Source organism: Schistocerca cancellata, chromosome 6 (assembly GCF_023864275.1).
Source record: "Schistocerca cancellata isolate TAMUIC-IGC-003103 chromosome 6, iqSchCanc2.1, whole genome shotgun sequence".
Taxonomy (NCBI): domain Eukaryota; kingdom Metazoa; phylum Arthropoda; class Insecta; order Orthoptera; family Acrididae; genus Schistocerca; species Schistocerca cancellata.
In genome coordinates, this window is record NC_064631.1 from 397,915,071 (window position 1) to 397,987,159 (window position 72,089).

The 72,089-nt window shown below is 43.2% G+C and overlaps 1 protein-coding gene across 1 annotated transcript; it reads right to left on the reverse strand.

The window, feature by feature from the left end:
• Window positions 1-20,510: 20,510 nt before the first annotated feature.
• Window positions 20,511-49,235, reverse strand: LOC126088346 (uncharacterized). The gene is made up of 3 exons (XM_049906482.1): window positions 49,107-49,235; window positions 45,845-46,063; window positions 20,511-20,687 (listed from the first exon to the last, which is right to left on the reverse strand). The coding sequence occupies exons 1-3, from the start codon at window positions 49,185-49,187 to the stop codon at window positions 20,511-20,513; spliced, it is 477 nt and encodes a 158-aa protein (XP_049762439.1). The 5' UTR covers window positions 49,188-49,235.
• Between the last annotated feature and the right edge of the window lie 22,854 nt (window positions 49,236-72,089).

Genomic DNA, 72,089 nt, shown 5'->3' on the forward strand with positions numbered 1-72,089 from the left:
ACTTGAAAGGGATTCATGCATATGGAATCTTTCTAAGAATCTACTTCTGCCCAAAAATCCACTGTACTGCTAGTATTGCGCCATTTTATGAAACTGATATTCCGCCACTAACTAATGATGGGTTCAGTTACGTAGAATTTAGTATGACCAAATATTTCAGCTAATTCAGTAATCGGTTCTTTACGAGACTTGAGAACCTCGTTTACAGAGAGTATGTTTTTTCACGATGCGAATGTTATTAGAAAGGCTATTTCTTAGCTCTTTAGTGATTTTTATTGTTAAATCCATACACCGTTTACGAAGGAGATTTTTCAATTCAGACTGAGTTTAATTTTCAAATTGATACCCATTATATGGTTTAGGATCTACACACCATCAGCATCACTTGTCAGGATATCTGCTTTCGCTGTAGGTATTATAATTCTCCTGTTACTGATTGGACAAACTTAGTCAAATCAAGAAGTAATTTTCTAGGGTCAACGTCCCAATTTCGGAAGTCTTGTTTGTCTTTTGCACTTCCTGTACTACTGGTTTCAAAAACACAAATGTAACTTATTCACAGGATTGCAATTCATGTTGTACAGCATTTCTGTTGTGTAGCAGTTTTCTTTAGATCTGACAATCTGAAAGTGATGTGTCACTTCTTTCCACTGTAATAATATTGTTGTAATAGCTGGCGCAATAGCAAGCGTTCGCGACTCACACACAACTGGAATCTTCAAGGGTTCCTCCTTTCATTTAATGTTTTACAAATGCCCCTGTGCAATGCTTGGCGCTTAAAAGAATGCGAAAACCAGCTGTAGGTTTCTCGAACCAAAAAGTCGATATTTCTTGGTAATGTCTCCTCTGTTGCATGAGAGATGGCTACCTGCAGTGAATACAAACACAGCGTGTCATAATCAGATGTTTCGGTTCAACCACTCATTTTCACCATTGTTTCTTCGTGTGTTTACGGATGCATTTTCAACTTCAACCCCAATCATATTTTCTTGATTAAGTTTATGACACCACAACAAAGCTTTTACTGAATTAATAATGACTTCACTTGCTCCAGATGCTAATTCCACCAAACCCAAGAAAGTGCATACAATTTTTTGCACTGAGACGCTGAAATAGGTATACCATCGCCGAGTAATTTTGTAATGGATATGTACGTCGATTCATCTGTAAGTAAGCTGAATCCATTTTCACCAATATCTTGATGCAATCCGAAAAGTGTGGAGCTAATACGTTTACAGTTTCTCTGCAGTCAGTTCTGTGTAAGTGGAGTTCCCTCGTATATTTGCTATATGAAAACTGTTTTTTACATAATTCTGAAAAGTGACCATACCAAAGAAATGAACTACATTCGCAATGAGGATGCAGATTGTTGCTCCCGATAATTTATTGGCATTTGTTTTTGTCCCACTTTTAAACGGAAGCTTCCGTTGTCGATAACTTTCGAAAGGATCCGAAAATTTGCTGTGTTTCTGTGTTTTAACATGCTTTTTAATGTCTGTTAATTTAGCATTAATTTTTTACTTATGGCAAGTACAGTAGTCTCTTGTAGTTCGACTTTTAACAGAACGTATCAACCCCTCTAAATTGAAGATAGGACTCCCAAACCTGTCTGTAATGTTGTTCGTATTTAGGAATAGGTCCCATCGCAAAACATCAGCAAAATGTACAATTTTGCTCACGGACACACTTGGAATCAAACACTGAAGTGAACGTAACTCAACACTACAAGCAAACTGTGTAGTAGTACAATGAATTCTGCGAAACATATTGCGGAACTTGTTTACTTGTTTTGTTGTTTAGATTAGAACGAGGGAGTTCACAGCGCAAGTTGCTCTTGCTTCATAGCTGGTGCAGTACAGGAAGGAACCCTGTTAATTTATCTCCAAAACTCTTACTGATCATTGTTGATATGTACGATTAGTGCTAGCGCCGGGAATACGCTGAAATAAGGCTTACTCACCTCTTACAACGAAAAACAAGTTCTTTCTTTCCCCCCACGCACTAAGGAAATCACAATCACGAGAGAGATATTTGGTGTACATATTTTCTATACATGCCTCCCTACATCATTACAAAAGTGTTATAGAAGTACCGAATACAGAATACAGATTTGGAAGATATGGTAGTGAAAAATCTTCGATTTTTCCATAATATAACCAAGCACACCCCAAAAATGTTGCCAATACCAAATAATCGAAAGTCCATAATGGAAAAACATCAATATTGTCGAACTGAAATACTGTAGTGTTGTCTGACAATGTGTGGGTCTTCTGCTGTCGAACAAAAGCAGCAATAAAGTTTAAAAATCTGCTACAAACTGGAACAAATGACAAAACAAGCAATAAAAATACACTCCTGGAAATGGAAAAAAGAACACATTGACACCGGTGTGTCAGACCCACCATACTTGCTCCGGACACTGCGAGAGGGCTGTACAAGCAATGATCACACGCACGGCACAGCGGACACACCAGGAACCGCGGTGTTGGCCGTCGAATGGCGCTAGCTGCGCAGCATTTGTGCACCGCCGCCGTCAGTGTCAGCCAGTTTGCCGTGGCATACGGAGCTCCATCGCAGTCTTTAACACTGGTAGTATGCCGCGACAGCGTGGACGTGAACCGTATGTGCAGTTGACGGACTTTGAGCGAGGGCGTATAGTGGGCATGCGGGAGGCCGGGTGGACGTACTGCCGAATTGCTCAACACGTGGGGCGTGAGGTCTCCACAGTACATCGATGTTGTCGCCAGTGGTCGGCGGAAGGTGCACGTGCCCGTCGACCTGGGACCGGACCGCAGCGACGCACGGATGCACGCCAAGACCGTAGGATCCTACGCAGTGCCGTAGGGGACCGCACCGCCACTTCCCAGCAAATTAGGGACACTGTTGCTCCTGGGGTATCGGCGAGGACCATTCGCAACCGTCTCCATGAAGCTGGGCTACGGTCCCGCACACCGTTAGGCCGTCTTCCGCTCACGCCCCAGCATCGTGCAGCCCGCCTCCAGTGGTGTCGCGACAGGCGTGAATGGAGGGACGAATGGAGACGTGTCGTCTTCAGCGATGAGAGTCGCTTCTGCCTTGGTGCCAATGATGGTCGTATGCGTGTTTGGCGCCGTGCAGGTGAGCGCCACAATCAGGACTGCATACGACCGAGGCACACAGGGCCAACACCCGGCATCATGGTGTGGGGAGCGATCTCCTACACTGGCCGTACACCACTGGTGATCGTCGAGGGGACACTGAATAGTGCACGGTACATCCAAACCGTCATCGAACCCATCGTTCTACCATTCCTAGACCGGCAAGGGAACTTGCTGTTCCAACAGGACAATGCACGTTCACATGTATCCCGTGCCACCCAACGTGCTCTAGAAGGTGTAAGTCAACTACCCTGGCCAGCAAGATCTCCGGATCTGTCCCCCATTGAGCATGTTTGGGACTGGATGAAGCGTCGTCTCACGTGGTCTCCACGTCCAGCACGAACGCTGGTCCAACTGAGGCACCAGGTGGAAATGGCATGGCAAGCCGTTCCACAGGACTACATCCAGCATCTCCACGATCGTCTCCATGGGAGAATAGCAGCCTGCATTGCTGCGAAAGGTGGATATACACTGCACTAGTGCCGACATTGTGCATGCTCTGTTGCCTGTGTCTATAAGTCTGTGGTTCTGTCAGTGTGATCATGTGATGTATCTGACCCCAGGAATGTGTCAATAAAGTTTCCCCTTCCTGGGACAATGAATTCACGGTGTTCTTATTTCAATTTCCAGGAGTGTAGTAAGAGAGCGACATTTTTGCTAATCTCGGAATATTAGGGAAAATCACGTACAGCCAGCTGAACACAAAAGATGAGGTGTTACAAAGTACCCTCACTCTCACGGACCGGGCAGTGGTACAAGCGACAGTATATTCAACTTCAGAAAAGCATTACGACCATGCTGAGTAAAAGAATTAGGTTTCATTTTTACGAAAATATAACAGTAATGAGGTCGTATTAAATAACAGAAGAATAAACAAGCACCTTCTTCTCGAAGGAAATAAATTATACTTAAAAACAAAACAATTCGCGATATGTCTAAAATCGAATCCCTTAATTTCTTACAAAAATATGTAAACGTTCGCGTCACATACTTCACCTTTTGACGGCACACCAGTGTACTGCGATACGTTAGTTGCAGGACACTGACCTATTAAGAAAAAGGTAACACTGCTTCAGCCTAGTTCCAAGCCCGAGACGATAAAATGTGCGTCTTGCACGCAGAAAGTGAGAAGTGTGCTATCCTTTCCCCAAATTTTCGTAAATCGTGTTACATTTCTCGTCTCCTCTACGTTCAAGTTTTGGAAAGTTGAAGTTGTGCGGGAGGAAGTAAATATTTTGTACATGTGGGGATGGACTATCGGAGGAGACGGGAACTGGCCACTTCCCTGATCTTAAGGAGACGTAAGTTTACGCAAGTCACAGTAACGCGATGCATAATCTAAGCAGCTCGCTTTTTCCATGTTTCGGGTAGGCGCCTGGTTTGCTGATTTAATTCCAATTTGTATTTTATAATTTAATCTTCTGCGACTTGCACAGATAATGGTATCTCGGTGCTTAATTCTTCGTGCAGTCTTCCTTACATTGGTACCTCCCAAATTCATGACTCAGTTATTATTGATCTTTGATGACTTTTTATTAACGTTTCTGGAACTTAAGAGTAAGTACATTTCTGTCACAGGTAGTTTTTACCTCAGTTTCAGGATTCTCAACTTGTCCGGCTTTCATGGCTAGGCAACGCATTAAAAAGATAATGTAAACTGGTATACTCCCAGTTTGTGCTTTTCTGTGTCGGCATTGTCCTTTGAGTACATAGACGATAGCTTATTGATTATTTCATGTCTTATTAGCATCGAGTTTGGCGCTATACTCTAAATCATTTAGACACTTTATCATCACTTACGTATGACAACTGAAAGGGTATTACAGAAAGAATATGTGATATAGATAGCGATTATAAACAGACATTAGTGTCTTTCATGTCGGGCATAGTGGTCTAATGGTAAAACGGGCGCCTGAGAAACGGGGGGTCGCTGGATCGAATTCCGTTCAGAGGACGCAAATTTTGAGTCTGGCTTTAACCTAATCTTCATCTCTCAATGACGTGAAGAGTCACCAGGTACGACACATGGTTTCGATTCCTCGTTAAGCTATAGGTGTCCACTCCCCTGTTAGCAAACAGGGATAGGTTAGTTACATGCAAGTCGCGGAGGTGGCGTCCAATTGAAAGACTTGCACTCGGCCATTGAGCCACACTCGATAATTACTATTGTTGTTGTTGTTGTGGTCCTCAGTCCTGAGACTGGTTGATGTAGCTCTCCATGCTACTCTATCCTGTGCAAGCTTCTTCATCTCCCAGTACTTACTGCAACCTACATCCTTCTGAATCTGCTTAGTGTATTCATCTCTTGGTCTCCCTCTACGATTTTTACCCTCCACGCTGCCCTCCAATGCTATTTTTGAGATCCCTTGATGCCTCAGAACATGTCCTACCAACCGGTCCCTTCTTCTAGTCAAGTTATGCCACAAACTCCTCTTCTCCCCAATTCTATTCAATACCTCCTCATTAGTTATATGATCTACCCATCTAATCTTCAGCATTCTTCTGTAGCATCACATTTAGAAAGCTTCTATTCTCTTCTTGACCAAACTATTTATCGTCCATGTTTCACTTCCATACATGGCTACACTCCATTCAAATACTTTCAGAAGCGACTTCCTGACACTTAAATCTACACTCGATGTTAACAAATTTCTCTTCTTCAGAAACGCTTTCCTTGCCATTGCCAGTCTACATTTTATATCCTCTCTACTTCGAACATCATCAGTTATTTTGCTCCCCAAATAGCAGAACTCCTTTACTACTAAGTGTCTCATTTCCCAATCTAATTCCGTCAGCATCACCGACTTAATTGGACTACATTCCATTATCCTCGTTTTGTTTTTCTTGATGTTCATCTTATATCCTCCTTTCAAGACACTGTCCATTCCGTTCAACCGCTGTTCCAACTCCTTTGCTGTCTCCGACAGAATTGCAATGTCATCGGCGAACCTCAAAGTTTTTATTTCTTCTCCATGGATTTCAATACCTACTCCGAATTTTTCTTTTGTTTCCTTTACAGCTTGCTTAACATACAGATTGAATGACTTCGGGGAGAGGCGACAACCCTGTCTCACTCCCTTCCCAACCACTGCTTCCCTTTCATGCCACTCGACTATTATAACTGCCATCTGGTTTCTGTACAAATTGTAAATAGCCTTTCGCCCCCTGAATTTTCCCCTGCCACCTTTAGAATTTGAAAGACAGTATTCCAGTCAACATTGTCAAAAGCTTTCTCTAGGTCTACAAATGCTAGAAACGTAGGTTTGCCTTTCCTTATTCTTTCTTCTAAGATAAGTCGTAGGTCAGTATTGCCTCACGTGTTCGAATATTTCTACGGAATCCAAACTGATCTTCCCCGAGGTCGACTTCTACCAGTTTTTCCATTCGTCTGTAAAGAATTCGCGTTAGTATTTTGCAGCAGTGACTTATTAAACTGATAGTTTGGTAATTTTCACATCTGTCAACACCTGATTTCTTTGGGACTAGAATTATTTTGAATTTGGTTATTACTTTTAGCATTTTTCATTATCAGACTGAGCAGTAGCTCCGTCGGTCGGTCAGAGGGCCGATTGTCCTCTGCAATAAAAAAAGGAATCAACGACCAAATTGAACGGATGTCATGTGACGTCCGCCCAGACCAAAGAAAACGAACAATACTCAACAAAATTTAAAAAAAGTCGGTAGAACACTTGCAGCGAAAGACAAAGGTCCCGAGTTCGAGTCTCGGTCCTGCACACAGTTTTAATCTGCCAGGAAGTTTCACAACAACGCACAATCCGCTGCAGAGTGAAAATCTCATTCTAGAAAGGTAAAAATCTCTGGAGTGGAGTGAGACGTAAGGCCATTCGGAGTTTTTCTAAGAACACGGGACACGCACCCGTCAGACTGGTGTCAAGTTAACTGCCTTGTTGTTGACACCGTTAAGAAGCAGTGAGAGCTGCTGCCGTTGGATAATATAAATAAATTATGGAGTAAGAGAATTAAAACTGCTTTATAACCAGGTGGAAGACATAGTATGCTAAAGCGTGAGATAGGATAGATGGTGGGAGCCAGGAGCTGGTTGTTTCGGGATCTCGATACTAAGAAGTCACAACGACTCGTTAATTATGTTTCAGCTGAGTAGTGAAGAGAGATTTTTGCATTTTAAAAACAGACGTGGTTGGTCGGCACTTAGAAGAACCAATGTCATTGGTGCTCAAAATCATGCACAAGTAAGAATCCTGCTTACCGCTGGGGGAACCCTGAGGAACTTACTTTTATTCGAGATTTTCCAAGGGATGCTTCAGTAGAGAAAGGGATTTCAGTTCTGGGTTCCGAGAGAGAGCAGTCCTTGGTGCAGGGCCCGATGCTTTGAATTTTGAGCCACTACAGCCAACACTTGGAGGCACCGGTAACGCTAAATATGGTGAACTACTGCAGTGTTGGCACAACAAGTGATTGCATCTGTGCCAAGTTTTCAAATTGATGTTAGGGTTTTTACATTTCTGATGAAAGTACAGTAATTAGCTATCTCGAACTCAACATTTGCTCATTTAATTATGTTGTAAACATGTATTAATAGACAATAAATGTAATGACGTCATGCCCTGTGTACTGGTGCTTAACTTGAAGTCAAATTTTAATAAGTAGCTTTTTATATTGACTAATATTTCATCCGGTGTTTTGAAGAAACTCTTGTGAGTTAGTACACACATGTTTCATGTATGCGAGGGCCACCACTGTTCAATAAATTAACGACCCCTGTGGTTAAATTCATGTGAGTCCATGGAGGCCGAGGTGATTGTCAGTAAGGTCACTCGATACAGCTCTTTCTGACATCCACAGGAGGTATTTCACTGTCTCAGCAATAACATCACACTAATACCGCGAGACTGCGCCTCTAGCCTTAATAATAGTCTCAGTTCTGCGAGGCAGACAGTTGAAAAGCTGCCTCAGGTATGCTATACCATCTGTAGTCACTCACTGATGATTACTTCCCGCAGAGCTACCAAATTGCAGGGATGTTGATTGCTACGTTTCCCCACTCTTTCACAGAACCTCAGACATTTTCTGTGTGTTTAAGCTTAGGTGATTCATTGGGCTACTCGCAATGCGAAAGGGTGCCTGGTGGTTTGTCAGACAAAGAACGTATGCGTGCAGCCCTGCGAAGACGGCTGCTGTCATCTTGGAAGATGCGAGTGTCCACACCGTACTCATTACGAAGACGCAGAAGGAAACCCAACACTTTGGCACCGATATTGTTGAATACTGCTTCATGTTCACGGTAATTTGAAAGACTGGGTGTAGATCTTGGTACGAAAAACACACTAAACCATTACAGTACCATCTGAACTACACCTTCCACACTTTGCGGATAAACGCCTCATTGGACCATCGTTGTACTCGATGGCTTACATTTTTTAAAAAGAGGCAAAATCGTGACTCGTCAAAACGCAATACACAGCTCCAGCCAACTTCTGTCCAGTTTCTGTATTGTTTGATCTACTGAAGAAGTGCGGATTTACTTGCCGCTGTGGAAAATGGCCTTTTGCAACGTACCCGACTCCAAAAGTTTATTGTACGTTGTTCCCGTCGCAACGCCCACTCGGAAACTGCTTGAGTTGGTCCTACATTCACTGACCGTAGCATTTCCTGTCGGCGTTTGGACCATCTGTCATTCACAAACAGTGGCACTGGTCCTGCGTCCTGTCGGTTAGAATCTTCTGAGAGCCCTGTTCTCACGCTATGTTACGTGGCTGTGACTGGTGTGGAATAAGGGTGGAGCTATTGACAGAGTATGGGCAACACTAACGTTTTTAAAATTTATCAACAACAAACTGCACAGAACATTGGTCACTGACGACCATACAAAACAGTTCTAATTACTGTACTTTCAACATTGCAGCCCAGTCTTCAATCGTGATAATATAATATGTAAGAAACTATCAGCCTCATTTGCGGTAATGAAACCCACCTTTACCTAGCCTATTCAGGCTGTTACAGATTCAGGTATATCTTCTGAAGAAGGCTCAATTATTTGGTCTGGAATATAGGTAAAAGTTGGTTTCATTACCGCAATCGAAGCTGATAGTTTCTTTATATTACTTCTAATTACAATTATCCGGAAGAGAGCCGTCTCTAGTTTCTTTCCTTATTCTCCCTGTTTGTAAAGAGCAATTATAAAACACTTCAAAATGTAATTTCTTTCTTAAGAAAATATTTAAAACAAAATTCCAGCCATACCAATAATGATGATAAAATTCGCAGTTTAATATCTAAAACTGAACTCTTTACGTCAGTTTTTAAATACTAGTCTCCCTTTCTGAAATTTGAATTGCGTTCGCCGTACGTAAACTAGTTATTAACCGCTCACTTCCACACTGATTCACGAGGCACAAAGAAACATAATGAAACCAAAGATAAAATCTTTAAGATTATGAAGAACGCCAAAATTAAAAAGTTCTAGTGAACAGACAGAAAGTTTGTTTCACAATTTGTAGAGGAATTAACGGCAACTACTTGACATATGCTCACACAATTTACGTTTGTACATAATTAGAAATAAAACATAGCTTCCCTTTGAGTCAAGTCTGTTTGTGCCCCGGCCGCAGCTCCATCACGTAACGTGTCCGTGAATATCCTACGTCCGTGTACATCAGTCCACAGAAATACAAGACAGTACGAGTTCTTACACCTGAAACAGCTCAGTATTAGAGACCAGAAGTAACAGTATCTTCTAGAAGCCAAGCAGCTCAGGAGTAATTCAACTACAGGCATTTGACACTATAGCCACGGCAAGCGGCTTCTACCAGTTTTATTAATAAGCAATCTGACACAAGTGAGGATCAACTAGTTCCGAAAATATGGAGTGTCTGAGATAAAAGAGGCCCCGTGTTATACTGAACGTGATATTTGAAGCTATCTCAGTCTTCTTATTTCTTAATGCTCGGGTGACGCTCGAGCGTGGTCACTTGATGTCACATGATGCCGACCAGCGATTTACTGATCAAGAATATTGTTGAAACTTTTTTTGAACGTAAATCATTTAAAGCGTTAAGTGAAAGATCCACGATGAAATAGAGGCTGCTGCTCCTGCAAAAAGTGTTTGCAGAAACTGATCACTAAAGTTAAAGCAACAGGTTCAGTCGCTAACGCCAAACATGTTGAAAGTGTTGACGAGACTAGGGTAAGAAGCCCACAGAAATCAGGTAGACGTCTATCGTTTCAACAAAACATCAAGCGAATGTCCTGCCAGAACATGTTGAAGCTGTTATATACGCGAGCATACACCTTGAGAGTGATGCAGACATTAAAACCTACGGATTACGCACGACGACAGCACTACTGCGAATATAATCGCCTATGTCGCTGATGGTTGTCTGGATTACAACCTTTACTTCAACTCAAACAAAACATGGTTTCACCTTAACGGGCACCTGAACTCTCAAAACGCACGCTATTAATCGACAGACAGTCCCAGGGAACGCTTTGAGGTGCCTCTGCACGATGTGAAAGTAGGCGTTTGGTGTGCAGTTCCAGGTCAGTGGATTGTAGGCCCCATTTTCTTTAACAAAAAAATGTTCAAATGTGTGTGAAATCTTATGGGACGTAACTGCTAAGTTCATCAGTCCCTAAGCTTACACACTACTTAACCTAAATTATCCTAAGGACAAACACACACCCATGCCCGAGGGAGGACTCGAACCTCCGCCGGGACCAGCTGCACAGTCCATGACTGCAGCGCCCCACACCGCTCGGCTAAACCCGCGCTTTCTTTAACTCAGTGAACTCTCTAGTGTGTGTAACGTAACTGTTGCAACCATTCATATCGCAACTAACGGAGGAAGAACGAGAGTATTTCCAGCAAGATGGCACTATTACGCATATTTCACAGTTTTTGATATCATACGCCACTAAAACTTTCGGAGAAGAACGTACAGTTCCCGCAGGTTTATGACCTCCAAGATCACCTTATCTGTCTACCTGCGACTTTTATTTTTGGGGTAATTTAAGCGGTAAAGTCTACAGTAATAGCCCGCAACTGAAAAGTTGTAAACAAACATTCGCTACGCGATTGCGGAATACACACCAAATGATATGCCAAAAGTTTCCAGAAACTTGTTGAGACTTGATGAGTTGTGGAAGTTTGTTGTGAACATTTTCCGCACCTCTTTTGAACTATGGGCCAACGCCCTTTCCGCAGTGGTAATACCGGTTTCCGTCAGATCACCGAAGCTAAGCGCTGTCGGGCTGGGCTAGCACTTGGATGGGTGACTATCCGGTCTGCCGAGCGCTGTTGGCAAGCGGGGTGCACTCAGCTCTTGTGAGGCAAACTGAGAAGTTACTTGATTGAGAAGTAGCGGCCCCGGTCACGGAAACCGACATACGGGCGGGAGAGCGGTGTGCTGACCACATGCCCCTCCATATCCGCCTCCAGTGATGATGCTCCTGAACTGAGGATGACACGGCGGCCAGTCAGTACCTTTGGGCCTTCATGGCCTGTTGGGGTGGAGAGTTGTGAACTGTTGGCTTATTGAGTGTTCAGTACTTTGTTTTTCATAATAATAATAATTTACTACTCTTTCTATATGTTTTTTTATAAGAAATTGATCTATTTTGGCCATCCTATAGTAGCAACCCACACTTCATAATTCCCTTTTACAAAAATGTACTTAAACTGCCACCGTATAGTCTACAAGCAAAAGGCTGAACAATCAACAGAACCCAAGCCTTGGTCACAATGTTCACCTGCACGATATCGACGCACTGTAGAATTATGTTACAACAAAATGATGACAAAATAATGTTATCGAACGACAGTACCTGCTGCAAAACTTCCCAGTAACACAATGGCTGCTTTTACACTTCACATATCTAGCCTCTTGAGAGACGTTTAAGTTATGCACCTCCGTCTACTTTGAGTGCCTCTCACATACTGCGTGCGAGAAGCTAACCGCTCTTCCCATTGTAGCTCCGACCAAGTAAACGGTAGCGCTCTATTATGGGCCCCCCTTTCCACAACAAACGCACGGTTTCTGCCACTCTGTAACGTCTCCACGTTCACCAGTCTTATTGCTCTGATTTCATACAACCGATTGGCACCTGCATTCTTAAAAAAAATAATAGTAACAAAAAAACGACGCACCACGAAGGAATCATCCGAATGGGACGGAAATCGGTACACCTAACGCGCATGTAAAGACAAACAAATGATTACAATTTCAGAAAAAGAAGTCAAAAAGATGTTGGTCCACCTCTTTCCCTAATGCAAGCAGTTACTCGGTGTGGCATTTATTGACACAGTTATTGGATGCCCTCCTGAGGGATATCGTGACAATTATGTCCAACTGGCACGTTAGATCATCAAAACTTGGAGATTTTAGAGGACCCTGACCATAATTCTTCGAACGTTCTCATTTGGGTAGATATCCGCCGACCTTGTTGGCCAAAGTATGGTTTGGAAAGCACGAAGGCGAACACGAGAAACTCTCACCATGTGCAGGTGGGCATTATATTGCTGAAATGTAAGCCCAGGATGGCTTTCCATCAAGGGCAATAAAACGGAGCGTAGAATATCATCAACGTATCGCTGTGCTGTAAGGGTGCAGGGGATAACAGCCAAATGGTTGCTGTTATGAAACTAAATGGCACACCAGACCATCACTCCTGGCTGTCGAGCCATATGGCGGGCGAAAGTCAGGTTGGTATCCCACTGATGTCTGTGGCGTCTCCAGACACGTTTTCGCTGGTCATCAGGTCTCAGTTTTAAGTGAGAGTCATCGCTGAAGACAACTGTACTTCCAGGCAATGAGATCTCAGGCCGAAGACGTGTCTGAAGATGCCCAGGCAGTGGTGGGATCCAATCTGAGTGTAGCCTGCCGTGCGGCCCGACAGCCGGGAGTGATGGTCTGTGGTGCCATTCCCTTCCATAGCACTACCCCTTTGGTTCTCATCCATGGAACCCTTACATGACAGCCGTGCGTCGACGATACTCTACGCTCCGCTAGGTTCCCCTTCATGGCACGTCATCTTGGTCTTACATTTCAGCAAGATAATGACAGCCCGCGCAGTGAGAGTTTTGGAGAATTCAGGGCAGGGTTCCCCAACCATCTAGAAAGTTTGACGATCTAACTCACCAAATTGGCAGAATTGGCACGGTATCCCTCAGGAGGACATCAAACAACTCTATCTGTCAATGCCAAGCCGAGAAACTACTTGTGTAAGGCCCAGAGGTGGACAAACGTGTTACTGACTTCCTCAATTTATGAAGATGATTCTTGTGAATAAGTCACCCAATTTTTCTGAAATTGTAATAATTTGCTTGTCCGTACACGTACGTCACATGGCTTACGTCACCGATGAAGAGCCACGTGACCACCAGTTTGCTCTTTAAGACGACTCATATTTTATTCAATGAGTTTCTAACATTTTTAAGGGGGGGTGACGCTCATCACTTGTGTTACGCTCCATTAACTGCAGTTTCTTATAAACTCAATAACCTCACCTAGAGACTGTTATACTCAACGACCACCGTTAGATTCGTCACTTGTACGCTGAGTGTGTGAGGCCTGGATCGCGGTGGGTGACTGAAGCCTAGTTAAGAAACGTCAACCTCAGAGCAAGATTCACGCTGCTGGCGTGAATGACAGCTGCGAAACAACTGATAATGGCAACTTCTGTCTCATCTACAGCTCTGCAGTTACTCTTGCTCGTATATGCAGACTCCAGTCTAATTTTGTTTCCATTACAGCTCGCGCAAACTCTATGGAGCACAAGGGCTTGCAGCGTCTTGGGTGCGCTGCGGGAAGGTATTTACTGCCGACGATCGAGGGGATCAAAGAGGGCTCCAGAAGGAAGTCTGTCTGATGAGCCCTCGTATAAAATTAAAAACAATTGGTGTCACAGGGTCTATTTTTGTCAACACCAAATATGGTAATCACAAGAAAGCAAGGCAGCCACCTAAAGCTTCTTCCTCTCGCTCTGGAAAAGTATTTGTGGGAGTAGCAGGTACGCTGTTAAGTGTGCAAATACTTCACAACCGTGCTCTTCTGATTTGAACTGCAGTAGCGCAACTTTCAACAAATTTTCCAACATAATATTAGCAAAGTGAATGGCCAGACAAGGGAACCACAACAATAAACAACACTAAGAAGCATCATACACAAAATCTTAGGAAAAATTGCGACATTTACGTTAACTTTTAACTCGACTGTATTACTTGGTTGAAAGTTTAGATTATCTGTCTTCCGTTCAAAATCGTACGAGTAGTTTCAAACATCAGAAGTTTCAGTACATTACTGTCATAGACGTGGTTCATTGGCACATGAATCACTAAATCCATATCTCTTACGCACCTAAACTACTCTGGTCAACCTGTGTAGGACAGTGAGTACCTTATCTTTGTTAAGGAACTGAAATTCACGAGCTGAAGCCATAGTGAAAGAGCTCGCATATGCTGAACCGAAAGCAACAGTCTACAGTCTTTGTGACTTGTTTGCCACATTCCAGAGAAAACTCGTAGCCAAAGCCACGGCTGCAATCCAAACGATGAATACATAGGAATGCACAGAGCATGTAAAGGGAATAACACCTCTTGTGCTTACATCTTCTCCCGTACGGAGGTTTAGTAAGAAGATAGCAGGAAAAACAGACGACATCTTTCTCAAATACGAGGAAATGTACAGGAAAACACACCAGGTAACTCTAAGGCAGCCGTCCAAAAATCACAGGGATGTACAGCATACAGATTGTGCAATGCCGAAGTTAAACATTTGGTGGAAGATTCTTGTAAGCCAGCTCTGAAAACTCCATTTGCTGTATCCGATCACGGCCGTTGCCCTTTAGAAATCAGACCTAATTGTGGAAAGGCAATTTGTAATCAGTAAGTGGGTCGCGTCATTAAGTGGAGTACTATCGAATACGGAACTTACTTGGAAGAGCTGAAAGCCTTAACACAAGAGAACCATTATGCACATAACTACAAGAGAGGCATATCGAATACTCTCGCGTCCCTGTGCTAACGGAAAAGAATTTTCTAGAGAAAGAAAGACCGTGTCACTTACCAGAAGTTTTGGACAGTGATCGTAAGCTAGACGCACAACGGCAGCCACATTTTCCTAACGATCCATGTACAAGTTTTTGATGTGGCTATTAATTTTTTATTTAGATAACTGCGTATCCGTTTTATCTTCCAGTGTCTGCGCCACTTTAACGGCACACTTTCAGGGAAGCGCGGAATCTCCTCGACCGTTCCTCCTCCTTCGTGATTTTGAAGTTCACCATGCTATTCTGTACCTCTCGTTCTAATAGTGCAGACAAGTAATTCCAGTCGGAAACAAGCGACGCAGTTCAGTTTAGCAACTAGGTCCTTATTTGCTCACTTGCCCTCGCAGTCACTACTCTAACGAAAGTTGGTGCTCACTTCATTCGAGCGATACGATTACACCTATCAAGAAGAGTAAATCTTGAAATTTTGCTAGGGGACTACAATCAGGCCGGCAGCTGTGGCCGAGCGGTTCTAGACCCTTCAGTCGGGAACCGCGCTGCTGCTACTGTCGAAAGTTCGAATCCTGCCTCGGGCATGGATGTGTGTGATGTCATTAGATTAGTTAGGTTTAAGTAGTTCTAAGTTCTAGGGGACTGATGACCTCAGATGTTAAGTCCCATAGTGCCTAGAGCCATTTGAACCATTTGAACTACAATCAGGAACATGTGGGCATCATTGCAAAGGTGAAAATCCAGCTTACTTGCGAAGGACATAGTAGTCTTTCTTACAGTGAAGGTCAAAAAATTTAAGGTCATGTTGTAGCACCGATATATTGTGCTACTCAGCCACAAACCAGGAACCAGTCCAGCACTCCGACAAAGGGGAAGTGCCCTAATAAAATTTAATCAGTACTTCAATCAATAGAATTAGTTTCTTCCTTAGATTACGAGTTGATTGATGTGAGTCACAGGCTGATCGACACAGTAGCTTACATGTCTAGTTCATTAATTGCCGATAAATTATATCAGATGAATTTTCACCGGCAATTAGGGACCTCCGTAAGCTTGCCCAACAACATGACTCCCGGCTCGTAAAGATATTATAATTTTCTGATGTCTCGTTTAGTTAATATAGAACTGCTACAGTACGGTGTGTTACTAAAGGCTAAAGTAGCGGTTAGTTCGTATTTCAGTTCTTCTTCGCCGGCGGTGGATGTAACCAGCAAGCACATCTGTGCATGATGGCGACAACTCACTTATGGGCAATGCTCATAACTTGCACCTACGAAGAACTGGTTTCGACTGGTGTGTCGAGAGCGTCTCCTGTCACTTTTGTGTGCCACAACCAACCGACACTGTCTACCTCTGCTGACAGGGAGAGAAACTCTGTGAAAATCCTAACAGGTTGGGTTGGGTTGTTTTGGGGGAGGAGACCAGACAGCGAGGTCATCGGTCTCATCGGATTAGGAAAGGACGGGGAAGGAAGTCGGTCGTGCCCTTTCGAAGGAACCATCACGGCATTTGGCTGGAGCGATTTTGGAAAATCACGGAAAACCTAAATCAGGATGGCCGGACACGGGATTAAACCGTCGTCCTCCCGAATGCGAGTCCAGTGTGCTAGCCACTGCGCCACCTCGCTCGGTCCTAACAGGTGATGTAACACTACCGGCCCTTACCAAACTGGCAATAGGCGATAATGTTAACCTAATTTCGTAATCGCGAAGTTAGTGGTACAGCAAGGTAAACGAGTTTTGAACTGACGTTCCACTAATACGAAAATCAACTGTAATTATATATACATGGGGTCGACAACCTAATAAGGCAATGAAGTATCATAATTTTTATAGCAATGTGGAAATAAACTTCACCAAAGAAAGCTAAACTCACTTGATACCCTAACTAATCCCTTCTAACACAGTTACTCTCAATATTATACAGTAACTTGCTCCAGCTAATATCACAACGGCTTGCCCGTATACCTAACATAGAATGGCCAATAAATGCAGCAATACGCACTGTCTGACAAATACACTTGCTATTGGCGAGAACTACAATGCAGTATAATGAACAAACGTAGAAGGACATATGAACCTACTAACGAAGTCTGACTGGCAATAGCATGAACTACTATTATTTTAATTAACTATCACAAAAGAGATCACGATTTTGAAACAATACTGATTACGATGAACTTCAAAAATTTGCACACGAAGTTATTCTACACAAATGAGCAGTACAGTTATTATCTATAAAAAAAGTTTTGGTGCAGAATAAATGATTGTACTGGTTACTGCACTTGCTCAGAAAGAGCCTTCAGTTTCATTTATCACATAAGTTAAGTAGCTTACGGGGTGCAGTAACAACTTTAAGTATATTGAATAATGTAAAGTTGGTTCAACAGTTAACAAGGAGACGTAGCAACTAGTCTCTCATTGCACTCAAAGTCATACTGGCTCTGTAAATGACTGTACAACTTGAAAAAACTACTTTAAAACAACATATATAAAGAAACAAATAATTACAAATTTCCAAACCTGTTCAAAGTGAACAAAAGCTGCTGTCTTTTTATAATTTTAACTTAAAGACAGCTATAACTTATTTTTGGTTTTGGTTATTTTAAAGGCAGCTTCTTATTTAATGAAAAATTTCCTTTATGAACATGCTTTAGGAAACTTTATGATGAAAAATTATGTGGAGTAAATCATTTACAACTGTATATAAAACTAAACAAACTTCTTGCTCCACAAAGTTAATAAAAACTGCAAAATATTTTACTGCGAAAAGTGTCACTTTAATAAAAAACAGGATAGTCGGAATTAATTCACTTGGAGAGGACCCCGTCTAGGAATGTGACTGGAGATAATCACGGGTGTGAGTTAAAAGTTCCACAAAAAGTTATTATTCAATACATAATATCTGGTTCATGTTAGATATTTAGATAACAAATCTGCTGAAGGTGGTAGCGCTTGTGGCAAATTAAAATGACTGTAAAATTGGCAGTAAAAAACCACGACTCTTGATGTTAGCCACGCCCTGATGTAACTCTTCTTGGCAACGTAAATTTAAGCAAACAGGGCCAATAATTACACCGTGATCAATAGGCCACTTTTCATTCCATCCGACGCTAATTTACATGCTCTCAAGCTCTTATTGCCTCAATATAGACATCCAAATTAACCACATTAGTCTACCAAGATTGCCGCTGACCACTCAGTCTCGCAGTCAGAACTTGAATTTGCTATTCGCCACAAAGGAATGCCAAGTACTCTTTTTCTAGTCCCACCAAACTACTTCCGTAACGGCGGGGCTTTACTGCAGGTTTTACATTTAGCTACCCTAATTATGGACCTGTAAAATATACAGAGTTTTTACAAATTACTACATTCAGAGAGTACTACATATAAAACCAGAGGTACAGTTACAATACAATTTCTTAAAACGCCAAAGTAATTAACATAATTATTACATATTTACAGCCAAAGATCTTAACTATGCAGATACACTAGTGTACAATGTCAGCAGATTGTATACGGAATATACATGCAAGTCGTCGAAGTGACATCCAGTTGAAAGATTTGCAGCCAGATATTGAGTCATACGAAAATATTATTGTTATCTATAGAACGACAGGGACTAGTTAAGAGCGAGTTTAACCGCGAAGGCTATTATGGACTACCGCTAAAAAAAATGAAGTCACACTTTTAATCCTTCAGGGCGGTGTAGAAACTAAGAGACTAATCTAGACACAGCGTAACAATTCGAAACACTTGAGAATAGCTATAAATTATTTCGCCATCTACGCCAAAGACATGAAATCCAACGTGTTGGGCTGACAGATAAGAAATCATCTACACACTTAAAAGGAGATTCATTAACGTTCTTTTCTGATAAACTTACTTCATAAGACTAAGAAATATTATGCAAGAAGTGTAGCAATAGATCTTAAGAACGTAATCTTACCCTTTTACGAATCAGTGTAGAACAGGAGAAAGAATGAATATAGCACTCAGGACCCTGCAGTTTGGATTGGATGTGAGGACGTTGGTGCAGCGTATGACCTCTTAGAACGGCGCTGTCAGAAATGAATAAGGACAATTAGAGTATAGTGTCCTGTCGATGACGAGGACATTAGAAGTGGAGAAGCACCAACTCAGACATGTGAATGACTGGCAAGAAAACTGGCCATGTCTGTTTCAAAGGAACCATTCCAGAATTCAAGAACGAAAACATGGTCCAAGCAGGTTGTTATCTATTTATAGTCTGTGCTATTACCTAATTTCGACAGCCTGTAATTTTCAAGTACTTATTATAAGCCTCAAGCTTCACGTCATGTCTGATTAAGTAGCCAGACCATATGCCAGAGGACACATCGTTTCCATGTACGTGTGTAGCACAATTACCTTCCAGTAGACAGATTGCGTCCGCTATCAATACAAATGTATTACGAATGGGCATATATAATGTATTACACGATTGTATTTGTGCTACACACGCATATGAAAACGATATATGCCTTTACATACACTGACGGAAAAAGTCCCAACACCAAGGAAGTGTTGGGCGAAATAAACGAAAGTTGGTAGCGTATTTCTAAATCTGAAAGGTGACGTCTTTTCGGGCCAATCGCGTCAGCGCGGTGCTAGTAAAGTCACTATGAGGATGCAAATCAGGGCGGCTTTAAATTCGTGGTGTAACGGTCGTGAGCGTCAGCCAAGTATTGACAACCGCCTGGGCTGCTCTCAGGGTTGAAATTCCATAGAGAAACGCTTCCAGCTGACGCCATCCACGTCTTCACTATTGCCAGGAGGCCTTGCTGTCCATCACCGTCATCGCCTCCACTGCCAGGCGTCGCCATTACTGCCAATCCTCGCTGCCCGTCATCGCCATTGTTGCCAATCATTGCTGCCAGTTATCACATTTGTCACCAGTCTTCACCCTCGCTGCTGGCCGTTGCCCGCCATCACCGACCCAAGCTTTGCTGTCAGTATTCACCTCCATCAGCCAGTCATCACCGTCTCTACACTGATTCAATGATGTATCAACCTACGACATCCATAATCATTTACTCACACCTGTGCACCGCTCCCTCCTCCTACTCCTTTACTTTCTTCTCACTGTCCCCACCTGCTGTTCCCTCATTTACCTCTTTCCCTCCTTCCTCACTACTCAGATGAGCCCATCTACATTCCCACTCTCACACACTGCTTCCTCAGACTTAATCAACTCCTTATATTGCAGGTGTCATCACTCCAGCATGTATTGCAGCTCTGTTATCATCGCAGATGCCGTCACCATCACCACACCTCATTACAATATCAGAACTGCACCAGTCAGCTGCGCAATCAGCCCTTCCTGCTGTTCCATTGTCACTACTATTGCCACTGCCGCTACATCTGGGTCCAGCCACACTTACACCAGCAACAACCAGACCAGCACCAACAACAATTCTGCAGATATGGATGCATCAGAAATATCTGCATCAGCTTCAACTCTATCAGTTCCAGGTACGAAAACTAAGAGAAGTTGAGCAAAATCTCGCCCCACTCCACCCTCAATATCCTGTGACACCCTGTCCTCAAATGATTCCTGCAACGCACCTAGTACAGTTACACCACCTATCTCTGTTGTCCAACTGCTGCTGCATCAGCTTTGTAATCCACTCCCATTTCACCACACAAATGTCTCCAACATATTCCTTCATTCTCTCACATCCCTGTTTTAGAACCCACAATCCCAAAACACTTTCCATCGAAAAAAGAAAGCACCTCCCAGACCTCAACGTATCACAACTCGTACCCTGCAGACTCCATAATCATCAAATTCTCTGATGCTGATTTACAAATCTACCTTCTGCGACGAGTACCTCCCACCACCTTTGGTCCACATGCCTCCTGTTCATAATAAGCCCATCACAAACCAGACAACGCCAGCCCCATCATCACCTGCCAACTCTTACTGCTGTGATCAAGGTGGTGGACCCTGAGGTCAGGCCAGCCGCCATGGTCGAGCGGCTCTAGGCGCCTAAGTCTGGAACCGCGCGACCGCTACGGTCGCAGGTTCGAATCCTGCCTCGGGCATGGATGTGTGTGGTGTCCTTAGGTTAGTTAGGTTTAAGTAGTTCTAAGTTCTAGGGGACTGATGACCTCAGATGTTAAGTCCCATAGTGCTCAGAGCCATTTGAACCGTTTGAACCCTGAGGTCAAAGTGGTGGAGTTGAGTGGCAACTAAATTCCAATCCTGACTCCAAAATCCGAAAATCAATTCCAATTCATCACCATTCTGGTCCTATATTCCTCATTTGCATTCGGAGAGTCCTTCTTCAGAATGGAGCCTTCACCTATCACTGCAAACACAAACTTGAGGCTTCCTGAACCCAAACCCAAGCCTACCATTGTCACAAATGCCTCATCTACAATGAACAATTAACTTCTGACCGCAAAAATCCTCCTATCTGCCCCCACTGTACCACCACTATCCCAACATCCAGTACCTATCCACCTGCAACACTTGCAACTAGTCCCATCCCCCTTACTCCTAAAGGTGTACAGTCAAATCTCCTCCAACCAAACCTGAACTGACCGTCCCAATCCGCCCTATTGACACAGAACTCCACCTAATCAACTCCCTGCGTCCTACTCCTAGTGTTGAAGACTCATCTGCTTGATCACAACATCCACCCATTTGAGCGTTCACATATCCTCTATCAGGTCATCCTTGCAATCCATTCCATATTTCGTTTGAATGCCACTGCCACATATTCTCAAAACTACTCCCACTTCCTCTTTTCGTAAGTAGACACCCTTGAGCAGCCCCTCAAACCCTTTCTGTCACCACCCCTTTCACCATCACAAGTGCCGTCTACTGGCATATTTTTCCCCGTGAATATACTTGAAGAAGAAAAGACTTAATATTTTTCTGTAATATGTGAAAAAATTGACATTTTTTCATGTGAAGTACATCGAGTGAAAAGGAGAAAGACAATATGCATGATTTATTATTTGTGTAAACAGTGATTAAAAAAGACAATATATACTCAGTTAATTTTCATTTGTCTGATAGAAGTGAAGACATTCTACATTTTGGAATAACATCGCTGATCTAGCAAGACTGAGAGGTCTATAATAAGTCTAAAAATTGTTAATTTATCCAAATCGTTTCCAGAATCTAAAATGTTATTTTCAGCTATTGCAACCATCATTTATTTATAGAAGAATTGTGTCCTTGCCTGCAGTTATTAAAGGTTTTATCACTTACGATCTTACCCTATGATTGTCCGCCGTTACGATCGGCACAACTATTTTTGGTAATTGTGGCTCTTCTAGCCCAGACATTATTGAGTTAATTTATTCAGTTTGTGCGTTTATAAAATTATTAAAGCATCTCAGTTGTTATTTTCGTTTTCTGATGCAAATTTTGACATACCGGGCCCCAAATTTCGAGTACGCTTTTTTCACGTAGGCAACTTTACCGAAAAAGCTATAACTAAATATGACTCATGAAATTAAAATTAACAAACCAGTGTGCTACTAATAAATATGAGTACATACGAACCATAAAGTTTCAACCCCGGAGACCAAAAGAGATCATGTTCACACGTCGTTTTTCCTTTCGTGTGCAATAACTTAACTTCGATAAAACAAAATAATTGTAATCAGTTATTTAACACACTGAAATGTTGGAAGAATAAATCTGTGTTGACATTTTTGGAGTTTGAAAGATTATAAGAAAATCTGTGATAAAAATAATTAACCATATCTGTTTAAAAGACAATTTCGTACAAAATGTTACAATTACAGTACACACAGATCATTGATTGACATTTACACACACACAATGTATACGAGGGCTGTAACTTTTATAGTGGCAACTATTTATTTACAGCTCGTATAAAATAGATACATGTTTCAAAGTATTACTGACCTTCAAAGTAGTCACCAGCATTGTGTATAACCCGTTGCCAGCGACGTGGAAGTCGTAGTACACTGTTAGCAGTGCCAGTTGTGTTGACAGTTCGAGCGGCACGGTCTGTTGCCCGACGTATTTGCAGCAATTCTGAAGCGAATGCCGTGAAGTGTGTCCTTCAGTTTATAAATCGAGTTGAACTTACGAGGGCTTAATTCAGGGGAGTGCAGTAGGTGGGACAGCACTTAGCAGCTCCATCAGTCAAACAAATCAGTAACAGCTTGCACTGTACGTGCTTGAGCATTGTCCTGCAAAGTGATGGTCAGGTCCTGCAGAAAGTGTCATCACTTCTGTCTCTAAGCTGGTGCCGGCCGGGGTGGCCGAACGGTTCTAGGCGCTTCAGTCTGGAACCGCGCGACCGCTACGGTCGCAGGTTCGAATTCTGCCTCGGGCATGGATGTGTGTGATGTCCTTAGGTTAGTTAGGTTTAAGTACTTCTAAGTTCTAGGGGACTGAGGACCACAGATGTTAAGTTCCATAGTGCTCAGAGCCATTTGAACCATTTTCTAAGCTGGTCGTAGATTGTGTTCTAAAAATGAACAGCATCGAGACAGAAGTGATGGCATGTTCTGCAGGACCTGACCATCATTTTGCAGGACAATGCTCAAGCACGTACAGTGCAAGCTGTTACTGATTTGTTTGACTGATAGAGCTGCTAAGTGCTGTCCCACCTACTGCACTCCCCTGAATTAAGCCCTTGTAAGTTCAACTCGATTTCTAAACTGAAGGACACACTTCACGGCATTCGCTTCAGAGTAGCTGCAAATTCGTCGGGCAATAGACCTCGCCGCTCGAACTGTCAACACAACTGGCACTGCTAAGAGTATCCTACGACTTCCACATCGCTTACAACGGATTATACGCAATGCTGGTGACTACTTCGAAGGTCAGTAAAAATTTGAAACACGTATCTATTTTGAAACTTCCTGGCAGATTAAAACTGTGTGCCGGGTCGAGACTCCAAATCAGGATCTTTGCCTTCCGTGGGCAAGTGCTGTACCAACTTTTTTTTTTTTATCTCATTTTGTTCGATTTTGTTCGTTGCATCTGCTCTGGGCGGACGTCGTAGGACATCCGTTTAAGTTCGTTGTTGATCGATTAACTCAGTTTTTTTAATTACAAAGGGAGCTAACCCTCTGACCGAAAAATTTAGGCAGTGGTGAGAATCGAACCCGGGACCGAAGACGTTTTGATTATGAATCAAAGACGCTACCCCTTTTTTTTTTTTTTGTTGATCTCATTTTGTTCGTTGAATTTGTTCAAGGCGGACGTCCGATGACACCCATTTAGGTTCTCCGTTGATCTGTTCACTCAGTTTTTTGCTGCAGAGGGTAGCTAACCCTCTGACCGAACACGCTGAGCTACCGTGCCGGCTCCCCTAGACCACGGGTACTACCAACTGAGCTACCCAAGCACGATTCACACCTTGCCCTCACAGCTTTACTTCTGTAAAGTTTGGAAGGTAGGAGACGAGGTACTGGGAGAAGTAAAGCTGTGAGGGGAGGGCGTGAGTCGTGCTCGGGTAGCTCAGTTGCTAGAGCACTTGCCCGCGAAAGGCAAAGGTCCCGAGTTCGAGTCCCGGCCCGGCACACAGTTTTAATCTGCCAGAAAGTTTCATATCAGCGCACACTCCGCTGGAGAGTGAAAATCTCATTCTGGACGTATCTATTTTGTACGAGCTGTAAATAAATAGTTGCCACAATTAAAGTTCCAACCCTTATACATACACGATTATACTACACTGGCACTCCATAGCGTGGGGCCCAATAAACAAATTTTATCTGAATTTTGTATGTATAAAGTCATACGTTGTATCATACTAATAAATATATTTCTCGAAATTTAAATGAAACTGAGAGGAAGGAAAGTAAAGTAAACAAAATCGAATTATCTAATAAACTAGAGTTGGCCACTTATATTAAACTGTATGGCAGTATTATTCAGAGGAGCTATCACAGGTAAGGACCGATGTGCATGTGTTGACTTTCAGGTCGTTTACCAGTAAGCTTACGCTACATGCGCACAGCACATTTTTTGAACGGGCTATAGGTAAACGCAGCACGACTTACCTGCGAAATAGCAGCTGAGAAACAGTTTTCAATTGTTGCAGCCATTTTAAGAGCAGCCCGATAAACAATTTGGTGCAAATATTTGTTTGTTTGGTTATAACTTTTTTTTGTATTTTATGTGTACTACCTGTGAAGTTTAATAATGGCTTAGCACAATGGTTAGGTCAAAGCGGAAGGAAATCCGTGACGTTGAGTAGAATGACAATGTGCAGGAAACAGATGCGACAATATTTCAGACTTCACCGACAACTACAATTCACACATTGAAAGCAGAAACACTAAAAATGAAAGTATTCTGTATCGGAATGGGACGTAGTAGACAAAGGAAATATGTGTCCCACGACCAGTAGTGAAAATGTTATGGATAAATCTGGCAGGGTCAGCTGATCGTCTAACATAGATCGTACCAGGAACCGGTTTTGATTAGTATCCTGTTAAAAAAACTGGATATAAGACAGAAAGAACGCGAAGAAAAGTAAGCTGGGCTAGGAAAATAGCGTGAAGAGCGACAGGCTCTTAGGGAAAAACAACCCCTGATCGAGTCTGAAAAGGTACGAGATAGGAAGCAGGCTTTATTAGAAATGGAGCATGAAGTCAAACAGGCTACATTACAAAAAGAGCGAGGTGCTAAGCAGGAACTTATGGAGATGGAAATGATCAAACAACTAAATGAAGCAGTAACTCCTCGAGATGAGGAGTTAGTATCAAGACTAAATGTAGTATTAGGTGCTCGCGATAAAGCTATCGCGAAGAATAAGGAGAATTTAGATAGTATTCACGAAGACATCTCTAGTCTGCAGACTAACTGCAAAGATTTGCCGGATGAAGTGAGGAAACTGACGGCAGATCTGAAAGGAATGAAAGAATCTCATGACACTTTAGACCACACGAAAAAAGTCACTTCAATTGTGGACGAAATGAGTACACAGATGAGGGAGACTGTCTAGAGATGGGTAGAAAATGCCACAATAGAGGTACGTTATGGCAAAGGTGAAACTTGTAAGGCTTACTTGAGGAGATAACTAGTTTAGGGTAATCGTACAGGCCAGTTTCCCCATGCTGCAAGGTAACCGACAAACGCAGGTCGGAGAACCTGACAGGCAAATGCGTATGAAAATAACGCAGAGCTAAATGATATAAGCCACACAGTTCCTCGGTATAGTAATACAGCAACAGCACCGCCTATGTACGAGAACTGTTCAATAAAGAATGATCATAATTTTTATGGTGATAATTTCTCGCACTAAAATTTAATCTTATGATATTCTGTTAGCTTAACGTGCAACGAACACACCGTAGTAGTTTCATAGTTGGGACTCCTGGTCCCCGCCTGTGAGAGGCAGGCAAGGTCAGACATATTCAGTGGTTGCTTCTGCTGGGAACGTTATGGTCACCTCATTCTTTGATATTCATGGAATGGTTTATCAGCATGTTGTACCTACACACACATCAGTAACTGGACTATACTATAGGGATGTCCTAAAAACATTACATATCAGACGCAAAAGACCACATTTCCGTGAAGCCGGCTGGATGCTGCCCCACGATAATGCGCGGCCGCATATTGCCAATGTTGTCGCTGAATATCTTCCAAAAATCAGTGTCAAGTGCATCCCTCACCCTCCCCATAATTCGGATTTAGCCCATGTGACTGTTTTCTATTCCCTAACATGAAGAAACGCCTTCGTGGGATGCATTATCAATCATCAGAAGAAGTGGTGAGGGCTGCGGAGGCGATTTTGAAGGACCTCTGAAAAAATGGTTTCCAGCAGGTATTTAAAGACTGTCAAAATGGTTCAAATGGATCTAAGCACTACGGGACTTAACATCTGAGGTCATCAGTCCCCTAGACTTAGAGCGACTTAAACCTAACTAACCTAAGGACTCCACACACATCCATGCCCGAGGCAGGATTCTAACCTGCGACCATAGCAGCAGCGCATTTCCGGACTGAAGCGCCTAGAACCGATCGGCCACAGCGGCCGGCGAATCTCGTCAAAAAAAATTATGATCATTCTTTATTGAACAGCCCTCGTATGAACAAGTGACTAGGAATGAAAGAGTGTCGTGTAATAACACAGGCTATGAGACAAACCGAAGTATGACTTACGCGGAACCAGGCATACCAACTTTGACAAACTTAATGCAAGAGGAAAGCTTTATCAGATATCGCCGGTTAAACTTTCAGTGATGACTGGAACAATAACAATCACCGCAATGACGATAACCACAGAAACAGTGGTTTCAGATACAATCACATCGGAAACTACCAAAACGGTAGCAACAATAATTATAATGGAAAAAGATGAAATGATCACGGTTTTGCTAATAGAAACCATAGTAAAAATATGAGGATTGCAAACGGGTCATGGCAGATTCCCGGAACCGGTGGGTGGACGCAAAATACAGCGCCGCCACCACATAGCCACAAAACGTGCACATTAATCAGATGTCGGCTATGTCGATGCCAGACAGTAGTCAACGGCAACACTGGCAGTCGCCGCAAACATGTGCATCACCTAACCAGATGCAATCACACAATGTACGCTTTGTGGATGTGACGAAAGCTGAGCAAAGTTCATATTCGCAGGCATCAGTCTGTGGACGACCCCTGTAGGCCTACGTCAGTCGGTCGCGGCACAGAATGAAGGCACAACACAACGACATTTAACCATGTTGCGATACAAAGACGGGGATGACCTGAGACAAGTTGTTTCAGGAAACCCGTAGTTCTACGAAAGACCTAGTGGAAGTGGTTCAAGACGCTGTTAATGGTTCCATCAACAGTGCTGATGCGCAATAAGTTATAGACACAGGAGATCTCTTTCATTTTAGGATTACAGCTTCTTCAAATGAGTCAATCAGGTCAAGCATTTCCCTATATTCTCCATACAAAATTGTAATGTTGTACTGGTTATTAGTGCTAAAAGTCAAGTGATTAAACGTCAGGTCCAGGCTGGTGTCATGGTATGAAAATGAGCCATTTATTGAACTTTTCTATTAGTAAATAATCTGTCAGTTCCTGCGTTCCTAGGGTGGGACTTTATGCTCGAGAGGGACGCACAGATCGACCTTTCACGTGGGCTTATTTGCATAGTAGACAATGGAGAGAAGATTGCACTGGATTTTGTAAAAACCAATGACAATCATGGTAAATACTGCCACAGGGTCAAGGTGAAATGCATGCAACCAAATGTTTTGTTTTTACGCAACAACCGACATGAGGAAGGTCATTGTATGATAAATGTTGCCCATAACGAAGAAGCACGTAATGTGGGTAATATGGCGCAGGCAGAATCAGATTACTTAAGTGTCGAGCAACAATGTGAGCTAGTAAGATTACTCCACATTACAAGGAAAAACCAGGGGTGATACAAGGATAGTGTAAAACATGCAAGTGTATGAACATCAGATCTGGTATTGTGCTGTCTATTCTGTGCCGTGGTCTCAGGAAATAGGCCGTGATGAAGGAGTTACGCAAAATGCTAGACTGAGGTGTGATCAATACTTCTTTCTCACCCTATAGCAGCCCACTGTTAGCTATGGCTAAGCCTGTCAGTAGTATTTCCTAGGTGCGGGATACACGTGACGGCAACAAAATCATTGTACCTCTCACGACAAGACCCGAGGGCCCGGAAGATCGGATTCAGAAAAACTTTGGAACCAAATACCTTACCTCGATCGATTTACGATCATTGTACTGGCAAATCAGGCTGTCCAAAAGATCGAAGAAATACATTGCATTCGTACTCACTCGTAAAAGTTACCAGTTTAGAGTTCTGCCCTTTGGTTTGAATGTAAGCGCAGGCGCGATTATCACCACATTCGATACTGTGTTCAGACCTGAGCTATTAGATCGTGTGACAGCTTTTGTCGACTATCTGCTTATTGCGACTGCCACTTGGCAGGAATTCTTAGAACTGATTAACAAAGTACTGGCTAAGTATGCGGACGCAGGCATAACCGCCAACTTAAATAAATCTAAGTTCGGACGGCGTGAAATAAAATTCCTGGGCCATAATATAATTTCGCGCCAAGGTATAGTACCAGAACCGGCAAAAATGGATGCAATAGAGCAGTTCCCATCCCCAAGAAAAAAGAGGCAACTCAAAGCTTTTATGGGACTTACTTAATTCCTTAGGTGCTTCGTCCCCATTGAGTTACTCAATAGTGAGGCACTACTGAGTCTTCTAAAGAAGATTGCGCATTGGTGTTGGACGAATTGTGTAAAGATGACATTGGTGAAATTAAACAGTCACTTGTAAATTCTGACACTTTACAGCACCCCGACGTGACTAAGGATTTTTGTATTGCAATGAATACCTTATCTTACAGTGCTTACCTTTTCCAGACCGATGAATCGTAAGACAAGACGGAAGTGAGAATTATCGGATTTGCAAGCAGAGTGCTGTCAGGATGTGAAAGGGCCTACACTATGGCAGATCTGAAGGCATTGGCGGTTGTGTGGGCCTTCAAAAAGTGTCACTGTTATGATTATGGAAGACGAAGGTCTTTTGTGATAAGAACTGAGTGTCCTACTAAGTCTTCAGTTATCCCCTTGATCTACAACATATTTGCTAGTATTCTGAGGCTTCTGCATGTCTATGATAACTGGAGGGTTTGGTTGATCTACTGACACACCCAACGAGGGAATTTCATCGAGCCCGCTTTGTTGGTGAAAAATTCTGCTAGTTGTATCTAAATCTACTGCATATAGTGTCATGGAAAAAAATCATCTGAAAGACTTCTGAAATGCAGTAGACGACTTTCCCTCAAAATTCTCCCTCAGAGAACCAACTACAACAGAACAGTTTCCCCTGGTACGTAGAGTAGGCCCATATGTGATAGTCGAAGTAAATTATCTGACCAAATGTAACCTGGACACCACTGTGTAGTGCGGAACTGACCATAAGATGTCACTAAAGGTGCAACGCCAGTGTAAAACGAGGCGGGGAGTATTTTGTTGTCCTTAGAGAAGGCCGGCCGAAGTGGCCGTGCGGTTCTAGGAGCTGCAGTCTGGAACTGCGAGACCGCTACGGTCGCAGATTCGAATCCTTCCTCGGGCATGGATGTGTGTGATGTCCTTAGGTTAGTTAGGTTTAACTAGTTCTAAGTTCTCGGGGCCTAATGACCTCAGAAGTTAAGTCCCATAGTGCTCAGAGCCATTTTGAACCTTAGAGAAGCAGCAACAGCAGACTGGGTCCGTCAGGTGAGGGCTTGTCATTAGAAATCACCTGAGTAACAAATCCATTAAGGGCATTTCAACCCTTCTAAAGCTTCCCAAGTCACTTTTGGCCATGTGACTTGAAAAGCAAAGCAACAGCCACAGCTAAGCCAAGAGCAGTGAGACTTCTTGTACTGACGGATAGTGACCGTCGCGCTTTGCAGAGGGTGGTTGTAAATAGAGATGGGCAGACTCGTTCGTTCTTGGGAAGTAGTTCACTGGTGATCGCTCTTTTTTGGGAAACGTTCATTTTTACTCGTTCACCATTTATTTGTGCTTGATATACGGTTTTTATGAAAAATTGAAAACTAGTAGCATAGGTGACAGAAGATGGAAGGCTCCAAGAGGGGGCACTTGCCTCCCCCCTGGAGTACAGAGTTTTTATTCATAACAGAATTCTAACACACTTGTAATTTTCGTGATTCTGCAAAACCTCTCGTTTAGCCAACTGTAGCGTTACGTGGCTGATCGTAGTGAAATACACTACTGGCCATTAAAATTGCTACACCACGAAGATGACGTGCTACAGACGTGAAATTTAACTCACAGGAAGAAGATGCTGTGGTATGCAAATGATTAGCTTTCCAGAGCATTCAAACAAGGTTGGCGCCGGTGGCGACACCTACAACGTGCTGACATGAGGAAAGTTTCCAACCGATTTCTCATACACAAACAGCAGTTGACCGGCGTTGCCTGGTCAAACGTTGTTGTGATGCCTCGTGTAAGGAGGAGAAATGCGTACTATCACGTTTGCGACTTTGGTAAAGGTCGGATTGTAGCCTATCGCGTTTGCGGTTTATCATATCGCGACATTGCTGCTCGCGTTGGTCGAGATCCAATGACTGTTAGCAGAATATGGAATCGGTGGGCTCAGGGGGGTAATAAGGAACGCCGTGCTGGATGCCTCGTATCACTAGCAGTCGAGATGACACGCATAATATTCCCATGGCTGTAACGGATCGTGCAGCCACGTTTCGATCCCTGAGTCAGCAGATGGGGACGTTTGTAAGACAACAACCATCTGCACGAACAGTCTGACGACGTTTGCAGCAGCATGGACTATCAGCTCGGAGACCATGGCTGCGGTTACCCTTGACGCTGCATCACAGACAGGAGTACCTGCGATGGTGCACTCAACGACGAATCTGGGTGCACGAATTCGGATGAATCCAGCTTCTGTTTACAGCATCATGATGGTCGCATCCGTGTTTGGCGACATCGCGGTGAAGGCACATTGGAAGCGTGTATTCGTCATCGCCATACTGGCGTATCACCCGGTGTGATGGTATGGGGTGCCATTGGTTACACCTCTCGGTCACCTCTTGTTCGCATTGACGGCACTTTGAACAGTGGACGTCACATTTCAGATTTGTTACAACCCGTGGCTCTACCCTCTATTCGATCCCTGCAAAACCCTACATTTCAGCAGGATAATGCACGACCGTATGTTGCAGGTGCTCCACGGGCCTTTCTGGATACAGAAAATGTTCGACTGCTGCCCTGGCCAGCACATTCTCCAGATCTCTCAACAACTGAAAACGTCTGGTCAATGGTGGCCGAGCAACTGGCTCTTCACAATACGCCAGTCGCTACTCTCGACGAACTGTGGTAGCTGCATGGGCAGCTGTACCTGTACACGCCATCCAAGTTCTGTTTGACTCAATGCCCAGGCGTATCAAGGCAGTTATTACGGCCAGAGGTGGTTGTTCTGTGTAGTGATTTCTCAGGATCTATGCACCAAAATTGCGTGAAAATGTAATCACATGTCAGTTCTAGTATAATATATTAGTCCAATGAATACCCGTTTATCATCTGCATTTCTTCTTGGTGTAGCAGTTTTAATGGCCAGTAGTGTATTAAGTAGAAAGCCGCGGCCGAAGTGAACTATGAAAGACCGTTCCTTAGAATTCGTTCATAGCTCGTTCCGTTCATCTTGATGAACCGTTCCTTGGGACCCATTAGTTCACACACGACCCATCTCTAGTTGTAAACATTACCATGAAATCAGCGGGAGGAATCACTAGTGAGATGCAAAGTATTACCAGCAATTGAGGTAGTAGATTTACTGCGCACAGGGAGTGACAGAGAATAGGGCACAATGGTCAAGCAACTCCCTGTAAACCACACATTTCTGTAATCAGTGCTAAGCGACGCTTGAGGTGGTGTAAAAAGCGACGCCAAGGGACAGCAGACGACCAGAAGCGAGTGATTTGGAGTCATGAATCGGGCAAGATGCGGTGGCCGCTGCGCAGTGATGCGCAGTTTTCATCCAAAGCGCTGGGCGAGTCCATTCGTTTGTTTGGGAGGGGAGGCCGTCAGGCGTTTACCATCTTTCAGCCGGTCGGCGATGACAGAATCTAGGCGCACGCCCTGCGATCGTTCTCAAACGACTTATTTCATTTTTTGATTTACTTGTAGCTTTACGTCAGATTCATTATGATGTGCCCACCATTTCTTTTATGGTCACAATTATTGTGATAATTATGAGGAAGTGAGACACTACGTGAAGTTCGAAAAATATTTGCAATGAAAACATCTTCAAGCCTTGTTCCACGAAGAGAGTTTTTCAGTTTCCCAACGAGATGATAGTCACATGGAGCCAAGTCAGGACTGTAAGGCGGGTGTTTCAGTGTTGTCCATCCGAGTTTTGTGATCGCTTCCACGGTTTTTTGACTGATATGTGGCCCTGCATTGCTGTGCAACAGCAAAACATCCTGCTTTTGCCGATGTGTTCGAACACGACTCAGTCGAGCTTGAAGTTTCTTCAGTGTCGTCACATATGCATCAGAATTTATGGTGGTTCCACTTGGCATGATGTCCACAAGCAAGAGTCCTTCGGAATCGAAAAACACCGTAGCCATAACTTTTTCAGCAGAAGGTGTGGTTTTGAATTTTCTTTTTCTTGAGTGAATTTGCATGATGCCACTCCATTGATTGCCTCTTCGTCTCTGGTGAAAAATGATGGAGCCATGTTCCATCACCTGTCACAATTCTTCCAAGAAATTCATCTGCACCATTCTCGTACTGTTCCAAAAGTTCGCTGCATACCGTTTTTCTTGTTTCTTTGTGAGCCACTGTCAACATCCTGGGAACTCACCTGGCACAAACCTTTTTTAACACCAACACTTTCAATATTCTGCAAATACTTCCTCCCTCTACCCCAACATAGTGTGACAAATCGTTCACTGTGATGCGTCTGTCAGCAGTCACCAATTCGTTAACTCTCTGCACATCGTCTGGAGTGTGTGCAGTACGAGGCCTGCCGCTGTGAGGACAATCCTCAATATTGCCGTGCCCGCTTTCATCACGTAATCTGCTTGCCCACCGACTAACTGTACTGCGATCGACAGCAGCATTTCCATACAGCTTTTTCAACCTCTTGTGGATGTTTCCCACTGTCTCGTTTTCACAGCACAGGAATTCTATGACAGAATGTTGCTTCTGATGAACGTCAAGTGTAACAGCCATCTTGAAGACATGCTGTGACGGCGCCACTCACGGGAACAGACTGAACTAAGTTTGAAAACAAGTGGGAAGGATGTGTCTACACACCGTAAAACTTTCACACATGCAGAATGAAAACTATGTTTTTACCAAAATAGTGTGCATTTCTTTTAGAGTGACCCTCGTATATTGCTGCGTAAGAAATTTAGCTAACGCATTGAAGATTTCTTTAGACTTGAGTGGAGCTCTCGATCTGTCACCAGTCTCGAGAAACTTGATCTGACGCAGCGCTTTCATTTGCAATCGTGCTGCGCCAGTGATAAAGACAGAGTGAAATATCCACAACATTCCTCATATTTCATAAACGGTTTCAGATATCGAAATGAGATTCTGGCAAACGATAAGCGCGCAAAGAGAGAGTATTTTTCTATATGGTTATTATGCAAAACTTCATTATCTACCGTATTATTCCAGTAACTATAGACTTTTTCGATGAAAGAATGTAATTTTTAAGGGCAACCGATAGCTGATGAAACGAGAAATGCTATGGGATTTGGAACAACGTAAGTCAAGTCATTACACTTTTTTATTTTACCAAGGATATGCTTTTTCATAAGATGCTTTCCCTCAGTTCCTCACTTAATAAACTTAATAGACCATTATTTCCGAATTCTCTCGCAGTTGTGTCTGCCGATGTGTTAGCGAGGTGAGACTGTCTAAACTCCGCTGTGTTTCGGCAAAAGAAGCAAACTGTAACGCGCCAGTAAAATTACTCAAAATTCGCCACTCGTGACACTTCTCTGAAAGTTACAAATGGTTAACAAGCCAAGCGAAAATAAAGCGCTGCTTTTCGGCGGAATTCTTTTTAGATACTAACCTAAGCAGTTGTGACCATAGATCTTTGTGCATGGTTGCGAGGTGCCGGGGATAGCAGTGCGTTTTGCACTAAATTCACCTAGAATTTGCATATGGAAATGATGCTCTAAGCCCCCCCTTTCCTAACTCCGACTTTTGCTGTTGCATATGGATTAAAAAAGAAACGCGAACTGATCGTATTCGACCCTGCAATTGGAGTAGAGAAGAGTTTGGCACCTGCAGTAATTTAGATTGATAAAAATTAATTGACAGTGGATAGTTTAATTAATGTGGTGACTGGTCAAAGGGTTGCTCTAAAGAACTACAGAATGAAAGTTCTGTTCAAGATAACAACTGGATTTATTCTAACTAAATTCAAAATGAAAAACACATGAAACATTTACAATACGTCAATTTGATACACAGATAGTTGTTGTGAAGGTGAAGTTGTCCATAAACTAGCTTGTGACGTTTATGACCAAGTGATATGTGGAGCCAGTTACTTGCAACTCAAATCTGAAGAAAAACGCCCAGCAAACCCGACATTAATTGCGCTGCAACAGTAGTGAGAACTCAGGCAATGAGAACCCAAGACAGAACAAAGATGGAAAGTACGGAAACATGTGCGCTCTGCTGAGCTCTCATTATGACGTAGCAAAATTCCCTAATCTGCTGGTGCTGCGGACATACATTACCAGGCTGTCTTCTTAACTGCAAGGACACGATCTGGCGTACCGGAGGCGATGGCTGGTTGCTTCGACGTCCCATCATGGTGATGATAATGCCCCGGCTATATCCCGATACTAATTATCCTGGCCTGGTTGTTCCAGACTAAGGACTTCCTAGCATTTCAAATACGCATCTGAGGGAGACGAAGAAAGCCCGCCACACAATTACTGATGGTACAATGATTGTTTTTAAGAAGCGAAATCACACAGTAACGCCGATACAGCGAACTTTAGCCAAAACTGCTCAAGACGGACAACATAGGCCGTTTGTACGCAGAACGCTCAATTGCCAACTGTACTCGGAAAGTTATGTTGAAGCTCAATGGCTCAAAATGGCTCTGAGCACTATGTGACTTAACTTCTGAGGTCATCAGTCGCCTAGAACTTAGAACTAAGTAAACTTAACTAACCTAAGGAGATCACATACATCCATGCCCGAGGCAGGATTCGAACCTGCGACCGTAGCGGTCGCTCGGCTCCAGACTTTAGCGTTGAAGCTGAATCTTCAGCAACTTTGTCAAACAGGTACTATTGAACAAAAGTGTATTAGACAGCCATCGGAAGGCAGACTGTCAAGAGCAAAGAGTGCTCAGTCTTGTAACCTATTCAGAGCGAAAGGCGAGACTAGACTCCCATCACAGAGCACCCGTACAAGCCGAACCCAGTACATTTCCACCCCCACCACAGTGGCCGTGGTTAAACGAGCCAATCAGCAACTTGATAACCGGTAGAATATTCCACTCTATTGCCGAAGCACTTCTTCTACACCAATGGAGATACTTGGGGCCAATTTTTGCGCCGATTTTGCTACGTCACGGAGCTTTTCCCTGATCAAGCCAATCATAGGTAATCTTTTACAGAAAACGCGGGAATTTGCCAGCGAAAACTGCCTGGGAACTCATGTCGTGCCCACGCCTCGCTCATAGCTCTCCAGAAGGTGTGTTTACCGAATTTCCGCGAAGAAACAGAATATCTCACCCCAGGCGCTCCCTCAGAACCCACCGTGGGCGTGTCGTCCCGCTCTTTTGACAATGTCGGCGTCTGGGCAGCGTCCACGCCATTCAGCCAGTCGCTCACACCAGCCGGCATAACCCTTCCTTGACCAGCAGAACACTCCTGTCTTTCTAGACCACCCAGGCGACAAGAGATGCCACTTGGGAATGAATAGCAATTCTTCACTGCATGCAATTAGAGAGGAAAACATTCATATCTTCCGAGTTCTCAATACTAGCACTGTAATGACCATTCTCGGCTGTACCTCCCCAAATCGAGTTACTAAGAGTAAGATGATTGCTGTAAGTATGAGAGGGGGCAAGCCACTGTGTGCATTGCAAAGGCATGCCACCTCTCATGGTCACCATCCCATCCAAGTGCGGGCATGAAGGAGACCTACTTACAAAAAATGTGAGTGTAGACTTCAGTTTACAACGCCACTTCCCCTCCAGCGCTCGGCGTTTCCCCTATAGCGCCTGCGCACAGCCCCCACCACTACCGCTCCCACCACGTGTTCCCTGGCGTTTGTGTATCTACCGGCCTATGTATTCTGCTCGCTCTATACTTGTGGCAACCCGATGGAGCAGTTTGGGTTCGGCAAGTGCCTGAAGAACGCTAAGTGCCACGACTGAGGTGGCAACAGTGAAGTGCAGAGGAGGTGACGTTGTGGTTGTAAGAGGTCCATGACTAAGGAATTTATTGCTAGCGCACTCGAGCAGATGTAATTTCGATGGATTGCTCACGCGCTGCCTGCGATATGTATGCTATAAGAGAATCTCAGAACAGAGAACAATGTTGGCTGCAGTAAGAGCAGTGTCAGTAGTAGTTGTGGTAGCTCGCAGTCGGCCGAATTGGGGCGGTCGTGCCTGGGCTATGTAGTATCAGGTAAAAGCAGCCGCACGCGTATCTAGTTTGTTACAACAAAATTTGTACTATTGTTATATCAAGTCCCATGTAAATTTTTCAAAACAATTTTTAATGATAATCTTTTTTATATAATTAACTTTTTGACAATCATTCATCTGAATTTAAAGAATTTACTAATTTCTATGGTCATCTCGATTATCGTAAAGTAAAATCAGTTGTTTGTTTCTATACATGACAAATCTAGTGGCCAGCATTGCAAAGGGCTCTGCAAAAAAAAAAAACTACTTATAGGTGCAGATATATACGCTTATCCGGCGACTTCATTGAGGTAAGAATTTTCAGTTTATTCAGTGTGATCTTTCAGGGCCATGTCGCAGCACTGCTGACGTCAAATTTACCAGTTTAGATTCACAGTCAGTTAATTATTGAAAGGTTATATATGAGTCACATTTGTTATTGGGAGGTTAGTCACGTTGTTATTGCAAGGTTACGGAATTTATCTATGAGGAAGTTACACTAAATGTGAATGTTATAATTATATTTTTACTGTTGAGAGGTTACACGATATGTGGAGGATTTTTGTGGTTAGAGCGAGTTATCTTTATTGCATTTAAGGAAACGCCTCTAATGAATGCCCTTACTATTTAAATCGATTTTGCTGAAAGTCTTAAGTTACATGAAATCAGCCTATTAAAATCTCTGGTGGAGCCCTTCTTCTTAATATTCAGCGGCTGGCTTGCTAGAAAAGATCTTCACATACGTTATTATTATTAAGCGCTGCATTCAGTTGGGAAAAAATCGATCGTTTTGAACACTTCGTTCAGTTGACGACAGATCTAAAATTTCAGATGTGGACGAAGCCTTTTTGGACGATTTCAATAAAACTCAGAGATTGCAGGCTCTCTTCGTCACAGCTGAAACTTCCCAATTAATTACAGGCCCCAGACAATCATCAACAATTCAGACAGAGAACGCATTCGTCATTCACTCTAAAATGAAATGGTCACAAACCTTATTTCTGAGGAAAATTGTATATTGAATCCATTTCCGTACATGTTCCGTTTCCGTGGATTTTTAGTCTCATGAAATTTACTTTTACAAGTCCTTCTTTCTCTTTGTCTACCCCGCTAGCGGCACAAACTTTCCTGCCTCGCTTTTTCGCGAAGAAGAGTAAATAAATCTCCTTTTGCAATACGAAAATCTTCCAACCGATACTTTCCGAAGCTGTTCCTTTCTCTCTCTTTCTATCTCTCTTTCTATAACTATAATGACCATGGAGCATACACCTGTGTACCTCTGTTGTTCCAAAGAATAAACGTACTCGAAAAATACCTTGGCGTCGACGAGCTGTCGGCGCATATATTACTAGAAAATCTGCTCAGATACTTTTCATACGTAAATAAATGTGGATGATTTGATTGACCATTATTAATTATTGCGTGGTAGAGGGTAATTTTCCGTGGGGAGATTACACGCCGACTGTGGAAGGAGGTGCACACATTTAGAACATTGTGTACTGTGTGACAACACACCCTGTCATAATGCAGCATCTTTGCGGCAATGGTTTGTGGACAATAACATTCCTGAACCCAATGGAACGCCCTTGTAATGAGTTTAAACGTTGACCTTGCTGCAACCCCAGCGTCCAGCGTCAATACCTAGTTTCGGCTGTTGAGGAAGAACAGACTGCCGTTCCTCCACAGGAAGTCAAACACCTCATTGAAAGAGCCACCAGCGGAGCTGAAGCCATCAGAAAGGAGAAAGGTGGTCACAGCTCCACATTAAATGCATAAAAAGGCGTTTGGATACTTATGATCAAATAGTGTGCTCTCATACTTCAACAAAAATCTAATAATCGCAATTTCGGAGAGCTGGTGCGCGTATAACCGAACCACAAATTTAGGTAGTCGTGATTGGGAAATACGATTGAAGACTAGATCGACTGCTAGAAGGCGACCTGGGGAGCAGCAGTTTGCGTTCCAAAGGATCATGGGAAGCATTACTCTCTCTACGATTTATTTTAGAAGGTAAGCTTGGAGAGAAGCAAATTAACATATATAACGTAATTAAATTTGACAATGTTGACTGGAATACACTCTTAAATTCTAAATTAATGAGGAATAAAGTACAGGGAGCGAAAGGCTGTCTGTACAGAAAACAGACTGCAATCGTAAGAACTGAAGGATATGTATGGCAAACACCAGTTGAGAATGGAGAGACAGGGTTGCAACACGTTATTCAGTCTGAACCTTGAACAACCCAGGAACAATTTGGAAAGGGAACTTCAGTTATCGTGAACGCGAATGTAGGGAATAATCAGATTTCTCTCGTTGCGCACGTTACATTTTATATATCATAGTCTGGTTCTACAAACCTGTGGGAGAAACTTAGCTTCTATAAGATATTTGGGTTTTGAACAGCTTTTACCTGTAGCACGCTTCATTTTGCGGGTATTGATCTTACCGAATGAACTGTTCATCTACACTTCTATTCCAGCTCTGCTTTACCTCCGTTCTTGTTTCCTAACATCACATACGCTCTTTTGTTATATCTTGATAGACTAGCTGTAAAGGAAGAAATTATACAGTGAATAAATGGCTTAGTCGCAGTCTAGGAGCTATTATCACGATGACTGTTTCTCTGCTGCGGGGTATGTGCTCTGAGGCATAACAGCCTCATCTGCAAAAATCAAGGTACCGAGTTCAATCTCCCTGCACATAGTTTTCATCGGTCAGGAAGTTTCACAGCTGTGCATAATCTGCTACAAAGTAAATGTACCGTTTTCTTCTGTTGCTTGTTTAAGAACTTAACGACTTTTTTTTGCTGTGTCGTAAAACTGTAGAACACTTACTCTAGAACGGGAGATGACAACTGAAAGGACTGTAGGTCGAGCGATACCAAATTTGGTGTTATTCTCTTTCTTCTTAACAATACGCAATATGGATTTGTACTAGGGGTGTTCAATAAGTAATGCAATATTTTTTTCTCCTTCAATTTCGGTTGCAAATATGCGGAATTTGTTGTGGGACATTGTGGAATATTCCCGCTTCGGCGCCTATAGTTTCATGAGATTCCAATAGATAGCGGCGCTATACGTAGCCTTCAGAATGGCGTCTGTAACGGAAATGCGGTCCAAGCAGAGAGTTACCATTGGGTGCTTTTTCGCGGAAAATCAGAACATCGCAGATATTCGTAGGCGCTTGTAGAATGTCTTCAGAGACCTGGCAGCGAACAAAAGCACGGTGAGTCGTTGGGCGCGAAGGCCTATCCGATCTCCGGCGTGTCGGCCAGGAGCACAAAGCAGTGCTATCCTCAGGAAATTGAAGAAAGAACTTTACCATGACAACGCAAAAGTCTCACACATGTCTGCGCACCAGAGGGGAGTTCACAAAACTTCCCGCGTATCCATCTGTATAGACTCCTTTCATGATTTGTGATTTCCCTAAATCACTCCAGGCAAATGCCGGGATGGTTCCTCTGAAAGGGCACGGCCGACTTCCTTCCCCATCCTTCCCTAATCCGATGAGACCGATGACCACGCTGTCTGGTCTCCTTCCCCAAACCAACCAACCAACTTTCATGATTTCTTCTCATACCGTGAGTAGCCTTCCGTTAGTTGTCTGACACATCATTAAAATTTGCTGGAATTCTTTTTTACTAATTTCAGATAACGTATAAAATTTCTTTTTCCTAAAGTCAAAGTATCTAACGATAAGTGAAAGAAACGAACGCTAATCACAAATTATTGTTGTTAGGTGTTTTGGTATGGCGGTAGTTCTACGTGACCACATTCCTGCTTGTAACTTAATAAGCACGTCTTTGGCACCATTACTACAGTTGTTCCTAATCAGAAATTTAATATTTTAGTTGTGAACCTCCACACACGTCGAGATTTAATCTACACGTCTTCAAAGACCCCAAGCAACTGGACTGTCTTTGGCACAGAGCACGTAATAACAGAATTATTGGCGACTTCCCCCTTCTTACTCAGTTTGTGACTGCTTCTGTATGGTGCTGAAGTGCACTGATATATGTGTCTTTATTATTGTAGTCATAAGAGCATTTATATTCGTAGCGGGACAAATTGTCCTCGTTCTGAAGTTCCGTTAACATATGTATGGTGTTCTCGAGCCGAACTAACAGATCCACCAGGAAATACGCAGCTCTTCATTCGCCCTTAGTATGGGAATTTTCACTTGATGAGAGTTCCAGGCAGGCGAGCAATACTTAAGAACAGTCAGCACGAATGTCCTGTAAGTTACATTTTCGTAGAGAAGTCATACATTCCCGTGATCTCCATACACCCTGCCGTGCGGTTAGAAGCGCCATGTCCCGGTTTGCGCGGCCCCTCCCGCCGGAGGTTCGAGTCCCCCCCTAGGGCATGGGCGTGTGTGTTGTTCTTAGCATAAGTTAGTTTAAATAGTGTGTAAGTCTAGGGACCGATGACCTAAGCAGTTTGGTGCCTTAGAAATTCACACATACATTTGAGCATTCCATACACCCCTTCCCCCTCCTATACCCAACGGACTGTGCAATTTGCCATCAACAGTGACCCATTTTAGAAATTCTAAAGCAAACGTCTCTCTTGCTGGTCTGTCAACAGGAAGCAACTCGTGCACATGAGTAATTTAGAGTGGATAGCATAGAAGGATATTTCGTAGGATTTAACGCACCGTGCTCACACGTATGTCCAATGTTTGGGCAATTCTCCGTGCACTACGCGTTTGCACACTACCACTCGTCTCCTCCTGCATTGCTGTGGCCACTGCTTCCACTAACGTCGAATCAATTCGTTTCCTCCCTCGACCAGGTTTCACACCAAAAGAACCCATATTTTCTGCAGACCCACGGCAGTTATCGGACCAACGCCTTTTGTCAAACCCTTCACTGTCCGGAACTTCGGAAGCGCGACGTGTGCACTGTCATCATTCTTGTAATACAGCTTTACAAGCAGAGCGCGATCCTGCCTTGAGACAGTCATGGCGAACGTCGCAGACGCGAAAGGAGGAAAAGTCGTGTACCCGGTGTGTTTACACCAACTTCAATGGGCTGTGCGCATGGCAGGTGTTTTCATTTACGTACTCTGACACATACAGTGCCATCTATTGATCGAGTTTCACACTATTTTTTTCTTCTGCCATACGTTTTCTCTCTTCTCCGATAACATTCCGTTGCAATTTGATGTCATTCTGAGAAGTGTTGTTATTTATACAGTTCAATTATAATCACCTTGTAGTGTGGCATTTCATAGTTGATATCGAAATCAGCCTCTGATGTGTCATATATGATAAGGGGTCTGAAGCCAGTAGTTAGCCTCTCAGGAGATTCCTGACAGGTCCCACAAATACTTTTTTTTCATTTATCGCGTAAACAAACGGCAGTTTGTTGTATGCTTTGACATAAACTACCTGACTGCATTGTGCAGCAGTTGCTAATTCCGTGAAGGTAGCGTTGAAATGAATTTGTAATGTGTTAATAACACATTTCTGACATCTCGTATTACTTTACCTCTAAGTCTTTGTTAGAAATGTTCTCGTCATCTTCCTACTTCATTGTTAGCTTTTGTTAGATTGTGAGATGGTGTTAATGTTTCTTGATTTTTCTCTCTTCATATCCTCCCTAGAAAAATTTTGTAACTGTAATTTTGGCTATCTTATAGTTACTAATAATTGTTAAGTTCCGTAGTTTCTAGAATTTAAATAGCGTTAGTTTGATTTCGACCTATGTTGTTATATTGTCAAATCCTACGAAATTTGCTTCTTTAAATTGCTTTTAGATTTTTTCCTCAATTTCCTCTACCTGTTCGTGAGTTCACTTTTATCACATACCTTGCCTGTTTGTAGCTTTTTATTCTTCTTGACTTTTATTATGTAAGTCCATTTTATCTCTATATATGCAGTGCTTATAAAGCTTCACATTGTTTCTGAGAGATTCTTCTTTGTCGTTTGTAAACTGGGACAAACAGCACCGCTTCACACAACAGCTTCCAAAACACAATATAAAATACAATTGTTAACTACGTTCTTTAATTTTTAAATATTGTGCTTTTCTAACTGTGAAAGCAGATTCACATCTGTACAGCCATGGTGCTTTTGGTTTTCGATTCGTATCTATTGCTCATTTGATTTTGTGTTACCCATTTACTTCTTATTCCAACCTAATAGTACCAAAACACGTGGTGCACATAGGAAATGGGAATGCGTTTTTATTTGCTTTCTCTGAAGAGTAAGGCGTTCTCTTTTTCTACTGTATATTTTTTTAACTTGGGTGTGTTTCGTCTCTATTTGTGATATTAAACTCGGTCATCTTCTCATAATCTTTGGTTTTATCTTCTCATAAAGCTAATTTTTGTACCTGACTATAGTTATCAAGATTTTAAACATTTGATTGTTGATTTTCTGGCACAATTTGTTAATGTTGTACAGTAACCAAGGTTATAATTGCAAAAAACAATCAGATCTACTTAATTTTTCGTTTCAGCACTGTTTATTGATTCTATGAACTAGATATTTAATGTATATTTTCTATTCACTCTCACAGACGATATAAGGAGGAAAAAAATGGTTCATGAAATTTATAACATTCAACATTGCAGGAATAAGTAATAGCATTACCAAAGAACAAAAAATTTCACATATTGGTAATTCTGCTTGGAATGCCTAACTAAACGTAATATCAAACGATTAGTGGCAGATATAAGTTGCGAATGCAAAATAAAACTGCAATAAATGATACTCAACGTGGGAACTGTCGGACGTTGTAGGAAGTGCTTCAGCTGTATTTGTTTTCCTGGTAGAGATCATTCATATTTCCTGATGCAAGTTAAATGAGAAACTACATAGACGTAAATAAATAGGAGAATATCAACAATCTGTTGACAAATTTATTTCACGATGTTTGTAGTTTTGCCATTTTCTTTCACTGTTGTTTATACTTCCCAAGACCTAGGGCTTAGAAAATTAAGTATTCTGTGTAAGTGGAATAGTTCACAGGTAGCAGCATAGAAGAAAGAGAATATTTTTCAATTGAAACAAAATTTTTATTAAAAAAGAATAAATAAACGAGTTTTGGAAGACAATAGTCAGATCAAAACAATAAGGTTCCTGACCTTTGTGATATACGAATAAAGCGGGCCTCTGCGGACACAAAAATGGCAAGACCAGCATGGAGGAACAATAACCAAAAGGAACCATAATACTGATTACACACTTAAATAAATCTGTATCACAGGTTTGCGCGTCTTTGGTGTCTCAGCTTCGTAGAACAAAACTTATCGACAATGCACTCATACATGGGCATAAGAAATCAACTGGTTGATTCAGAACTTTTACACGATTCATTTATGTAAACTCTGGCATGTCCATTTCTTCGAGGCACAGAAAAATAGCAGTCCATAGTTACATATTTCAGCATAACTACTTAACAGAATCACAGGTGTTAGCTCCACCTTCAAACTTCATTATTGTTCCTCTGTAGTAAATCAAAAGATACGTTTCACCTCAGTCCCACAATTATGTCTTCAGGAACACGTCCATTTAAAACACTGAAAGAAGAACCATTGAAGTCCTTTCGTTTTAAGACACTTTCTTCTACTATGACAATTGATGAAGCAGAGCGACCGATTGAAGGAGCACGCCGATATGGATACAGAGCATTAAATGCACTGATGGGCGCTTTGTGATGGTGGAACATCTCCTTGAATAATGGCTGAGATGATTTAAACAGGAGAACAAAATTATGCAGGAGATTCTTGTTCATGCAGAACTCGATTGATTAGATTGTCTTTAACTTGTGCAGTCTTCATCTGAGGTGATAGGTGAGTTTCCACCAACCTAGGCATCACGGTCACGAAGGTACTGCCAATGCACACAGAAGGCAAACTTCTGTCTTCCAGTGTAGACTGATGGACACTGAAGCAGTATTTATTCTTCTGACTTTCACTGTAAGCTAACCCACACTGAACCAGCAGGTGGGTATTTGGGATGAGTAGAGGAGGTAGGTTTGGATCAATGGAATCGTGTAGTTTGGGATGAGAGAATGGTAATTATGAACGGCACTGGAGTGTTTCTGTGGGAAGGTATGGAGACTGTACCACTCTGGACCAGCAGGTGGCATCTCAGAGGAGTGATTATAGTGCATGAGGTAGATTTGTAATTGGAGATACCTGGTGTACCACTGGAAGGGTAACAGCCTTTTCCTGTTGGGAAAATATTGGTTGTTTGAAACCTGTCGACATACGTCGAGTATCATTTGAGCGATGTGGATGTTCTAGTTTGCAGAAAGGGATGAATGAGCCTCTCGTGCTTCTGTTGAAGGAACGTGGAGACAGGCAGGGTCCAGTGAGAGTTGTGGAGTGCCGAGTTGGTTGCGGCCACGTCTTCTGGGGAAGCCGAGTTGAGCCTCTTAGGAGACGATCACGAGGCCGCCTACTACGAACTGCAGGCACTGGTCGTGGATGTGAAACGCACTGGCGAACGTGGCCTGCTCCTTCGGCGTCATGCTGCGCGATTTGAAACGCCGCGTGGTGGTGACGGTGGGGGCGGCGGCAGCCGGCGGCGAGACGGGTGCTCTGGGGGCGGTGGTGGCGGAGGCGGCGGGGGCGGGGGCGGGGGTGGCGACGGGAGCCTTGACGCGGCCCCCGCTCCCTGTGTAGGTGACGCAGCCCCCGCCTACCGTGGCCACGACGCGCACCTTGCCGCCGTTGCCCGTGTAGCAGACGCTGCCTCCGTTCTGCTCCACCAGCACGCGACTGTCGTTGCCTGTGACCTGGATGCAGCCAGAGTTGCTGCGCACTCGGATTTTGTTGCCGTTTCCCACTATCTGCAAAAAGACAACAGGACACACTTCGTTAGTCAACGCTACGAAAAATTATCTCATACTACGTCTATTGCACTTTTAATTTATGTATAATATATTGTCATGATGGTTTCAGTATTTATAAAATATTCACATTACCGCTTCTCGCAAATAGCTGCCACCTTCACATGTAATAAAATACACTACAAAACTGCATACAGATTAGATGACTTCGTGATGTTTGAAGTTCAAATTATTTTTCTTATTAAGGTTTGTCAGAAACTTTCTGAAAAGTTTGTAAGGATACTGCAGGGGAGTCTGTGCTGAGAAATAATTTTTTTAAAAAAATCATCACGTTACTCCGTTTCCTAGTTATTTAGCACTGAAGTGACCCAATCACGTGGATGCACGTGCAAAATGCAAGCACTTGCGTGCGCTGAAATTGGGTAATGCACAGACATCTGTGGGTCCGTATGTTAGCACTAGTTCAAATACCCATTTCCAGTTGAAAAGTGTGCTTTTCAGAAGTGATAAATTTAAAATAGGTGAGCACAAGCTACGTTCATTCCATTTGAGGAAATCAAACGAAGAACAAGTGTGGCGACGAGGGGAACGGTAGCCCAGCGTGTTCGGCCAGAGGGCTGCTCGCCCTCTGTAATAAAAAACTGAGTAAAAGAATCAACGATCAACTTGAACGGATGTCTTGTGACGTCCGCCCAGAGCAAACGCAACGAAAAAAAAGGTCCCGGGTTCGATTCCCGGCTGGGTCGGAGATTTTCTCCGCACAGGGACTGGGTGTTATATTGTCCTAATCATTATCATTTCATCCTCATCGACGGGCGCACAAGTCGCCGAAGTGGCGTCAAATCGAAAGACTTGCACCCGGCGAACGGTCTACCCGACGGGGAGGCCTAGTCACACGACATTTACTTTTACATTAACTGTGCAGTGCGCTGGCGCTCCTGGTGGCGGAATGGGGTACTGATGCACTATGTGAATCAAACTTGAGATTGTTTGCTACAAAATGACACATCTAGCGATTATGTAAGTTGTCTCAATAAATTTCTATATCATTCCAAAGTTGTAAAGTTCTTTTTGACTCACACTGTATACCTGAACAAAGCTTTGTGGTAGATTTTATAACATTTGAAGATACTGGATATTTGCCAAAAGCGGTAATGTGGATATTCTATATATATTTAAGCGTCTGAGACGTAATGAATTATTATACAAACTTTTACTGGAATCGTATGCTTCTAGCTGACAATACGTAAATTAAAAAAATCTTTTAATTTATGTTAACGCTCTTTACAAGCGTTACATATTCCATTGACTTAAAGATCAGAGGCAATGTTCGGCAAAAAAAAGTTTATTAAATGGCGTCACAGTGCTGGTATAGAAGAAAATATTTCCATTGTTCCCACATGATGTGTAGACAGCCACCATAGGTCGGGTATTTCATGCTCTATTACTAGTTTTGCCCTTCACACGAAAGTATATTCAAATATTCATTGCCCTGAGGGGAATACCTCAATGTTTCGAAAGCTCCACTCGGCACCATCGTCGATGGACGCTGATAGCACAGCAGACTATGTATTCATCCGCGGCCGTTGACGACCACTTTCGAGAACGGATTTACATTACCACTGATATGGCTGCATAGGCATGGCCCGAAAGCCAATAAATTGAAAAAAAAAATAAATAGAAGTAATTCGCAACTATTTCTCCGAGATAAGCGGCACCCCATTTCAGTGCTTCTACCATGGAAAAAGCTAGGGAGGCACTGGGAAAGTAGCGCAGGTCCCCCAAGTATATGTCAGAGGCGCTGACCGACGGAGGTGGATTATGTGCATGAATTGCTGTTAATTATTGCTACTTAAACACTTTTCCGCTGTCACTTACTGTTACTGCGTCCTTTCTCAATTTTTGATGATATTGTACCATATTCTGGTACGTTACATTTGTTTACAGTTACGAGGAAAAATACTGTTAATTATTAACTAAATCGCAGTTAGGTATAACCTGATACGCATGGAATTTGCAACAGAACCAGTAAACAATTCATAGTTGAACACATTTTAATCCATTATTCATGCGCAGAGCCTGTATAACTAACGTGGAAAACGAGTTACTGCTATTCCCATAAGATGCTTAAAAACTCACAAAGGAATTAATTTTGTTTGACACCCTGAAATAAATGTTGATTACTCTGAGACAGTACAATAATAGTCTAAATTAACCAGATTGTTATTGTGTATACGCTTTGGCCACTAATGCAGTTGGCCTTCGTCAGTGTGTTTCTGTTAAGGCCATTTGCAATAGTGGCCGAAATGTCGGAAGTCTTACACAATGACAATTCGGTCACATATCCAAAAGAATTTTATTAACTATGACAATGGCCGCGGAAGCCAACGCTTACATTTAAAGCAACTAACTATGTGCGTATTTTCTTCATCCGCTGCGATTGCTTACAAAAGTTACCTTTATTACCGGTTTTGCCTATTCCGATCATTGTTAGGCTTCGTATGTCATATTTTTACGGATGAAACGCGCAGTCAGGGGCTGTATGTACACTGACTCAGTCACTTAATACATGCATCATTTTATTTCGACGAGTTACATTGGAACCGGTATCAACTATGACGCCCGATGAAATCGTAAAAGTATAAATAGGTGGTAAAGCCAAATATGTTATGTCACCTCAACTGTTCAATAAAGTCTTACAAAAGTACTAGAGCGTTCGCAGGAAACACTATGCTGAACATTGAAAACAAAAAAATTAATATGAAAGCAGAGAAGGCTGCATTGTGTCGCAGGAGGTGCCACTGACCTTGTTTTATTATGTGTCAATAAAAAAAATGATAATAGGAAAGCGATTTGCAAGAGCTCAGTTATTCAATTTTGTCGATTACGAAAATAAAATGAAAGCGAGTTTACTGCTCAAATATATCGATTACGAGACACGTTTTGGTCAAGGTCAGTGTTACAACGAAACCTGCATAAAAAAAAAAAAAAAACTGCATTCTTTTTGTCGAATCTAAAGTGCACAGAAGGTGATTGTACCAACCTGTAGGATGCCGGAGTTGGTGTCGTAGCGCAGACTGCGGCCATTGCCGACAATGACACTGGCTGTGGCTGTGGGCGCCATGAGGAGAGAGGGAGTAGTGTCAGCCGGGCTGAGCTGCTGCTGCTGCTGCTGCTAGTCTGGGACTGGCTGGTTGTGCGCCGGCCGCCGCTATATGAACGCGCGCGGTCGCGGCCGGCGGGCAGCAGTACTTCCCCGGCAGGAAGCCCCCGGCCCCCGGCGCGCCGACCTGCCGCAGCGGCTGACACGCCTCCGGCCCCCACCACGGCGGGCAGCGCCCGCGCCCGCCAAAGGCAGTTCCGGCGCCGCTCGCCCAGGTCCTAAGCAGCCTCCGGAGTAAACAACGGGCCGAGGTCAGGGCTGGCGGCTGCTGTGGCCTTCGTAGCGGCCCTTACTCTCTGTTAACACAACACCGAGTGTAACGTCGTTTGTAAAGTTTTGCTCATTTACTAACCTCTATTCGATTTAAGAGCCCGCTTTTGCGTCTCGCATTATACAGGGTGGTCCATTGATAGTGACGGGCCAAATATCTCAAGAAGTAAGCGTCAAACGAAAAAATTACAAAGAACGAAACTTGTCCAGTTTGAAGGGGGAAACCAGATGGCGTTATAGTTGGCCCGCTAGATGGCGCTGCCATAGGTCAAACGAATATCAACTACGTTTTTTTAAATAGGAACCCCAGTTTTTATTACATATTCATTTAGTACGTAAAGAAATATGAATGTTTTAGTTGGACCACTTTTTTCGCTTTGTGATAGATGGCGCTGTAATAGTCACAAACATATGGCTCACAATTTTAGACGAACAGTTGGTAACAGGTAGGTTTTTTAAATTAAAATACAGAACGTAGGTACGTTTCAACATTTCATTTCGGTCGTTCCAATGTGATACATGTACCTTTGTGAACTTATCATTTCTAAGAACGCATGCTGTTACAGTGTGATTACCTGTGAATGCCGTCAACCTCAATGCATTTGGCAGTACGTGTAACGACATTCTTCTCAACAGCGAGTAGTTGGCCTTCCGTAATGTTCGCACATGCATTGACAATGCGCTGACGCATGTTGTCAGGCGTTGTAAGTGGATCGCGATAGCAAATATCCTTCAACTTTCCCCACAGAAAGAAATCCGGGGACGTCAGATCCGGTGAACGTGCGGTCCATGGTATGGTGCTTCGACGACCAATCCACCTGTCATGAAATATGCTATTCAATACCGCTTCAACCGCACGCGAGCTATGTGCCGGACATCCATCTGTCATGCAGTGAAACACCTTGTAGTAACATCGGTACAACATTACGTAGGAAATCAGCATACACTGCACCATTTAGATTGCCATCGATAAAATGGTGGCCAATTATCCTTCCTCCCATAATGCCGCACCATACATTAACCCGCGAAGGTCGCTGATGTTCCACTTGTCGCAGCCATCGTGGATTTTCCGTTGCCCAATAGTGCATATTATGCCGGTTTACGTTACCGCTGTTGGTGAATGACGCTTCGTCGCTAAATAGAACGCGTGCAGAAAATCTGTCATCGTCCCTTAATTTCTCTTGCGCACAGTGGCAGAACTGTACACGACGTTCAATGTCGACATCATGCAATTCCTGGTGCATAGAAAAATGGTACGGGTGCAATCGATGTTGATGTAGCATTCTCAACACCGACTTTTTTGAGATTCCCGATTGTCGCGCAGTTTGTCTGCTACTGATGTGTGGATTAGCCGCGACAGCAACTAAAACACCTAGTTGGGCATCATAATTTGTTGCAGGTCGTGCTTGACGTTTCACATGTCTCTGAACACTTCCTTGCCGGCCGGTGTGGCCGTGCGGTTCTAGGCGCTTCAGTCTGGAACCGCGTGACCGCTACGGTCGCAGGTTCGAATCCTGCCTCGGGCATGGATGTGTGTGCTGTCCTTAGGTTAGTTAGGTTTAAATATTTCTAAGTTATAGGGGACTGATGACCACAAATGTTAAGTCCCATAGTGCTCAGAGCCATTTGAACCATTTGAACACTTCCTGTTTCCTTAAATAACGCAACTATCCGGCGAACGGTCCGGCCAATTGGATGATATCGTCCAGGATAGCGAGCAGCATACATAATATACGCCCGTTGGGCATTTTGATCACAATAGCCATACATCAACACGATATCGACCTTTTCCGCAATTGGTAAACTGTGCATTTCAACACGGGTAATGTATCACGAAGCAGATACCGTCCGTGACTATTACAGCGCCATCTATCACAAAGCGAAAAAAGTGGTCCAACTAAAACATTCATATTTCTTTACGTACTACTCGAATATGTAATAAAAAATGAGAGTTTCTATTTAAAAAAAACGCAGTTGATATCCATTTGACCTATGACAGCGTCATCTAGCGGGCCAACCATAGCGCCATCTGGTTTTCCCTTTCAAGCTAGAAGAATTTCGTTCTTTGTAGTTTTTTCGTTTGATGCTTATTTCGTGAGATATTTGGCCTGCTACGGTCTCTTTTTACCCTTTGATATATTCTTCATTTGACGCCGCAGTCTCTGTCGATCCATTCTTTCCAGATTTTCATTTCATATCTTTTTGGTTTCATCCACACTCCAAATTTTCATCTCATTTCAAAAATCTCAATTACGTATTTTTCCTATTCTTTTATATTCCTTCACCGCTCTAAGAAATCCCATTTCCGATCCTTCTATATTCACAATCCGCATCCATATAACTGGGTTGGTAATGCGACTGTTTCGTAATATTCCAGTCATATTTCTTTCCATTTTTGTGCTTTCCACTGAGGTGACAGAAGTTATGGTATGGCGATATGCATTTATACAAACGACGGTGGTATCGTGTGGATATAAAACGGCAGTGCATTGGCGGAGCTGTCATTTGTATTCAACTGATTATCATCAAATGAATTCGCAACTGTGAATAAGGACTACCATCAGCTGTAGAATGGAAAGACGATAATGAAAATATATGCAGGACTGGGACACGAACCCGGATTTTCGGCTTATCGCGAGCGACTTACCCAAACTTCGATATGTCGTCAACCATGCAGCTACGACTTGTGCTCGAACATCTATTATGTATATTCCCGTAGATATCAGACGCTTGCCCGGTATCGCCAGATAAATACAATATTGTAGTGCCTGTGTTATTCTGATTACGATGCAAAGTTCCTTTGGACATGCAACCTTGCACCAGGCAAGCGCATATACGTAATGGATGTACGAGTACGGGTCACAGACGCATGGTTGAGGATATGTGGAAGTTTGGGTCTGGCCGTGCGTCGTGCACGGATAGCCAAATGGTAAGGCGACCGCTCGCGATAAGCGACAAATCCTGGTTCGAGACTCAGTTCGGCACAAATTTTCACTGTCGTCATTCCAATCTGCAGCTGATGGTACTCCTCATTCGCAATTGCGAATTCATTTGATGGGTTTCGTAATGGCTGTGGTCGCCGCAGTGTCTGTTCCTTAGGACATGCATGAATGTCCAAAAAAACTTTGCATCGTAATCACAATAACACGGGCACGGCAGTATCGTATCGTACCAAGAGGTTATGGCAACACGACGGGAATTAACAGACACTGAACGCGGAGTGGTAGCTGTAGCTAGACGCATCGGACACTCCATTCCGGAAATCGTTAGGGAAATCAATATTCCGAAATCCACAGTGTCTAGAGTGTGCTGAGAATATCAGATTTCGGATATTACCTGCCGCTACGGACAATTCAGTGGCCGAGGGCCTACACTTAACGACCGAGAGCAGCGGCATTTGGGTGGAGTTGTCAGTGTTAATAGGCGAGCAACACTGCATGAAATAATCGCAGAAATCAAAGTGAGACGTACGACGGACGTATCACTCATGACATTCTCGCGAAATCTGGCGTCAATGGGCTACGACAAGAATCGACCGACGCGAGTGCCTTTAGTAGCAACACAACATCGCCCGCAGCACCTCTCTTGGGGTCGTGAGCATATCGGTTGGACCCTAGACTACCAGAAAATGGTGGTCAGGTCAGATGAGTTCCGATTTTAGTTGATAAGAGCTGACGGTAGGGTTCGAATGTGGGCAGACCCGTCGAAGCCATGAACCCAAGTTATCGGCAAGGCATTGTGCAAGCTTGTGATGACTATCATGGCCGGCCAGAGTGGCAGTGCGGTTCTAGGCGCTACAGACTGGAGCCGGGCGACCGCTACGGCCGCAGGTTCGAATCCTGCCTCGGGCATGGATGTGTGTGATGTCCTTAGGTTAGTCAGGTTTAATTAGTTCTAAGTTCTAGGCGGCTGATAACCTCAGACGTTAAGTCGCATAGTGCTCAGAGCCATTTGAACCAACTCTATCATGGTGTGTACTGTGTTTACATGGGGTAGACTGGGTCATCTTGCCCAATTGAATGGATCATTGACTGGAAATGGCTATGTTCGGCTACTTGCAGATCATTTGTAGCCATTTATGGACTTCATGTTTCCAAACAATGATGGGATTTTTATGGATAACAATGGAAATGGAAATGAGCGTTTGGCGTCATTGGCCAGGGGGCCCCCAGCGGGGCACGTCCGGCCGCCTTAGTGCAGGTCTTATTACATTCGACGCCACACTGGACGACCTGCGCCCCGGATGGGGATGGAATGATGATGAAAACAGCACAAAATCCAGTCCCTGAGCAGAGAAAATCTCCGACCCAGCCGGGAATCGAACCCGGGCCTGTAGGACGGCAATCCGTCACGCTGACCACTCAGCTATCGGGGCGGACATGGATAACAATGCGCCATGTCAACGGGCCACAGCTGTTTGGCATTGGTTTGAAGAACATTCTGTACAACTCGACCAAATGATTGGCCACCCGGATCGCCCGATATGAATCCCATCGAATAGTTACTAGACATAATCGAGAGGTCAGTTGGTGTACAAAATCCTGCAGCGGCAACACTTTCGCGATTATGGACGACTATAGGGGCAGTATGGCGCAGTATTTCTGTAGGAGACTTCCAATGACTTGTTGAGTCCATGCAACGTCGAGCTATTGCACTACACCGGCAAAAAGGAGGTCCGACGCGATATTAGCAGGTATTCCATGACTTCTGTCACCTCAGTGCACATTCTTCTTCTTCTGTACCTTCCATGTAAGACCAATTGTAGCCTATTATGGTTTCGACCTTTTTCTCGGTCTGACATAATGTCTTTCCCCTTTTGATTTAAAGTTCTTTATCTGAAGTGGCAATTTCTCTGGATCCAGTCTTTGCAGACATTCATTCCATTTCTTTTTCTCTTTATCCCATTTTTGTTTGTTTGGCATTCCAAATTTTCAACTCCTTCCGAATATCTTCATTTCGTAATGATTGTTCTTTTACATCCCTTCACCGCTGAAAGAAATCTTATTTCTATTCCTTGTATTTGGTTTTTTGTCTTTTATTCAATAACAGCGATTCATTTTCATGTAATAGTGTTGGCAGTGCTACTGTTTAACAAAATTTCAGTGTTGTGTCTTTCCGTGTCTTATGCTACAAAGTTCTGTTAGTTGTTCCACACATACCTGCGAAGGGCCGGCCTTGGTGGCCGAGCGGTTCTAGGCGCTACAGTCTGGAACCGCGCGACCGCTACGGTCGCAGGTTCGAATCCTGCCTCGGGCATGGATGTGTGTGATGTCCCTATGTGAGTTAGGTGTAAGTAGTTCTAAGTTCTAGGGGACTGATGACCTCAGAAGTTGAGTCCCATAGTACTTAGAGCCATTTTGAACCTCAGAAGTTAAGTCCCATAGTGATGAGAGCCATTTGAACCATACCTGCGAATCTATTGAACTTAATCTGTATATCTCATTCGCATTCGTACGAGATTTTACACCAAGGACAGTTAAAATCTTTTGCTTATTCAGTTATTCTTTTCATCAGCTGTTGTTTTGGTTCTCACTGACTATTTTTCGTAAAATGACACTAGCTTAGATTTAGTAGAAGATTAGCATTGCAGATAGCCAATCGGGCCCGTGGGCCCGCAAACTCAAGAGGTCCACCAGAAACCCTGACGCCAAACGTGTTCTTCGTCTGGATACCTAAACCCGAACGGGAGAGCGATACTGGAATTGGACATGGTACGGTGTAAGGATTGGACGCGAGCCAAAGGCTGAGTAGTATTGTGCGCTATTGTCTAGCGAGTCTGGTGGGCCGCTTGAACCTGCACTCAACGGCTTGGCTGGCTAAGTTCAGTGCTAATTAACTCGGAAACTATGCAACATATCAAATTCTTTTCTTAACTTTTTGGACTGTTTCTGACCACTCTGTATACAGCGTCATGCAGAACTCTACCGACAAGCTTTCAGAGGTTGTTAGGGATACGTTCAGGGTATTTTTGTGTAAGTATCTGGCGGCTTATTATAGAGTTATTACATTTCGTTTGGTTTCTTGTCCAAAACTGCTTTAAATCTGTAGTGCACAGAACATAGTGTACTACAGTGTAAGAGTCGGCGGTATCCGCTGTGTGTCTTGATCCTATTCGTTCTCGGTATCTGCCACTGACAACAGTAATGCTCTCCAGAATGAACTTTTCACTCTGCAGCGGAGTGTGAGCTGATCTGAAACTTCCTGGCAGATTAAAACTGTGTGCCGGATCGAGACTCGAACTCGGGACCTTAGCCTTTCACGGGCAAGTGCTCTACCAACTTCGTCTCGGTTCGGAACGCAGTTTTATTCTGCCAGGAAGTTTCAGTAATGCACTCCTTAAGTTGTTGCTCTCAATTTTGCATCCAGTATTGCTCGATTATGTCGTGGGTTTCTTTTACCGGTGGTGTTAGTCGTGCGTTAGCAGTAATACACAGCAGTACGGTCGGTAGGATTATTGATGAAATGGCCGATATGCACTTCTCGTGTGGATTCACAGCATGCAGTATCAGAGCGGCAGTGCGACGCTATGCTCAGCTGTTCCAGCACCGACGGCAACTACATCGTGGGACTTTTACGGACGGCCATTGTTGTAGGAGTGTTACCCTGTGTTGTATGTTGTACGTCTTCGTTATTGCGTACTACACGAGTCCTTTCTGTTAAGAGTGTATTTTCACAGAAACAAGTGTGACTGCGGTAACAATACGAAAAATCATAACTATGATATCACTACGTTACCAGCCGCAGGTGAACGTGGTTCCCTTATACCAAAATACTGACAAGGTATCCCTGAACAATCTCCGAAAGTTTGTCGGTGGAGCTGTGGTTCACCCTGTGTATCTCTCTCTCTCTATATATATATATACAGGGTTATTACAAATGATTGAAGCGATTTCACAGCTCTACAATAACTTTATTATTTGAGATATTTTCACAATGCTTTGCACACACATACAAAAACTCAAAAAGTTTTTTTAGACATTCACAAATGTTCGATATGTGCCCCTTTAGTGATTCGGCAGACATCAAGCCGATAATCAAGTTCCTCCCACGCTCGGCGCAGCATGTCCCCATCAATGAGTTCGAAAGCATCGTTGATGCGAGCTCGCAGTTCTGGCACGTTACTTGGTAGAGGAGGTTTAAACACTGAATCTTTCACATAACCCCACAGAAAGAAATCGCATGGGGTTAAGTCGGGAGAGCGTGGAGGCCATGACATGAATTGCTGATCATGATCTCCACCACGACCGATCCATCGGTTTTCCAATCTCCTGTTTAAGAAATGCCGAACATCATGATGGAAGTGCGGTGGAGCACCATCCTGTTGAAAGATGAAGTCGGCGCTGTCGGTCTCCAGTTGTGGCATGAGCCAATTTTCCAGCATGTCCAGATACACGTGTCCAGTAACGTTTTTTTCGCAGAACAAAAAGGGGCCGTAAACTTTAAACCGTGAGATTGCACAAAACACGTTAACTTTTGGTGAATTGCGAATTTGCTGCACGAATGCGTGAGGATTCTCTACCGCCCAGATTCGCACATTGTGTCTGTTCACTTCACCATTAAGAAAAAATGTTGCTTCATCATTGAAAAAAAGTTTCGCACTGAACGCATCCTCTTCCATGAGCTGTTGCAACCGCGCCGAAAATTCAAAGCGTTTGACTTTGTCATCGGGTGTCAAGGCTTGTAGCAATTGTAAACGGTAAGGCTTCTGCTTTAGCCTTTTCCGTAAGATTTTCCAAACCGTCGGCTGTGGTACGTTTAGCTCCCTGCTTGCTTTATTCGTCGACTTCCGCGGGCTACGCGTGAAACTTGCCCGCACGCGTTCAATCGTTTCTTCGCTCACTGCAGGCCGACCCGTTGATTTCCCCTTACAGAGGCATCCATAAGCTTTAAACTGCGCATACCATCGCCGAATAGAGTTGGCAGTTGGTGGATCTTTGTTGAACTTCGTCCTGAAGTGTCGTTGCACTGTTATGACTGACTGATGTGAGTGAATTTCAAGCACAACATACGCTTTCTCGGCTCCTGTCGCCATTTTCTCTCACTGCGCTCTCGAGCGCTTTGGCGGTAGAAACCTGAAGTGCGGCTTCAGCCGAACAAAACTTTGAGTTTTTCTACGTATCTGTAGTGTGTCGCGACCATATGTCAATGAATGGAGCTACAGTGAATTTATGAAATCGCTTCAATCATTTGTAATAGCCCTGTATATATATATATATATATATATATATATATATATATATATATATAAAGAAGAGTAATTTTTTTTGGAAATTTTATTTTGCTTCTATTGAAAAGTCAACGGTTATGTAAAAATTTTTTATATAATAAAACAGTCCCAACCACATAAAGATATTTATTTATTTACTGATGAACCACATAAAGATATTTATTTATTCACTGATGACCACTGTTCTGGTCATCACACCGCTTACTCCATGCGAGTCTGCTCAAGCTGGCGAGCAGCAAACGCCATTCTAGGAGTCATATAACCACTGCTTCTGGTTACATGCCTCCCTTGAGTGGCGCGTGCTCCTCTCCAGCTTGAGCAGACTCGCATGGAGTAAGCGGTGTGATGATAACCAGAACAGTCGTCGAAACCGGTCACCAGTAAATAAATAAACATCTTTATGCCGTTGGGACTGTTTTATTATATAAAAAAATAAAGAACAGTGTCTGTTTGTTTATTTGTCTGTAAGTCTTGCAAATCTGCAGTTTCTGTCCGATCTTGATGAAACTTTTCACACTTTTCCTTCAAGACAAGAGGAAAATCGCTGTCTATACAAGATTTCGTAATCTGACTTGAAACTTGTGTTCTACACAGAACAATTGTTGTAATTCGTTATGTAGTTATGAGTCATACATTTTATCTGAGTTCAATAGTTTTACATCGCGTTTTCACTGAAATAATTCCTTTCGTTTTAGTTCTAATCAACCAGTAACAATTATCTTTGGAAACCAACTGAGATGCTCTGTAAACGCCCTAGTTTAAAATATTTGATTCTAAAAAAAAAAAAAAAAAGCAGTCATATATATTTATCTTTATACCTGATAACGATGTAATAGAAATATCCGGTTAAAAATAAATAAAATAAAATAATAAATACTGTAGAATATTTGTAGTGTGGAATGGAAATGAAGTTCCATGCTTCTTTACAGAGCGTAGGGGAACGATGCGGGAGACCCGCACCGCCTTACTAGGCGAGGTCCTATTGGAGGTGGTTTGCCGTTGTCTTCCTCCGACCGTAATGGGGATGAATGATGATGATGAAGACGACACAACAACACCCAGTCATCTCGAGGCAGGAAAAATCCCTGACCCCGCCGGGAATCGAACCCGGGACCTCGTGCTCGGGAAGCGAGAACGCTACCGCGAGACCACGAGGGGCGGACATTTGTAGTGTAATAAAATAATAAATATTGTAGAATACTACACCACTGCCGCCCGTGTTTTCTTTCATAATGTATAAATTTTTCAAACAAGAACAGACGGAACAGTAAATCAATGCAAATAAAATTGTTGTATCATCTGATTTTCGGGTGACGCTCCTCAAACCCTGTCACTGATCTGTCCCAACAGTTCAGAGCTGAAACTTGATAGCAGATTAAAACTGTGTGCCAAACCGGGATTCGAACCCAAATCCGTGCGTCAAGCGAACAATACTCTTACGCAGTGAGGCAAATGTCACGCAATTTTGAAGTCACAAATTGCGTAGCTGTTCCGATTGTGAGTACGCACTGAAAGAAATTAGTGTGGAACGAGCTGGACAGTGCAGTACGTATTCATTTACTCAATCTGCCACTCTTCAGGTGGTGGTGGTGGTGGTTAGTGTTTAACGTCCCGTCGACAACGAGGTTAATAGAGACGGAGCGCAAGCTCGGGTTGGGGAAGGATTGGGAAGGAAATCGGCCGTGCCCTTTCAAAGGAACCATCCCGGCATTTGCCTGAAACGATTTAGGGAAATCACGGAAAACCTAAATCAGGATGGCTGGAGATGGGATTGAACTGTCGTCCTCCCGAATGCGAGTCCAGTGTGCTAACCACTGCGCCACCTCGCTCGGTCCACTATTCAGGCATCAGGTTATTATAACGTTGTCATCCCTCTACATGCATGTACTCCACACTTCCTATTACTCACTTGTGGGCACTATAAAAGGGGATTTCGTCGACAAGGTTTTACAAGGGAAAATTAGTTCGGGGATTATCCGTTTTCATGTTATGAGGGAAACAAAACAGACTTATTTTTACAGCACTCGCTCTAATAGGAATGCTTCTTAGGTAGCTTTCCTGCATAGGCGTCTCGACAATCACCTGACGTCACATTACGACTATCCCGGTATCGTCCAGGCCGCTTTCCTTCTTCCTCGCCTAACAAATCAAGAGTAGTTGAATTTCCCGCGAAAAGTGTTGGTGGAGTACTCGGAAGACGTGTCATGGAACACCATGATGAAATGCGCTCGTAGCACGACGGTGCGCCGGCACATTTCGCACTGCACGAAATGATTTCAGCATCACACTCGGAGATAGCGTAACACAGAGAATTTCGGAGACGTTTAGAGCACGTAGCGAAGCCCCTATAGTTGTTCAGTCGAGCCACATTACAAAAAGAGACGGCAGGATAAAATTAAGCCGCGTTTCCAACCACAGATTCGGACTGCTTACGCAATTACAATTCCAGTATTAGGAGGCACGGCACTGTACCCCCTTTAATTACAAATGTGATGAATTTAATCTCCATATTTATACAAGTCGTTGATGAATTAGTAATACAAAACTTTGTGTTCTGCCTAACGGAAGGTCTTGTCACGGGGGAAGCCTCGTCAGAGAGTAAAGTAATTCCAGTGGTGGTTTCCCGTTGCCTTCCACTGATGATGATGAAATGATAATGAGGACAACACAACACCCATGCGGGAATCGAACCCGGGCCCCTTGGGGTGTCAGACCTCCGCGCTGACCACTCAGCTATCGGGGCGGACAGTAATACAAAAATAACCTTTAATTGTGAAAGGGGTAAATAACTTACAAAAATGTTTGCTACAGCACTGAGTGTAGTATATCTTCAAGTTTTATTCCCGCGTAAACTGTTAGTTCCCGAAGGGAGGCATGAGCCAGTACGTTGATCCAACAGTCATCACAGATTTGTATAATGGTGCAGAGCGTGCACTGTGTTGTTTATCGTTTCATGAGTTCAGATCCGCTGCTACAGTTTAGAGCTAAATACCGCGAGCCACCACATCAAAGACAAATTGTTATTAATTGGTACAATCGTTTCCCCGAAACTGGCTTTATATCATGTAGGACGCCGGGTCAGGGTGCGCTAGGGATTTAAGACTGCCGACTAAAATTAATTGAGTAATGAAAGGAACAGGGGGAGAGTGAAGCTCATGTAAAAGTGGATATATTCTTGAAAATACATAAAAAGGCGAGGCAGTCTCGTTACAGAAAAGCGTGTGAACTTGTCAGTTCACAAATTTGGATTACACAGGCGATCAGTGGGCTTGTTGTGGGCTTGAAAACACATGAAACACAAGAGAAATAATGATAACTAGTCTAGTCCGTGGAGAGAGTATTGATGCAGTAAATTAAAGAATAATCTGCTGGATTTGAACCACAAACGCAGGTAATGAACCAGGAGTAGGCATGTGTTGCGAGAACGCAGACACGGCCAGCGCGACAGAGGTTAGCACTCTAGTGTTGTAGATACCGCAAAACTAATTCCTCGCGTTGCAAATTGCGTATTTGCAGTTCGCGGAAGTGGTACGTGCATTCTGTGGCGAACGTTAACAGTTCAGAATGATTGCTTCCAAGGCAATGGAAACAAACACGCGTAACGTGAACATGGTGGCAACCACGGCACTACTGGTAGTGTCGAAGTAAAGCCTACCAAGAGCTGCAACGAACCGATGCCGAGAGAGCGTCTCTCAGCAGACTGTGTTGCCCTTCCGAGAGGAAAAGGTCGCCTGCCACCAAACTAACTGGTGGGCCGTTGGGGGGGGGGGGGGAGGGGGGGGGACATCCCACGTGCAGGTCAGTGTTCCTGGGACCGGCACCAACTCTCTGGCCATGGGAAAGGTATCTCCCCCTCCGCGTAACCGTTGCCTCAGCTGGAATTTAAACTAATGCCCATCTTGCGTATTTTCTGAATTAAACAATTAGTGACCACCAGAACTGCTTCATTCATGCCATTCGATATTACTCTACTCAGGAAAGTTATAGACGGCTTCACTCGGCTTAGGAAAATTACTTTTAATGTATGGGTGTTTCTAAAGTAATTATTCAAAAGTAACGTTTAAAGCGAAAAAGGCAAATAAATTAGAGGAATATTTGATACACCAATAACTGCAGCATATCTTCAAGTTTTTTTTTAAAATTATTACAAATGTTCATTGTGGCTACCTTCCGTAACACGAAACACGTCCAATCTATAATTTTCTGCCAGATCCTATGAAGCAAGTCTTGATGTACGGCGGCAACTGCATGTGTTATCCGTTGTTGCAGCTGACTGCAGTTTCCTGGAAGCAGAGGAACGAACACTCTTTCTTTAACGTAAACACATACAAAGAAGTCCGTTGGAGTTAAATTAAGTGATCGTGGTGGTCATGATACGTTTCCATCACTCCAATCCAAGTCAGCACGTTCCTAAGGAGATACACAACATCTTCACGGTGATAATGTAGTGGCGCGCCATCTTGCTGTAAAATAAATTCTTTGCTCATATCCTGTTGTAGTTGAGGCATCAGATTATATTCATACATGTCCAGGTACGATACGTCAGATACAACTGACTCGGCAAAAATGAAACGATCGTAAATCTTGTTACAGATTACAGCCAAAAAACATTACCCTTAGGCGAGTCGCGTGCATATTCCATTACGTCAAATGGTTCTGCTCACCCCTTATCTGAACACTATGCCGATTCACTTTACCGAACGTATGGAAGGTGGCTGCGTCGCTGAGCACAATTTTATCAAAAAAATTATCTTCAGACTGCATTTCGTTGAACATTTCTACACAAGACTCATTTCGTTTGTCACTGTCTCTTAAAGCTTGCAGCAATTCCAATTGGCACAGTTTGAATGACAGGCATTTCCGTAATATCTTCCACACTGTAACACCTGGCATATCCAATTCTAAGCAGGCACAGCTCCTTGATTTACCCAGAGTACGAATGTTAGACTGTCGAAGTTGTTCAACTGCTGCGTCAGAGATTAGCCATTGAAGCCTTTGATGGCTCACCTGAAGGTGACTGGTAGGTGCCAAGTTGAAATGTCGAAAAATGGTTCAAATGGCTCTGAGCACTATGGGACTTAACATCGGAGGCCATCAGTCCCCTAGAACTTAGAACTACTAAAACCTAACTAACCTACACATATCCATGCCCGAGGCAGGATTCGAACCTGCGACCGTAGCGGTCGCGCGGTTCCAGACTGAAGCGCCTAGAACCGCTCGGTCACATCGGCCGACCGAAATATCGAGCGATGAATTAAACGACGACCGGCTACAAGCTCGAAATTTGTTTGAACATCGTGAGAACATTTTAATACGGTGGTAACTAACACGGTTACAAGCAGAATCATGCTTTCACAAACCAAAGTGGACCACATGATTGGCAGCCAAGATCACCGTACTCTTCTGCTTCTAAAGTGAGGAAAGAAGGAAAGAGGGAAGATTAGGGTTAAATCTCCCGTCGACGACGGGGTCATTAGAGATTACACACGAGCTTTGCACTGGGCAAGGATGTGTCATCCATGTCATTCTCAAACGAACCATACCAGAATCCAGAATCTGCCTTCACTGATATTGGGACGCAACATAAAAACCAAATTTGGATGAATGAATGGGAATAGGAACCACCACTCTCCCGAAGGAAGGAAGCAAGGAAGGAAGGAAGATTTCGTTTAACCTCCCGTCGACATCGAGGTCAATAGAGACAGAGCATAAGCTGAGATGGTGTAATGGACGGGGAAGGAAATCGGCCGTGTCCTTGCAAAGGAACCATCCCGACATCTACCTGGAGCGATTTGCGGAAATGACGGAAACCAGTGAAAACACTTCATCTCTCTTAAACGGTTGCAGATGTCTAAACAAGATTTTGGTTAGTGATAGTGCACAAAGGAGAGGATCTTTCATCCTATGATTAATATGCGAAACTTCCTTATCTAGAGGATATTCAAGCGACTGCAGATTGCTTCAGTGAAATACTGTAATATTTAAGTGCCATCGAGAAACGAGGATTACTTTGGGTTTGGAACAACAAATGTGAAAAAATTACGGTTTCTTTCTATACCGAGGACGGACATTTTCATAAACTATTGACCTGTCTGTCCATCAGTTGCTGTTTTATGACTCTGTCCAAATTGAAATGCATTGGAATGATAGTGAGACGACTATTTGTAAACTCTGCTGTATTTTGGTGAAAGAAACAGATTTTATCATTGGAAGAAGGGGACTTACGGATTACTCAAAACTCGTCTCCGATAACGTTTCTCTGAAGAGAAAGAAACGTGATGATAAGTCTGGGGAAGTAAATAGCTGTTGAAATTTCCGCGGAATTTTTAATAACGAATGATATGGACTGATACTGGCCAATGGATTTCATTTGTATATCTCAATAATGTAAGAAACATGAAAACAATGAACAGCACTTAGCATGCCATGTTTTCTTTCCTATCCCTCTACTAGGATAGTACTTTTTCAAAAATGGTTCAAATGGCTCTGAGCACTATGGGACTTAACATCTATGGTCATCAGTCCCCTAGAACTTTGAACTACTTAAACCTAACTAACCTAAGGACAACACACAACACCCAGTCATCACGAGGCAGAGAAAATCGCTGACCCCGCCGGGAATCGAACCCGTTAACTCGGGCGCGGGAAGCGAGAACGCTACCGCACGATCACGAGCTGCGGACTGTACTTTTTCACCGCAAAATCTTTTTGTTTATCAAAGATATTGGTAATCTAATCTGTTTATACTATGATCGGTAGTTGATTGGACTTTGGAAATTTAAATGTTTTCATATTTATCGTTTCATTGAGGTACAGAAATAAAAATGTTTGGCCAGCTTCAGTTGACATAATTCAGTATTAAAAGCACACTGGAGCATAGGATTACATTAAAATTTCAAAAGAGATAGCGATTTGCTTTCCAAAATTCTTGCGATAGTTTACTTAATCGTAGAATATAACAATAAATGTGGCCATTAACGAAAATGATAGGTAGTTTCTCACGAAGCTGACGAATGAAGCTGTGACCGCCAGGAGGTCAGGGCGCTCCGCCAGCCAAAAGCTACAGGAATCTTGGTCACACTGGTCCCCCGCTCCCCCCCCCCCCCCTTACCCTCGTAGCACCAACTACATTCTTTTGGAAAAGGCACACTACTGTGCTCTCTTCGAGTATATTAAAACCACGGAGAGACTCTCTACGAGTCCCACTCCGCTAGAGAAAGAACCACTTCGACGATAGTGCGTCATATTTATATATAATGAACTACCGTCCTACACTTTGGCACCAATGTAAATTCAGATCAGTATCAGCTTGGTCGCGCCGTGATAGTGTGTGCGTGCCTACTTCGCCCACCTTAAAAATACGCTAGTATGTAGCTTGGGCCGCGAGCTGCCGGTAACCACGCATTCAGCGGTGCTGATATAAGCAAAATCGCCCTTTCCCATCTCTGTGTCTGTATCCACAACATCTCATAACCAGTCACGAACTCTCACCTTAGTTTCAAGAGTTACGAGTGGCGTTTAGTAATTAATGAAAAACCTTTTTTCTAATATCAGGTTCATTTTATTCGGGATTCCAATACACCAAATAATTCCCCAGGAATTGGCTAGGAAACCCCATTTTGCAACATGGTTTCCGTTCAATGTCACGGCCTTACGCCACCTTACTGGGAGGGATCGTAGGCCCGCATCGTACCACTTTACCGGTCGACATCGGAGCCAACGTCTTGCTGCATCCATAACGATGCTCACCCTCGTAACGAGCAAGCAATTCTGCACAGACGGTCCTTCGTTGCTCTTCGTGGTATTCTGTTAGGCGGCGGGGTACGCAGCGGACACACATCTTTGACCATCACACCTGTCCAGTTGTGCAGCGAGATGCTTGATTATGATCCGTCTGTCACCTCGAATGAGAGTGTCCACACGTTCCAACAATGCAGGGGCCACAGCTTTGTGCGGCCAGCCGGCATCCATCGGATAGGTTTGCGCCGGCTTGTTGCGATGATGACAGGCGCCTCACCCGACGACTCTCCGTGCTTTTGTTCACTTCCAGGTCTCCGTAGGCATTCTGCAAGAGCCTACGAATAACTGCGATGCTCTGGTTTTCCGCCAAAAGAAATTCAATGATAGCTCTCCGTTACAGACGTCATTTTGAAGGCTACCTGTAACGCCGCCACCTCCCGAAACTTCATGAAATAGTAGGGACTGAAGGAGGAATATGCCACGATGTCCCAAAATAAATTCCGAATTTATTCAACTTAAACTGGCCGAGAAAAAAAAGTATTGCATTACTTTTAGAACGCCGGCCGCTGTGGCCGAGCGGTTCTAGGCGCTTCAGTCCGGAACTGCGCTGCTGCTACGGTCGCAGATTCGAATCCTGCCTCGGGCATAGATGTGTGTGATGTCCTTAGGTTGGTTAGGTTTTAGTAGTTCTAAGTCTAGGGGACTGATGACCTCAGATGTTAAGTCCCATAGTGCTTAGAGCCATTTGAACCATTTGAACTTATAGAACGCCCCTCATTATTCCGTTTCAGTGAAGATAGCTCTCTACAGATTGGACGATTCCCTATTCTTTGTTCGATAGTTTCTATGTTATTAACTTCCTTTGCAGAAGAGCGGCTTACCGACGAATAATTCAGAATTGTGGGATAATGTTCATCCATAAAGTAGCAAGGCTATCCTCGCACTTAGTCTGTTCTAGATCACCAATATACATTGGTTCCCTGAACTGCTTGCCTGTTACTTATTTGTAGCTTCCCGTCTATCCGTTTTTAATATCATTATTTTATTCTGGGAGCAGAAATATCTGTAGTACGAAAAGGAGCCCGATGTCTGCACGGTGAGCGCACATATTTGCATGTATGCAGTATTTTACCTGCCAACAGGAAACTGTAACAGTCACGACAGCTCTTCATTTATTCAATTTGTACCTCTTCCAAAATCAAGCGCTACAGTCTTTTGTCACGATTTCAGCATACAAAATATGTGATGTGATAAATTGTCGAATAAGAATAGAGTTGGTGTGGGATACTGTGAGCAGCCAGCGGGCCCTGCGAAACTTTCACACTTTTGCAGTTTTAAATAATGACAGTATTTGGAACAAGGGTAGTCGTTGGGATAAGGATAGTTGTGGGAATGAAGAGAAAACGTCTTTAAAAATGAACCGAACGGCAAGAAATAATAATCATGACTTTATGATACATCACTGTATATACATTTCCATGTGTCCAAAAATGTGTTTTGCATTCGGAATGTTCGCCCCGGCTTCTACGACGGGCAGAGATCAGGGAGCGTCAGTAGGGCCGCATAATCTGTAACCTTAACTCGACGAACGTTTTCAGTTACAGTAAGCACATTATACATTAGTAGCAATAGGTAAATCACAATTCAAGGCGACAATGACAAATAAGTTTGTCGTTTCGGAAAGTGTTCGTTTAGAAAAGGCAACTTGTACGCCGGGCAGCAATAAGCCGCAGCCGTCACGCTTATTATCAATAACAATACTGTATACAGATTATCGAGTTAATAAGTTCTTTAAAACAAATAAATTGTATTTGTAATAACATAATATGAAAAGAGAGTCTCTTATTCGTGATAAATAAGTTATGTTCGTAAAATATGGGTATGAAGCTGGGCATGCCATTTTGTCTATGATAGTTCAAAGTCTCTTTTATGTTAAAATTTTCCACAAATGGTAATTTTTACTGCAAGATCGGTTTGCAGTGTCAGAAGCCGGTTAGAAAACCATTCTAACGATACCTTATTCATCGCTGTGCGATTAGTGTGTGATGAGAAAAAGGGATGTTGACTTGAGAAATTATATTTATGATTAGTCAGTATGGAGGGAAGTAGAGAGAGTAAGACAGAGAGATTATGCCAACTGACTACGAACTGCTTTCGCTTGAGCAACTCGTGGACAAAAAACGTTACGCAAGAAACCGACATGCCTCGGACACTAGCTGCTGAGACTACTGAAGCACTATTACCAGTTTTTTGTGGACTTCGACCTCAGTGACACCTTCTTGCAAGAACCAGTTTGCAAACATCAGCATATACGATTTGAAAGCCTGTTTATATAACACCTGTTGCAAACGATGGAATTGTCGCCGCCTTGAGGTTGGGTACTTTAAGAGGACTAAAGCTACAGCAACCGTTTGGCAACAATCTACTTTTTTCATTGTTTAATTTAACTAGCTGTTAAAAAGAAAATTTTTCCGCCCATTACTTTATAAGTGTACGTCAGCTTTGAACAACTACAAAGCGAAATTGAAACGCTTTCTATGTCGTCCTCACAGGTATGGATTCAGAGGGCTCGGTTCTGGGAAGGGCCATAGTTTATTAATGTTTATGTCTTCCGCCTCTCACCTCCTTCACCCAAGTACATCTAACCGTCATCACCTCTCTGAATTAATCTTTGATATGCCATATTTACAAGAAAGGCGATAAATCACAATGCAAAATTACAGAGGAATGAGTCTACTATATTCGTGCTACAAATTGTGTGCTGAAATTATAAACAAGGATTAGTATCAATAGAGGAAACACATATATTAGCGATGCAACATTGTTTCAGATAGGGTACATAACGTTCTGATTGTCTTTTCACTTTGGCACAAGTAACCGAGAAAAGACTGGAAATTAGATTGCCAACTTACTATGTTGTAATCGACAAAGAAAAGCTGAAAATGTTGTGGGGATCACTTAAGGAATTGCGAGTTCCAGCACACCTGATTGCGGCAATTCAGTCATACAAAAATAATAAAATAAAGATCGGACTGTGAGGAATGTGACAGAACATGCTGGTATGTCACGGAGTCAGACAAGGTTGCCCATTGTCCCTCGTCCTTTTAAATGTTTACTTTGACGATATCATTCGTAAACGGTTGATTTTATTAAATGACACATTAACAAGTGATAAATTTAATTTTTATGACGATGGTATTTGCTGATTATCAGGTTAAAACAGTAGAGTCTGAAGGAAGGTTCAGATTTCGATTCGCAAATTGAGGCAAGTTTCCACTAAATACGGAATGAGAATATCGACAGATAAAACGAAAGTGAAGACATTTCAGGGATTGGAACCCATAAGAGCCAAAACTGAAAATGGAAATGAGCGTATGACGTCATTGGCCGAGAGGCCCCTTAGGGGGCAGATCCGCCCGCCTTGGTGCAGGTCTTATTACATTCGACGCCGCATTGGGCGACCTGCACGCCGGATGGGGATGAAATGATGATGAAGACAACACAATACCCAGTCCCTGAGCGGAGAAAATTCGGGACCCCGCCGGGAATCGAACCCGGGCCCCCTAGGACGGCAGTCCGTCACGCTGACCTTTTTTTTATCTCATTTTGTTCCATACTGTTCGTTGAATTTGTTGGGGGTGGACGTCCAATGACACCCATTTAGGTTCTCCGTTGATCTGTTCACTCAGTTTTTTGTTACAGAGGGTAGCTAATCCTCTGACCGAACACGCTGAGCTACCGTGCCGGCTCTGTGGAACTATACAAAGTGCATTAAAACTTGACGTACGGAAAGAAAAGCTAATCAAACTCTACAAAGTAACTGCCTAACCGTTGCTACTGCGAGGTAGCGAATGTTCGACTCTAACATCTTATCAACAGCGATGCATAGAATGGTCAGCTATGAAGTTCCTTCGCTTTGTAACGGGATATTCATTGTTGTACCTTGAAAGAGATCCGACACTACACGAGAACTAAATGTTGAACATATTAGAAATATAATTAAAAATACCGACTGTACTGGAAATATCATGTCCATCCTACGTCTAATGATAGAATAATTAAAGCGGCAATACAATATAACCCAACTGGCAAGAGAAACGTTGGACGACTCTTAAAGAGAAGGCGTGAACAATTCTGAGGTTGAAAATGTCAAAAGGCCTAATCCTTGAAGACGATGATGATGATGATGATGATGATGATGGCCACTGCCAGCCGTGGTGGCCGAGCGGTTCTAGGCGCTTCAGTCCGGAACCGCGCGCTGCTACAGTTGCAGGTTCGAATCCTGCCTCGGGCATGGATATGTGTGATATCCTTAGGTTAGTTAGGTTTAAGTAGTTCTAAGTTCTAGAGGATTGATGACCTCATATGTTAAGTCCCAAAGTGCTCAGAGCCATTTGAACCATTTTCTTCTTCAGGATCTTGTGGTGTCCAACGTTGAATGAACACGAAACGTCAATTGTTTAGAAGATACGTGACGGTCCGTACCTTCAGAAAGGTCCTTCTTTCGAATGTTGCTCAACTCGCGCGTCACATTGGCTTGAATGTCGGTTATGTCGTCCAACAGTTGACTCTTCAAGTCGATTTCTGCCTTTTGACGTTTTGTGGTAGTTTCGTGTTGAAAACCCCACAACTCGTAACCCGTGATGATTGTAACCAGAAAAGAATTATCCTCGTTTTGTATTTCAATCAAGTTGCGGCAGGCACCCACACATCGTTGTTTTTGTTCGGGAGTCAAGGCGTGCTGGACGAACTTTGCACACATTTTCCTCTTCTTCAAAATATTTTGGAGAATGTTTCGAACATTTGATTGCGATTTGTGACACGGGAACACTGACACATTATGGTCGCAGGCCGACTACTAAACACTGCCTCCTCACTAGTGACTGGTCGAATGCACTTCCGTTATTTATGATGTTGTTAGTTCAAGCTGCCACCGTACTTAGTGCTGACTTTGCTTATGCACCAGGGATAATATCAGTCTTTGAAGCGTTTTGAACGGACGACGCGGGAATGTAAATTTTACCTATTCAGTTGGAGTCATTACTTTCAGCTAATTTAACTGGTAACTGTGCTCTTTAGTATAATGGGCATTAACTTGATAAGTTAGTTTAAATCCAAACATTTTTGGCGCTTGTCGCTGACTGGCTGTCGTGTTAGCGGCGTAGCTCTGCAAGGACATATTTCCGACCTATGGTTACGTGGAAAATTTTATTCAATTCGACGTGGCCCAGCCTGCTCTGACCTTATTATCTACCCTGTATACACGTGCTACAACCGAAGTAGCTACATCCGTTGGAACCCGCAACTTCCATTACCATTCTGGGACCGAGCGAGGCGGCTCAGTGACTAGCACACTGGACTCGCATTCGGGAGGACGACTGTTCAAAACCGCTTCCGACAATCCTGATTTAGGTTTTCCGTGATTTCCCTAAGTCGCTTCAGGCAAATGCCAGGATGATTTCTTTGGAAGGCCACGGCCGACTTCCTTTTCCATCCTTCCCTAATCCAATGGCACCAACGACCTCACTGTTTGGTCCTCTTCCCCCGAATCAGCCAACCAACCAAAAATTCTAACTGGTTTTCTCTGTCTTCTAGCACCTGTACATACACCAGCGCAATTGAGTTAAGTGGTTAACTGTTAGGTTCTTCTTACTACTCTTTCAGTCTCTGATGGACACAATACCACCAACGGAATGCAACATTTCGGTGTTGAAGTGGGAGCAAACTTCCGGTAACATTCGATACCCGGAGCTGGACTTGTGTAGCTAGTGCGGCGCCGGGCTCTACGCCCCTTGCTGTTATTCGATTTGGAGGCGTATCAAGAGCGTTGTTACGTTACTTCACTTGCACGAGAACTGAAGTCATTTCGCAAAACAGTTACGCTTTACCGACATGAAACAGATTCCAGGGAGGATTCTGCAGGGTTAGATGATCGTTTCTGCGAAGGTAGCAAATGTGATTACGCCTGGGACAGAGCCTATGAACACCTGTCAATTTATTTGAACATGTAATCTGTGTACAATAATTTTGTTATTTATTTTCAGAACATTATGGATGACTCTTGCGTATAACTCATAAAAGACATGTAGAAAGGAATACGCGTGGGGAGGGGGGCAAAGGTGAAGAGAATTTTTCTCTGGTAGCTGGTAGAATACCAGTTCCAAATTCTCCCGCTAGTCGTCTTGATTAGACATGATTTTTTTATCTGTTTCGCCAAAGCCATTGGTATGGAAATATTATTGTGGTCAGTTTGATTGCTTTTGTAAGTGCTGCGTATCACATATAAGAAGATTTTTCGATGGGCGTTGTTAAATACCTATGTGCTAACATTAGGTTCTCTTTCATGTTAGGGAAATAAGGAGTAGTAACTGTCGCAGTGCTGAAGAACGTGTTATGGGAACGAAGCTTTGAGCCGGGCATTTTAAAAGTGGTCAAATTTCAGTTGTAGACGATTCGCGACCGATAACACATGTTGCAAAAGAATTGGTTCCGTGTGTGCTTTCTGACGACCAGAGAGCCAATAGTCTGCGTTTACGTCGGGGATTGAGAGAACAGTCAGACGCAAAAGTCATCACGGGCGGCGACTCGTGTAGTTATGAATACGACCCAGAAATCAAATAACTTTC

Excerpts from the sequence above, each read along its gene's own strand:
- LOC126088346 (XM_049906482.1), bottom strand. The coding sequence starts at position 49,187 with ATGGCGCCCACAGCCACAGCCAGTGTCATTGTCGGCAATGGCCGCAGT. Across the intron at positions 46,064-49,106 it reads CCAACTCCGGCATCCTACAG|ATAGTGGGAAACGGCAACAA; the intron begins GTTGGTACAATC and ends GTCTTTTTGCAG. Across the intron at positions 20,688-45,844 it reads CCGTCGCCACCCCCGCCCCC|GAATCATTTGAGGACAGGGT; the intron begins GCCCCCGCCGCC and ends GGTGCGTTGCAG.